This window comes from Impatiens glandulifera, chromosome 6 (assembly GCF_907164915.1).
Source record: "Impatiens glandulifera chromosome 6, dImpGla2.1, whole genome shotgun sequence".
Taxonomy (NCBI): Eukaryota; Viridiplantae; Streptophyta; class Magnoliopsida; order Ericales; family Balsaminaceae; genus Impatiens; species Impatiens glandulifera.
Window position 1 is genome coordinate 44,431,861 of NC_061867.1, and position 72,089 is coordinate 44,503,949.

General features: G+C 33.2%; 5 protein-coding genes across 7 annotated transcripts; 2 read left to right on the plus strand and 3 right to left on the minus strand.

The window, feature by feature from the left end:
• Positions 1-2,210: 2,210 nt before the first annotated feature.
• LOC124941868 (CXXC motif containing zinc binding protein) lies at positions 2,211-5,962 on the minus strand. Its single transcript, XM_047482231.1, has 4 exons — positions 5,800-5,962; positions 5,390-5,497; positions 4,634-4,801; positions 2,211-2,484 (listed from the first exon to the last, which is right to left on the minus strand). The coding sequence occupies exons 1-4, from the start codon at positions 5,899-5,901 to the stop codon at positions 2,362-2,364; spliced, it is 501 nt and encodes a 166-aa protein (XP_047338187.1). The 5' UTR covers positions 5,902-5,962; the 3' UTR covers positions 2,211-2,361.
• A 7,510-nt stretch (positions 5,963-13,472) lies between these two features.
• LOC124941607 (protein TIC 21, chloroplastic-like) lies at positions 13,473-16,611 on the plus strand. Its single transcript, XM_047481948.1, has 4 exons — positions 13,473-13,830; positions 14,097-14,354; positions 15,074-15,277; positions 16,305-16,611. Exons 1-4 carry the CDS (start codon positions 13,543-13,545, stop codon positions 16,416-16,418), a joined length of 864 nt encoding a protein of 287 aa, XP_047337904.1. The 5' UTR covers positions 13,473-13,542; the 3' UTR covers positions 16,419-16,611.
• Positions 16,612-18,462: 1,851 nt separating this feature from the next.
• On the minus strand, positions 18,463-21,629 carry LOC124942708 (pentatricopeptide repeat-containing protein At5g47360). 3 transcript variants are annotated; one of them, XR_007099731.1, is made up of 3 exons: positions 21,476-21,629; positions 18,766-20,461; positions 18,463-18,654 (listed from the first exon to the last, which is right to left on the minus strand). XR_007099731.1 is itself a non-coding variant. In XM_047483257.1 (2 exons), the coding sequence occupies exon 2, from the start codon at positions 20,357-20,359 to the stop codon at positions 18,908-18,910; it is 1,452 nt and encodes a 483-aa protein (XP_047339213.1). In that variant the 5' UTR covers positions 20,360-20,461; positions 21,476-21,629; the 3' UTR covers positions 18,678-18,907. The 3 variants fall into 3 exon arrangements, 1 of the variants encoding a protein (XP_047339213.1); XR_007099732.1 differs by having other exon boundaries at positions 18,463-18,657; XM_047483257.1 differs by lacking the exon at positions 18,463-18,654 and having other exon boundaries at positions 18,678-20,461.
• A 9,834-nt stretch (positions 21,630-31,463) lies between these two features.
• Positions 31,464-38,436, minus strand: LOC124943673 (snRNA-activating protein complex subunit). The gene is made up of 12 exons (XM_047484150.1): positions 38,311-38,436; positions 37,751-37,914; positions 37,594-37,652; positions 37,078-37,171; positions 36,956-37,001; positions 36,260-36,375; positions 35,385-35,473; positions 35,238-35,319; positions 34,332-34,427; positions 33,080-33,205; positions 32,735-32,992; positions 31,464-31,899 (listed from the first exon to the last, which is right to left on the minus strand). The coding sequence occupies exons 2-12, from the start codon at positions 37,907-37,909 to the stop codon at positions 31,618-31,620; spliced, it is 1,407 nt and encodes a 468-aa protein (XP_047340106.1). The 5' UTR covers positions 37,910-37,914; positions 38,311-38,436; the 3' UTR covers positions 31,464-31,617.
• Positions 38,437-41,577: 3,141 nt separating this feature from the next.
• On the plus strand, positions 41,578-55,109 carry LOC124942231 (DNA repair protein REV1). Its single transcript, XM_047482693.1, has 23 exons — positions 41,578-41,796; positions 41,879-42,020; positions 42,409-42,524; positions 42,599-42,675; positions 42,786-43,222; positions 43,988-44,119; positions 44,511-44,643; positions 44,733-44,821; positions 44,954-45,004; positions 45,333-45,536; positions 46,157-46,276; positions 47,424-47,516; positions 48,559-48,618; positions 48,710-48,796; positions 49,671-49,754; positions 49,872-49,944; positions 50,411-50,479; positions 50,635-50,721; positions 51,535-51,816; positions 51,905-51,978; positions 52,763-53,319; positions 53,830-53,890; positions 54,774-55,109. The coding sequence occupies exons 1-23, from the start codon at positions 41,633-41,635 to the stop codon at positions 54,813-54,815; spliced, it is 3,234 nt and encodes a 1,077-aa protein (XP_047338649.1). The 5' UTR covers positions 41,578-41,632; the 3' UTR covers positions 54,816-55,109.
• Positions 55,110-72,089: the final 16,980 nt, after the last annotated feature.

Here is a 72,089-nt window from a genome sequence, read left to right on the forward strand (position 1 = left end):
TTGAAATAATTTTATGTATGTATATATATTTTGTAAGTTACATTTTGAATAACTTTATATATTATATAAAAATTTCATACTCATATAAAAAAAAATGATTATATTTGTTATCATAATATTAAATAAAAATATTTCCATTAATAATTATATACCTATCAAGTTATATATAATAAAAATAATTAAATTTCTTATCCTAATTTTATTTATTAAGTAAAAGACACATTAAATATATATTTTTTAAAATTATTATAATTTTGTTGTCGTTAAATATATAATCTTGGTGTATGTATAAAAACGTAATAACACTAGAGTTTCTATAAGGGATCCGTTATTTAATTACGCTAAAGAAAGGAATTGTGCGTTATGTCCTCTGCGCCCATTGAAAACAATTTTATTTTTAAAAGTCTAGTACACTATCTAAATATGAAATAATAAATTAGTAACAATTTTGTCGTCGCTTTAGTCTGCAACATCGTTGTCTGAAAATAAAATATAATTAACGCATCGTCGTTTGAGAATGAAGTTAAAGAAGTTATTTCAAGACAAAGAGGAAAGTTGTCCGCAATAGAATTTTTTTTAAATTGGATATACCGCGTATAAGAGGAATATGTGTATATTTATAACACAAATTAACGGTTTGATAATATTTTAAATGGTTTTAAATATTTAAGGTATAAATTCAAAAAAAAAATATTTAATAAACAATTTTAAACAAAAATTTTTAAATATAAAAAGAAAATTTTAAAATAAAATATATATTAATAATATTTCAAACTTAATTAAATGTATAGATACTATGCTCTTTTAATTTTAACGGGTGAAGTTCAATTTTTAAAATGGTGAAATCTCCTCTATCAATACCACTATTTATACATCCATTGTAATAATACAATAAATTTTGAATTGTCTTTTTTGGCTAACAAACCTAATTTTACCTCAATTTAACATTTTAAAATTTTATTTAGTAGTAATTGACATTTTCAATTTTTTATAAATTACATCAATTTTGTTTCATACAGTTTTGTTCCGTATTTGTTTATTGAAATAAATCTGATTTATGTAAAACATATTGAGCAATAATTTTAAAAAGTGAATATTTTATATTTTAAATTTTGAAGGATATGATTTATAAGAATGAATGAGATAATTTTTAATTATGATTGGATTAAAAAAAATAACAGAAAATCTTGTATTATTAAATACATTAGCATCTTAATTAAATATGATTGTTAATTAATATATTTTTATTATTTTAGTTTTCCAAATTTCCAAATTATAATTTATTTTTTATTTCAGTTTTTTATTTAATAATATATATTTTAAAATATATATAATATATTTTAAATAATAATATTAATTATTAAAATAAAAAGATATAAATATCTATTTAAAATATGTAAAAAATCATATATCATCTATTTATTTATTTATTAATTTTACTATTAATTATTTATATATATATATATATATATATTTATATAATAAATTAATAATATATAAAAAAAAATGATAAAGGATGAAAAATTTGGAGAAAAAAATAAGAGAGAAGAAAAATACAAGGATAACAATATATATTTTTTTTCAAGTTTTTTTTTCAAATTCCCTTCCCATATTCTTTTTCAAAATATATATAATCACTAATAATATAAATTAAATATGCAGAAAAATTTGAACAAAAATAATGGTCAAGTTTTGAACGATTTAAATGAGAATTTTTATTGAAAATTTTTATATTTTCAATTCACTCAAAATATTATCTATTCATCCATCCATCTAGTAAAATTTCTTGTAAACATGTTTAGCTTAAAAAATCAAACAAATCCAACATATTTTCAATATGTAATCTTTTATTTTCAAATTAAACCTAATATTTTTTTAACTAAAATCATAGCACTCACTCACATAATCATGACCTCACTTTAGCTTGAGTGTTCTCGGTGAAAATCTAATCCACAATTTATTTTTTTCTCCTAGAAGAGAGACTTGCTACTTGAACTACCCTAAATGAATTCAAATTCAACCAAAATAGTATACTAATTTGAAATTTTAACTGTTTAAAGATTTATTTATTGTTTAACTTAAAAAGTTAACTCATAATCTTCCCTTTTCCAATTAAGTAAGTGCAAACAAAACACATACCTCTAAAGATTGAGTAACTTTTAGCTGTTTATACCCCCAACTATAAGACAGGCTTCATCACAAAGATCTAATTGATCATAAAATCTCATCCTTATCACAAAAATGCAATAATTCATTAATTTAGTATAACAGTGCAAGTGTTCAATAGTGTTATTACCAACATTGATAAACATAGCATGATATGTTAGTATTGAATGGCAAATGGAAGAAGAACCTACTCTTCTACTTCACCACAGTGAAATCTGCCTTTAGATTAGAGATCATCACTGGGCATTTGCCTTTCTCGTCGTAATCTGCAAACTCTCCCTCTGACAAGTCAATGCCTTCAAATTTTGTTCCTTCAACCTGCTCAAAATAAAAAATAAAAAAACGTTTATTGCAATTGCTCATGATGCAATGTATATTTAGAGGTATATCTATTAGCCTCTTTCGGTTTGTATTGAATCAAAAGATACTGTCATTATCCACGTTTGTTTTTAGGGGGAAAAGTTCATTTTGCAAACTTTCACAATCTCTAGAGAGATGGTTCAAGAGACAATACAAATATTCATTCATATTAGCACGCACAACTTGACACTGAGAATTTATAATCTATCTAAAAGGCCACATGTCCAATATGTCCAATACATATGATCTTTGGTACCCTAATCCTCATGTGTGTAGCTCGAGGAGTCTCCTCTTCTATGCTTCTTAAACCTCAAAGAAGTAGAAACCTATTACTAATAGCCTCAGAACAGAACTAACAAGGATAAAGCAAGCAGCTTCTTCATCTTCCCAAGTATTGTTATTGGCTGCCATATCTTCATTTAATGAGAAGTTGATGTATCTTTCCATCATTATTGGGTGATTAGAGAGAAAAGTGTGTACAAGTTCCTAGACTCGTGGTGAAGGCGTAATAGGCCCCAAAGGTCCTAGGTTAAAGAAATATGGAAGATATCGGGAATCTTTGTTTGAAGAATATATGTTGATAGCTGATAGAGGAGTGATGGAGAACACCAGAGGAGCCAATCCAAATGACACGAGTATGCTCGACTACATTCAATCCGAGCCTCTTCAAACCAATAAAGCGATTGAATTTGTGTTAGACAAGGCACTCACGGAAGACCATATTCTTGTTAAAGACTGGAGGAATCGTATGCAAAGCGAGGGAAATTGTCGCCCTCTTCCATGGAGAAATACTTATTATTTATGAGTTTTTCTAAATACTTGAAATATTTAAGGGTCTTTATCATATAGAAAATGGAATTCCCCATTGACAAAATCACTGAAATGGTTGAAAATAATCAAGCATACAAAGAATGCAGGATGATTAAAAAAGACTTCCAGAAAAGACAAATCTAAGCTTGATAAAAAAAAAATGGAAGATTCACATTCTTGTCAAGTTCAACCAGGGTAAATAACTCCATCTCCATGTTGACACTAGCTCATTTGAGAATCTCGAATTGGAGTAATGTCTCTAAAATTTATTTTGATGTTTTTCTTTTTTGTTGTTGTATTTTTTACCATTCTGATTAGCTTGTGGAAACTACTGTTCCATGACTTTTTTTTGTAATGAATCAATTTTACCCCCCACGGAAAGTGGGGCCTAATAATGAAAATATTCTCACAGTTCAAGAAATATGCATATATATATGACATGTTGCCGCCTATTTGAGGAGAAGTGTGATAATAATAAAGCACCATAGGTGGAAGTGGAACAATTTGGTCTAGTACTTCAAAAGCATAATTTCACAAATGAAAATACAATTAGGCTCACATCTTTTTCATTGTAAGACAGCTTCTGATTCGCATAAATTTGTCATAAATGCTAACATATGCCAGTTGTTTATTGTCAAACTCTATATCTATACTAACTTGTATCAAGACTCACCTATAAATGGACCTAATATTTGTTCAAGTCCTTTTCTGTTAACATAATTGTTGCAACTTAAGGACATCTTCAAGTATAAGAATGGGGTAGTGAGGAAATCATGTAAGAATGCCTGTCAGTTTTGTCAGTTCTAGGCCTATTATAGTAAACATGGCTTGAATATTCTTCCAAGTTTCAGACTTTTATTGGTCATGTCCATTGGCCTGAATAACGGTGAAAAGTTAATATTAATATAAAACTCAATTTATGATTATCAAGCAAATAGTTTATGTGTATCATCCCTTTCTTTTATGGTCTCACCCTTTCTCTCTTTTTCTATTTTTTCTCCTTCTTGTTCTATATGTTCTCTATTACCCTAGAAATCAACCTCTATCATAATCTTGTGCATGTAGTATCATTAATAGAACATCAAGCAACAGGGGAAGAAGAGAAGTATGATCTTAGTTCTCATGAATTATTTTTCTCTAAATCTAGGAAAGAGGAATTGTACCAAAAACAGGAAAAAATTATGCTTTTGAAATGGTAATGAAGATTGCATAAGAGAATGATTAACCAAGCTAACAAAGATAATGAAATATTATATGAAGAACACTACAAAAAACATGCTCGAAAGTGAAGACTTACAGATTCAACTTTCCATCCTTCTCCAAATAAAAAACCAACAGGCTCAGCTCCCCTGCAGTCAAATAACATTAAAGGAGCAGATTTCCCAGACTCGCTCAATTCTAAGGTCAGGGGGCTGCCTCGACCAGGTATCATCGTCACAGTGCCCTCCCTCGAACAAAATTTACACTTTGAGCAGTAGAAAGAGAAGAATATATGAGAAAGTAATAGTGAAATGAGATAATTATGGCTGTGTTTGGTCTGGAAAGATATGAAAACTTGTGTCACTAAATAAAATTTTGATAACAAGCTATCAACCAACAACATAAATATTTTAACATCTTCAAACCTATCACTGTAATAAAACCAGTTATTTATTTCTAGGTAGGAATAGACAACGGTATTTGGAATATTACCCAATCGTGTAAACTATAAAGTTCATTACTACTCCATCTCATTTCATGGAATACTTTAGAATTTGAACTTTGAAGTTAGTTTTTTGTTTTGTTTTTGAAAAAGTGAGAAAGTAAATTAGGGTATTTTATAAAAGTGATTGAATTGATCCAAGAGATCAAAGAATTTGAGATAATCTTTTTTAGAGTAATAAATCCCATAAAATGGAACATAGACAGTAAAACCTTCATGTGCAGGAATGAAAGTAAATCCCATAAAGGGTATGAAATGAAGCAAATGAGAATGAAAGCAAAAACACCAAATGAGGATAGCCATGCATGAGCAGAAAAAACACATTCCAACAAAAGAATTATAGAGTAAAACCTTCTGAACAAGGTGAGTGGTACTCCTACCCTGTTGCAGGGAAACTGTTTCATTCAAGCACACACAAGTCTCTTTCTGTGTAACTTCCCCACAATTTCCACATTTCAGCTGCCAAAAACAAGAAAAGTGAAAATCATGACAATCTGCAGTATGAAATTGAATCATTGGAGCTTGAGAGCAAAGACAACCCAATTAACTACGGGCCAATAGAAAAATAAAAACTCCCAAAACATGATCTTATATGAATCTAAGCAGGCAAAAAGAACCCTATTTATAAAAACACAAATGGATCCTATAATAACACAAAGAAGACAAAGAAAGCTATGATTTTTATTCAAGTGATAGGAGAGATAAGAAATTAACAAGGAGGAGATCCACGTATATATGGGCATATACATATTTTGACAGACCTTGAAGTAGTAGGAGAAGTTAGGATCGTCTTTTCCATCTTCAGGCTGAAGGTTTGTAAGATTTTCAAGCTCGGCAGTGATCATCAACAGATAGTTCACCATTTTTTCTACGACAGAAACTCCTCTCTCTCTCTCTCTCTCTCTCTCTATCTCTTTCTCTCTCTCTCCTTTGGCTAGATGATTTGAGGTTTTTCTTTGAGGGATGAAATGTCAAAATGAGAAATATAAGTATCATGAAATATTCAAAATGGTATTTGAACTTTGTTTAGTAACAATGACATACTTAAACTATTGAATTGATTGAACATAATAAATCAATTATTTGATTGTTTGATTCTTATTCTTCTTCAATAAGTTTAATGGGAATCACAATCAGACATATACTTTAGTAAAGTTATGGTCTACTTTTCAATTTTATTAATTTGATTAATATATTTAAAATAAATTTTGTTTATTTAAAAACATTGATGGGTTGGAAATTTTGAGAAAATAATTTTATTTTATTTTAGTAAAATGTATTAATATATATTAATAAAATAAATATATATATTTTTTTAAATATATGATATTTTAATATTTTCATTATTAAATTAAATAAGGTAATGGATGAAAGTGTGGGATAAAATAAAATTTAATTATAATTAGTTTTTTTTATAAATTAATTTTTTTTAAATTAATTGAGAATTACATATAAAAAAATTAATTAATAAATAATATAAAATAAAATTTATAAAATTAGTAAGATGATTAGATATTAAATTGTAATACAAATTAAAATTTTTAATAAGATATAATAATCATACAATTTGTTATAGGGATACTAAAAAATTGAGTTCATAAACGATGATGGTTGAAATAAAATAAACTGAACAAATTAATGAAATAGTATCGAAAAAATCTCTATTAAATATTTTGAGTGCCAATTGAAATTATTCTTAAACGATGATTGGTAAGCAACTCTGAAAAAGTCTTGACAAATGATAAATGATCATCTACCTATATAATCTAAATGGTAAAAAACTCATACAAAATATGAGAGAACACATGTAAGAGGGCCTCCATATTAAAAATTAAATCAAATAACTTAGTATTGAAAACATGATAAAAAAAACTCCAAATCCGATCATTTAGTCTCTTTTGTGGCTAAAGAGGGGACGGACACGGACTTCAAAAAATATCACTAACACGGTTGGAAGATAACGACTCACCAAAGATTGAAAATATAAATTGTATCACAAAAATCCAGGATAAAAAAATTCAATTAAATAAGATGTGAGATGTCACATCAAACAAAATACAACACCAATTTAAATATGAACGGTGAAAAAAAAATACACTCCGATTCTAGAAAATTTATCGGACAAATAAGGAAAGACTTTTTAACTTTTTTAAAACTTTAACTTTCGTGTGTAGAGAGGAGAAAAAATAATATATATATATATATATATATATATATATATATATATATATATATATATATATAATATAGAATTATCTCTCAAATATGGAAGTAAAGTAAATAAATCAATTAGATTAATTGATTTACTAATTGATCGAGAATGAAATGTTATCAGTAGCAAATCAATTAGACTAATTGATTTGCTATTTGATTGAAGATTTGTTGTTAAATCAATTATATGATTTTATTGTTTTAATCATTTTCTTTTTTGTAAATCTAATTTTTACTATTTAAGCATTAGACGTCTTAGGTAAGAATCACAACCAATAAACTAGCAATACAATTTCTTTCTTCTCTTTATTTATTTTTCTACATTGTATCAGAGCAGGTTTTTCCTTCTTGAAGGAACATGTTCACAATTTTCCGATGCCTCCTCCAATGGTGGAAATAACCATTGGAGGAGAACTCAAATAATTCTATAATATCATATTTCTCTAAAATTATTTATCACAAATCCCAATGCGTTTTTTTCATAGTTTAGTCGAATCTGTATCGAGCATCGTCTTCGTGTCTCGACAGATTTATTTTTTCTCCTTTTTTTGTAAACATCGTCTTCATGTCTCGACAGATTTTTTCAACATTTCATCTATCCAAAAATTGTCATTTTTCACTTCAAGAGTTGAGCAAGATCCAAGAGCCAAGTACCAAGAACCAAAAGTCACTCTTCTAACTAAGTGAATCATGAATTTGAATCAGTCAAATTGAAAGAATGTCATCAACATTTCCATCTCCTCGACAACATCCTATCCACTCTCATAGCTATTCTCTCCACTCTCATAGTTGCTCAAGGTTTTTCCTATTAGGTGGTTAACATTCTCATCAAAGTTCTTTCTAAGTCGATTTGATAAAGTATGTCACAAGTTGGGCAATCTCAGCATTTATTACCCAACTTAAGGGGAGTGTAGAATTATCTCTCAAATATGGAAATCAGTAGCAAATTAATCAATTAGATTAATTGATTTACTAATTGACCGAGAATGAAATGTTATCAGTATCAAATCAATTAGACTAATTGATTTGCTATTTGATTGAAGATTTATTGTCAAATCAATTATATGATTTTATTGTTTTAATTATTTCATTTTCTGTAAATGTAATTTTTACTATTTAAGCACTAAACGTCTTAGGTAAGAATCACAACCAATAAACTAGAAATAAATTTCTCTCTTTTCTTTAAAATAAAGTAAAGAGAAAAATTTTATTGCTAGTTTATTTGGTTGTATTCTTACATAGGAAGTTTAATGCTTAAATAGTGAAAAATACATTTACAGAAAAGGAAATGATTTAAACGATAAAATCATATAATTGATTTGATAGCAAATCTCCAATAAATTAGTCTAATTAATTGATTTACTAATGACTTTCCATTCTCGGTCAGTTAGCAAATCAATAGTCTAATTGATTGATTTTCTACCGACTTTCCATATTTGAGGATAATTTACACTCCCCTCAAGTTGGGTAATAGATGTTAAGATTGTCCAATTTTCCATATACTTCTTCAAATCGACTTGGGAAGAGCTTTGATGAGATTGTTAACCGATGAAATGTGGATGAAACTGAGTTGGCTTGAAATGCCGGAGTGTCGCTAGATGACAGTGAAAAGGCTTGAAACACCGGAGTTTCACTTGAATTTGATGACAGCGAGTTGGCTTGAAACGCTAGAGTTTTGCTGGCAGTGAAAAGGCTTGAACGCCAAAGTTTCACTGGAATTTGATGACATCGAGTTGGCTTGAAACGTCGGAGTTTCATTGGATGTTGATGACATTCTTTCAATTTGTCTGATTCTAATTCATGATTCACTTAGTTAGAGGAGTGGATCTTGACACTTGGTACTTGGCTCTTGGGTCTTGGCTCTTGGCTTAGCTTTTGAAATAAAAAGTGATAATATAAAATACAATTTTGAAATAACGTCCCACTTGTTTAACATAGTGGTTTAACATAGTGGGTAATAAAATAAAGAAAAATAAAACTTAAGAAATATAAAATAATATAATCATTTTAGTTCTCCTCCAATGGTTATTTCCACCATTGGAGGAGGCATCGGAAGTTGTGAACAGGTTCCTTCAAGATGGAAAAACTTGTTCTGATACCATGTAGAAAAATAAAAAAAAGAGAAAATTTATTTCTAGTTTATTGGTTGTGATTCTTACATAAGACGTGTAGTGCTTAAATAGTAAAAATTACATTTGCAGAAAAGGAAATGATTAAAACAATAAAATCATATAATTGATTTGACAGAAAATCTTCAATCAAATAGCAAATCAATTAGTCTAATTGATTTGCTACTGATAACATTTAATTCTCGGTCAATTAGTAAATCAATTAATCTAATCGATTAATTTGTTAATAACTTCCATATTTGAGAGATAATTCTACAATATATATATATATATATATATATATATATATTTGATACTTTTATTTGAATATTAGTATACAATTGGTCAGTTGTTTTGACTAAGAGTGTAAGCGGTTCGGTTTGGTCGGTTTATTCCCCAAAATGCACGTTCAAATCGTTGTCGTCAATTTACCAAATTTGAAACTATTGATTTAGTCGGTTTGATCGATTTAAAGAACGATTAAATTTTAACATATCCTTAATACATTTTCAATATTGGATTCTCAATAACCTACTGTTAAGAATAATTAGGGTGATTAGTATGTGTTAAGTATTTATATTAAGGCCCATATATATTAAGTCCAACATTAAGGTTTAGGGTTTCTTATATATAGTTGTCTCCAACTATTGGAGAGGCACAACTTCTGAAATCTTTTTATTCGTAACTCGGTATTAGAGTCATGAAATTAGGGTTAGGGTTTCTTTTTTGTTTTTTCCTTCATCTCTAATTGTTATTGGGATTTTTCTTGAGGTGCCTTGCATTAATTTTCCATGTTTGAATGAGGTCAACCCAGTTCCAAATATAGTGATGGTGTTACTAGTCAGGGATATCATTTAAACTCGTCCATCGTTCTTATCCCCGTGAAATTGGATGGATCGAATTATCTTGCATGATCGCAAGCTTGTTTACTTTCGATTCAAGTCAATATAATGCATAAATTCATTAATGGAGAGTCTAAGAAACCTAAGGATAATGATCTGAAATTGGATGATTGAGAATCAGACAATGCCATGGTGAAACGTGGCTCTTTAATTCTATGGAACCAAATATTCAGAAGAGCTAATTATTTATCGTCATTGCTCAAGAAATTTGGAGCTTGATAACTAAGACATACTCCAATGCTAGAAATTGTTCAAAAGTTTATGTGATTCGAAAGAGAGTTCAGGAGACAATACAGGGTAACAAGACACTATCGGAGTACTATTTTAAGTTGATAGGGTTATGGACGGAGCTAGATCATTATCGTATCTTCAGAGTAGAATGTACGAAAGATGTAGAGGCCTATCAAAGGATTGTAGAAAAAACCGTCTGATTGACTTCCTAATTGGCCTAGATATCTACTATGATCTCATTAAGACAGAATTGATCGGGAAAGTTCCACTCCATGATGTTCTAACTGCCCATGCTCATATTCAGGGGGAGGAGACTCGACGATATACTATGGTTCTTTAATTAGACATTATGATCGTTCCGCTCTTGTTGTTACCCCTATTCCTACTACCGCCCCATCAATAGTACTTTCCTTTGTTGATAAGTGTCCATATGTGCGTGATCCCTGTTAGAAGATAAGACATACTCGTGATAGGTTCTTCCTCCTACATCCTCACCTTCGTGGCCTTGGTCGGGGGTTGCGGCCATGGATGGACCTAGAAATTTAGAGGTGGGGTGGGCTTAAAAAAAATTTAAGGTGAGCTTAAATAAATAACGAGAAAATTTTGGATAAAATGAGTGAATAAAGGTAAGTTTTACAATTTTTTTAATAATTAGATAAACAAAACAGTGAATTATATTAAAAACTTTTACAAATTAGGGGTAATGGCACATTTTTACCGTAAAAAAAATTCGGGGTGGACTAACATAGATTTGTCCCTGGTCGCGGCCGAAGTCGTGATCTGGAGGACATTGTCAGCATAGTGCTCACCTATTAGTGGAGACACAGACTTCTGGTATGGACTCCTTCACTTGCAGTAGAGGCTCCTTTGACGGCTTTTGAGACGAGTGCTCTTCGTAACTTTTTAGCCAACTCTTCTACTCCTTTCACATCCTTTCATTTTGCCCATTCTGGTATAGCTTTCGCCTTAACATCCACACTGTTTTCTTTTAACGCTTGGATTATTGATTTAGGAGCCTCTGACCATATGGCAAATTCTTCTAGATTGTTTAGCTCTTATTTGTCTTAATATAATAATGTTCGGGTTGTAGACGGATCCCTTGTACCTATTCTAGGAAAATGGTATATTTAGCTTTTTCCAAATTACCTTTGAACTCTGTCTTACATTTTCCATAATTCACTTCAAATTTGTTATCTATTAAATGTATTACAGAGTCTCTCAATTGTTCAGTAACATTTTTCCATTCTCACTATATTTTTCAAGACATAGCAACCAGTTAGACGATTGGTGGGGGTAAAGTCTATAATGACTTATATGTCTTGGAGAATGTGCCTACTTCTTCACGGATGGTTCAACAAGTATCAACTAGCTCCCCGTTAGAGTCTTTGCATTCATGGCATAGACGTTGTGGTCATCCCTCATTTAGTGTATTAAAACATATTTTCTTACTTTAACTAGACAATGTAGTAGGTTTGACTTTATGTGTGAACCATGTGAACTTGCGAAAAATTCGTTCAAGTTATCCTATTAGTAATAAGAGGAGCATGACTCCATTTTTTGTTATTCATTCTAATGTTTGGGCCCATCTCGGGTTACTGGTTGTTTCGGTTATAGATGGTTTGTTACTTTTATTGATTTTCATACTCGCCTCACTTGAATTTACTTACTTCGTCACAAAAATGAAGTATTTGAATGCTTTAAATTATTTCATGCTATGATTCATATACAATTCCAAGTTGTCATACAGATCATACAAACTGACAATGGTATAGAGTATACTCAAAGAGATTTTGAGTCTTACTTATCCTCTCATGGCATTATGCATCTTACTACATGTGTCAAAACTTCTGAGAAAAATGGGACAGCAGAAAAAAGAATGGTCATCTTTTAGAGGTTGCTAGGTCTCTTATGTTTACTACGCATGTTCCTAGTTTTCTATGGGGAGATGCAGTTTTGACTGCATCATACTTAATTATCCGTCTTCCCTCTACTGTTCTCAAGTTCAAGACTCCATCATCATTTCTCCCACATACTTCAAAACATCCTCTCCCACTTCGTGTATTTGGATGTGTCTTCTTTGTTCATAACTTTGCTTCATTGCGTGGAAAGTTAGATCCTCGAGCTCTAAAATGTGTCTTTATTTGTTATTCTACAACTCATAAAGTGTACAAATGTTATCATCCTCCCACTAAACGGATCTTTGTTAGTTATGATGTCACTTTTTGAGAGTCGACTCATTACTACACCTCCAACTCATATTTATCCCTTTAAGGGGAGAGTTTAGAAAAAGAAGAAATAAACATGAAGCTTTCTTCGATTCTCATCTTTGTCAAAGAGAACATAAAGAGTCAGACCCTCTTCCTTTTTCAAGATAGGAGGAGAGGGAATCACATTCTAGTGGAGAATCAGGTTTGACACTCGGTAGACTTAATGGACCGAATTTGTTGACATACTCACAAAAACAACATGAAGATGTTATATTGCCCTCTCAATTGTCTAATCCAAAAACTAGTTCCATAGTTGCTTAGAGTTTAATGACAAATATTGACACACGTTTTAGACATAATATCGTTAGATTATATTCTCTAATAGTGTTATCACATTTTTACTCAAAGATAATATTGTGGATAATTATAGATAAATTTAATTATATATCATAGTTTGGGTCAAATTTAGCCTTAGATTAATTTAAAAGACTAAATAAAATAATTTAATTTTTTTAATAAATAATATATATAAAGATAAATAAAAATAAAATAAAATAAAAGGTGAACGAATAAATTCCTCCCCAAATAATAAATATAAAATTTAAGAATATTATACAAGTCCAAAGTTTAACTATCCATGATTGAAATTTCTAAATTTTATGTTAAACCAAATAAAAAAAAAAAAAGTGTATATTTAACTGTTTTCCCTTTTAATTTAATAGTGTCACAAATATGAAAAGGTAAATAAAAATGCTTTTATTTTGTTTTTCCTAAGAAGTAAGACATACTTGAAAAACAGAAGAAATTAACTTGAATTTTAGAAAGAAAAATCCAGATTCTTTGCTATGCAATCCTTACTGCATCCGGCAGCTCTGTCGGGCGGCGCCTTGACGGCGACGATGTCATCGGCGGCGCCGAAATTGTTCACGCCCCACCTCAAGCAGACGTCGAAGCTATCCATGCGGGTATCTGGCACCGTCAATCTCTCATCATCTCACTCCTCATTTTGTTCTCTATCGACTTTGTTATCTTGTACTCCTCTCATCAAACGAAGAACATCTCTCGCATCCACGCCGATTTGTTCTTATCAGTCTCCTATAAATGATGATCTTGAAAAGGCCAAACTTGCTCAGGTATGCATTCTGTCTTATCCAGATCTGATCAAACCATTTGAATTAAACCTAGTTGCATTTTGGATGAGGATTTCCATTGATATATGGGTTTTTTTTTGTTTGTTTAATTTTGCTCATTTGAACTGAAATTTATAAGAATGTGATGTTCTTGCAACTAGCTTTAACATGCATTTAAATGCAATATGATGAATTGTCTTGAATATAATGATGAGTACAAATTGTGGGCTTTGAACTTATTGTTTTGTTGTTCTGAATTGTAAATGCAGGTTTCAAAGAGGTTACTAGCTACTTCAGCAAACTTCAAGAGATTTGGAAGTTTAGGATTCTGGGGACAGCTTACTTGCACAATTGTGTCTGCTGTAATTCTATCATTTTCTGTTGTTGTAACAGGGCAGATCACATCACCTACTACCTTCTATCTTAATGCTGCTGGTATTGCTGCTGGATTTATTTCTATATTTTGGTCGTTCGGTTACATCCGACTATCTGAAAAGCTTCGAAAAACTGCCAACCAACCTTCCAAGGTACATCATTTATCATTAATTGTTAGATTATCTGTTCTTATTTTTTAAACATTGAGACTTTCATGAAGACTGCAGCAAATGTGAAAGTCACATCACTTTAGAAATGATACAACAGTTAGTTGAATGAAAATGAAAAACGGAGACAAAGTTAAGGAAATTAAAAACAAGGTTAGAAAGTAACACGACTTACTCCTCAAGTCAAAGTTTACAAAATTCACAAGACAAAACTCACACTCCCTTCGTCCAAGTGTGTTGTTTCTACTAACGTGAAACTGGATAAAGTTCTCCTCTGATTGAAAGAGTGGAATGATGATATCATTGCATTTACGTGCCCCCCTTTGATTTGCTGATTTCCTTTTTTCTTCGATGAGTTTTGAGACCTGTTTGTTCTTTATACTGTTTTAAATTGCTTTAATTGGATTTAGAGGTTTCTTCCTATTGGGTATTTGATAGTAGGTAAAACTTATTTTGTTGCACGACCAACCCCCCATGTAGTTCAAGTGGTAGTAGTCTTAAACTTAAGAAGTTGAGGTATCAAGTTTGATTCCTATTGAAAGTACCTTGATTGAAGTAGGTCATGACAGTGAGATCATGTCCTAACTTCCTCCTAGGAAAACAATTCTGATAATAAAAAATGGGCACGACTCAAATACGATGATCTCTATTACATTAAACTTGTTGATTTTGGTTTAATTTTGAAAATTATTGTTACCTTTCAGGCTCCTCCTCGTGCTGAGGTTGTGCAAAGTTTGAAAAATGGCATACTGTTGAACCTTCTTGGGATGGGTGCTGCTATATTAGGCATGATGGCCACAGTAGGGTCGTTGGTTGCAAAATCTCTCACTTCTTCAGCTAATCCTTTTGGCCAGGGTATCTCACCTGGATACAAACCCGTCCTTGCATTGGATGTTTTCTTGGTTCAGGTATCTATTTTCTTTAATCAGCATCATCTATTTTACCATTCACTTAATATAGGAATAGTTCAAAGTTTACCTCTTTACTAAGATTGGGTGATGAACACGTTTAGTACATTTATGAAGTTCACTATGGACCCATTATGATGTATTGGAGAAAACTGAAAATAAAATGTTGAATAATAAAAAACGAATTTTAAGTTTCAAATGAGTTAAGTATCTCTAAAATAATTTTTAGATACTTGATATGTAAGTTGAGTTAATAAAATATGGAACTAATGGCTGAAAAGTACTTAATAACTATTTTACCCTTATAATGACGTAAGTTGATTAAGTTTCAGAGTTAAAGTTGTCTTTCATATGTTTTTACTAGATTACCGAGTTAAGTCAATTCAAAGTTTATTGAATTGAGCCAGATTTAGTTAAATCTTAATAATTAAGTATTAATTATCAAATAAACATCATTTAGATTAAGTGATAAAAAATTTACCCCATCGGAATGGCTTGTTGGAAAGAGTCGATCTAAGAGACCAAAAAAGTCATGGGTTCGAATCCCACCGGAAGCTTTGAATGAAAGCAGGGTCATGGCGTTGTAGTGTCATGCTAGTTCTTCTTACAAAAAAAAATGACTTATGAAACACCGATAAGGGCTATGTTTGGTTCTGGCAATGGGACTGTGTTCCAACTCTTAATCCTTTGTTTGTTTGGTAACGTAAAATATGGAATTGAAATTATAGTTCCAATGGAATTAAATGTATGATTTCTCCAATATAATAATTGAATTCTAATTGTTCTAATTGTAGGCATCTAATTTATCTTCTTGTCTACAGATGAGATGACAAACAACCAATAAATTTCTTAGTTAACTTCTCTACATTTAATTTTCAAACATAATCCACACACATTCCTGGACCCATAATTTTTGTATTTAGGTATTTTCAAATGGGGCCATAATGTATTGTGTTTTAAGATATGCATATTCCATATAAGTCATCCAAATCATAATTGATAGCTTTGTGTGCTAACTTTTGTGCAGGCCTCTGCAAATACGATACTTTCTCATTTCCTGGGGCTGGTTTTCTCACTTGAGTTGTTACGTTCCGTAACATTATCTCCATCAGATAGTACGCCTATTCCAGGAGCTGTGTGAGAAACTGTGTCCAAATGAATTTCAATATAGTCTCTAGATTTACTTATGCTTGCTTCCCTCTTAATATAGAGGCTTCTCATTGTGGTAACTAACTAACTAGCTATGATTCTTAGCTGCACTGATTTTTGTATTGACAAAAGTTTTGGATTACAAAATCTCTAGCAATGGTTCATTATTGTTTGGATTTTTATTATTTTTTGCTGCAAACATTAGCTACATATTATTAATGATTGAAAATCTGAAGTGTGGATGGTGTGCTAGTGAGATTCAATGAAAGAGGTTCATCAAAGTGTTGGCTGTCTAGCATTCCCTCATGCTTGGTGGCGCCAAGAGGCATGAAAATAACAAAAGGAGTTGGTTTGAAGTAATTGATTTTTTACTCTTTGATCATTGAATAATCTGAAGTGGTATGATGAAGGTGGGTCAGAATCGGTCCTAAGTTAATGCAACTTATGCATTAACATAGGGTCAGGTCTCACCTCTTAAAGTTTGAACCTTTCACATTTACCACTAAACTTATATAAACTTATAAAATGGAGGCAAAGGTGGAGAAATTTGAAAACAAGGAGACGATAAGTTTGATGGATATTTGTTTGTTGTGATCGGTTTTTATTGTCTAAAATGAGAAAAATAGTAAGAGTTAAATGTTAATTTAATTTAACAATAGATTTTTTTAATAATGTTAAATTAATATAAGAAAATTATCTTAAATAATGTTTTGTCTTCGTATTGTTTGGTTAAGTTCGAATTTTGCAGTTTAATAGGTTCATTTGCACATTAAAATAAAATATATACTACAGTAGGATGATATGCTATTAAATATATTTAAAAATATAAATATTTGAAAATTTATTCATAAATATATTTATTAAATCATTAAATTTATTAGATCTAATTATGTTTAAGGTGATATGCTATTAAATACATGACAAGTATACACTACAGTACTTTTCTTTAATAGGTCAACTGGGTTATTCTTTGTTACATACGATACAAAAAAAATTGAGACTAAATTGTTTTATATCAGTTTGTGAGAATTTTGAACCGTCCTTTCAATCATAGTTACAATCCCTAATAAAATGGAATATCCTAGTTACATAAAAGGGTCTTCCCAAAAATATGGAAGTAAGTTATCTTGAAAACACAATGCAAACCATAATGTACATTTCAACATAACCATGGATTTGCAAAACACATTTAAATAGTGATCAAAAGGGCTGACCTTCGTCATCACTTTTCAGCTTTGGAAGCCGCTCTAGAGTTCGACCTGCCATTGTCAATTGGGAAATGGGTTAAGTTCGTAAAACCAAACCAATTTGCTGAGAATTCAACTTGAGACTCATAGTTAACCCTTTAGGGTAGTTCAAGTTGCAATAGTTGTCTAAGAAACCAAAATCACGGATTTGTTGCCCTTAAGTCTAACTCTATTGCCAAAATAAACATACATGACAATTTTTAAGAATCATAAAAATAAAAACAAAAACAGTTAAATAAAGACAAGAAATTGAATCTAGTGACAGCCATGATTGGGGTGGTCTTCAACCAAATGCATATTATCATGCTCTGCAGGAAAATTGTGTATTTCTTGATACAACATAGAAAGGACAGGAAATTGAACATTATCATATTAACTGGAAAAAAATGTATGAATGAAACAACCTAATTAATCATGTGAAACCAATTTATAGAATATAATGTCCTCAATGAAAATACAGTCCCAACAAAGGAGAATATTGACTATTTTCTCATGTCAACATCATATAATAAATAGAAACTCATAGGTGTAAAACCAAATTAAATTGGAGAAAGGAAGAGATAAGACTATAACATACAAGTAAATTGAAAATGACCAATATTCAATCATTATAAAGTCCCAAACGATACCAAGAGATGGGATATTTAGAGAACTGAACACAAGAACAATTCTATGTTAACTAAATATTTAGTACTTGTCCTACTACAATTGATAAATCTGAAATAACATACAAGTACTAAATAATTTGAAATAAATACTTTTTCTTTGTTGCATTAAGAAATCACAAGGGAAAATAATAAAGAATTAGAACATTCAAAAAGACAAAAAGTGTATAGACACTAAGCAAAAAAACTAACCTAAAGACGATCAGCATCAACTTGCCGTAACCAATCCACGCCTCCCAGAAATCAACAATCAGGATCAGAATCACCTAGTAAACTAATATGTCTGCTGATTCTTCTTCTCTAAGAAACAGAGGATCTGCTAGCCATTTTGATGCCCAATTAATTTGAAATACTAGATTAAACATAATCTTAAGATAATAAATTTAACAAAAATAGATATCATTTATCTTCAATGATAAAAAAAAACCTTATTAGTTCGTCTTTTAGTATTTTTGCATGACAGTCAGCTCAAAAATGAATAGTCACAGCCTTGAAGGTCTATAACCTGATAAGTACTTCCGAGTTGCAATCTGTTGCTCAATTTTGCTTGTATTTTATATGGAGAAATCCTATTGAGACTCTTCATTTAATTTTAGAAATGATTGTAGCTCTTTTGACCCATTTCTCTTCAGATTCTCCACAATATAAGGATCAAGGGGTCTCTTAAGATGAACTTTTCTATCTGCCATTGACTTTGCAAATTTTTCTACTTGTACCAAATTACTTTCTTTGATTAAACCCGCCAAAAGAAGTGAGTAAATGTCTGTGTCAATGGAAGGGAGGAAGAAACCTAACTTCTCGATTTCATTCCATAAATAAAATCCATCTAAATACCTACTCTCGAAGCAAAGATTCTTTATCATCAAACTGGCAGCCAAACCATCAGGTATCACTTTAGCAACAATCATGTTTCTAAAAACCTTCTCCGCCTCTTCAATTCTTCTCATCCTCAATAATATTATAACAAGAGAACTATAACATTCACCAAACGAAACATATCCCCCAGCAACAACTCTATCAATCATCTTAATGGCTTTCTCAAGACATCCTTCATCACATAATCCCTGAATCAGTGAAACAACTGTAACCCTATTCGGAAAACATCCCTTAGCCTCCATCCGATCCAAAATGGCCAACGCTTCTGTAGATTTACCCTTCTCACATAATCTCTGAATCACGGAAGTGTAGGTAACGACATTTGGGCTACAATCACCTCCCTCTTTCTCCATACTTTCCAACAATTTCAAGCCACTTTCCATACTCCCATTAAGACAAAATCCATCGAGAAGAGCAGAATAAACAACAGTATTAGGTTTACAACCATGTTCACTCATCGCTTCAAACAACTTACAAGCCTTCTCCAGCTCTCGAATATCGCAGAACCCTTTGATCATCGCAACATACATTGACATGTCGGGATGAAGACCCAACAACATCATTTCATTCATTAAATCAGATGCCATATCCATTCCACCTTTACTACAGTATAGTCTTATGACAACATTGTACATTGTCATGTCAGGCTGACAATTGAACTCTTCCTTCATCTGTTTCAATATCCTCAAACCGGTCTCTGCAAGATCTGCCTCTCTACATAAGTTCAGAATCACCTTGAAAATTTTGATACTTAATGTATAACCATCAAGCTTATATGCGTCTATCACATGAGTGATTAATACTGGATCTGTCTTAACATCCAACAATTTGCAGGCTTGACGGTAAACATAAGAACTGTGTTTGTAACCTGGACGATGACCAGACCAAATGAAGAACCTGAGTCCAGAAATATGTTGCTGAGCAAGAACAGATCTTCGTAGGACCTCAATGACGGTAGATGCATCAAGCTCGGTCTTAACAGAATTTAGAGATGCCTCCAAATTTGAGTCATTCTTCTGCAAGTGGGTCCAGTAGTTGTCTGCAAATGAACTGGTAGTGAATGCAAGGGAAGTTGTAATTGAAAAGTAAGGCTTTCGGCGAGAAATTGAGTCTGCGAGAAGCCTAGAGAGGGAAGAAACAGACATGCTTCGGTTTTGTGAATCTATTGCCGGATTCCTGGAAAACTCACTTTCTTCCAATAATTTCTAGACCACTACATCAAAGCTGAAAATTATTGACTGCATATACTGTTACAAAGCAAGAAAATGGTGTGAGTAAATGTTTTTATAAACTAAAGAGCTGCAGCCAGAAAAATTCAGTAAAAGTGACGATAAAAAACGATTATATAAAGAAAATGTCGTGGCCAAGAGAGTATAGAAACTGAACGAACTAAGATCAAGGTCACGGTCATGTTATTGCCATTTGTTAGCCAATGTTACTGTCAACAACAGAGGAGAAGAAGAAGAAAGAATGCTGGAAATTTCAGCAAATAAATATGAGGCAACAGAGAAGATGAATGTTGGAGGCAGCAGAAAAGATGAAGCTGGAAACTTCAGTAATTTTAAACTTATTCCTAATGAAACAAGGATTCACCATCATCCCGCACTCTCTTAGTAATTAGGATGTATCAAACATTTTCCAATCAGTCAAATGACATTTCATATGAATATCATATCATTACAGTATTCATAGCATCCAAACATCAATATGTTCAATCTAGCTTAGAATGCCGAAATGAACTGGCGATAATACATCGATCAACCATTATCCAACAATCCCATTATTCAAACAAATAGTTAACTGAACTAAAATCAAGCAAACATACGAGTATATTGTCATCAAAGTCATCAAAACATGCTCAATCATCAACTCAATGCATTTACAAGCACATTTATTAGATTTCATCAAAGTTTAGCAATAATGCATGAACAGCACGTCAAGTCAAGTATTCAAGCACATTTCATGTTCATTTGCATTTTCATCAATATCTCATGAATTCAACAAGTCTTGATGATGCAACCAAATTTCAACATTTAAATCATGCATCAATTTCAATCAATTGCATTAACCCTTTTCAACACAATCAAAAAGAAACTAAACTAAGTTTCTGAAATTTCAGTTAGTCGCTTAGATCTCTAACTTAATCTTATGGGTTTTTAACTGACCTCACTGTCTGATTCCAGTCTAAAATCCAACCTTTTAAATAATAATAAAAACTTACAGGAAGTAAAACAACGGCGATAAACAGAGGATTGCAGTACCTTTCCGAAGCAGATAGGAAGAAAAATGGCCGGTAATGATGATAAGGGATGTCTAATATGTAAATATCTTAAATTCAATGGCAGTTTTTAACATTGCCGCCATTAATACAGAGCTTCCAAGGTCTTTAGTGAGGAAGAAGAAGAGGATGTCGGAGGTCTGTGTGTGTAGGTTCAAATTTAGGGTTTTTTCTTTTATAAATTAAACATATAGATGATGTGGCACTGACATTTCAAATAACCCAATGTCAAATTTATTAAATAAGAAAAATATATCAAAGCTTTCCCGTCTTTCTAGTTTATAATAGATGAAGATTACTTAACTTTTCTAGGCTTAGCTAGGGAAATTTGAGGAAATGACCCCAAAATAGGGCCAAATAGCCGATGGTGCGGGCCCAAGATTTTTATAGCGCTGGTGACCCCCAAACATTTTTCTGCCGAAAATACCCCCGTTGCGTCACGCACCCTCCCGTTGCGTGACGCACCTGAGGGCATTGTGAAAAGTCCACAATGCCCTTACTATATAAGGAAAAAAATATCAGTTCTTTTCATTCTTTCTTTCTTCTTCTCTTTCTTCACTTCCCTTCTCCTCCTTCTCTCTAAAAAACCCAACCACCGACCGACGAAGACGACGGCTGAATCCTCTCTTCCTTCACCATGTCTCTTTCTGCTGCTACAGGTATTCTTCTCCTTCTTCATTTATCGCTTGGATTGCTTTGGTTGTTAGGCTGTAGTGATTAGGGAATGAGCAGGTGGAATGCCACCGTCGCGGCGGAAACCGGGTGCGTAACGCAGTTGCGTCACGTAGTTGCGTAACGCAGTTGCGTCACGTAGTTGCGTTACGCAGATGCGTAACGCACCCCAGACCATTTATAACTATTACTTGCATTTCATTGTTACGGTGTCTCTCGATTGATACTATAATTTTTTCAATTGCAGCTGAAGTATTTGCTGACGTATTTGTTGTGTACAATGGAGAGTGGCAAATTGCAGCCAATGGTACCAGGTCTTTCTCTGCACAATCATGCAAAACCATGGATATACCTCAATGTACTACATTTGCTCAATTAGTTGATACAATCTATGAGACGATTAACGTGCAAAAGTCTGCATATGATTTAGTGATTAAAGTCATGTATGATCCTTCTGCAAAACTTCCCCCTGTTGTTATTGAGGGAGATAAAGATGTGGGCATGTATTTATCACGGTTGATATCGGGTCGAAGTTCGTCGTCTTCGTCACCACTTTGTGTCTCATTAGTAGAGAAGTACCCAAGTCAAGATACTACACTACCAATCATTACTCAAAAAAGTATACCCGGCGTAGTTTCTCGAGTTGTTTCTCAACAGATTTTATTTGAAAGTGATAATGAAGGAGGAGGAGAAGAAGATGAACGGGCTCATCATGAACTGATTAATCATGAACGCGTTATTGACTTTAATTATGAACGGGTTAGTGATTTCCAAGCTACTACTAGTCCTGCATCAGCAGTTGCACGCACGCCGCACCGGTCAATACCTACACCAATGGGTACACCATCTAGTGCAAGAGCAATGGGTACACCATCTAGTGCAAGAGCGTCAATGGGTACACCATCTAGTGCAAGAGCGTCAATGGGTACACCATCTAGTGCAAGAGCGTCAATGGGTACACCATCTAGTGCAAGAGCGTCAATGGGTACACCATCGACAGACCCTACAGACGTATCACCGACAGACCCTTCATTTGCATTGGCGTTAACTAGTGAAACCGTATTGGAAGTCGGTACGTTATTTGATACTAAAAAAGAACTTCAACTGACGCTATATAAATATGCGATGACTTATCATTTTGAATTCAAAGTGAAAAAGTCTCGAAAACATCTTTGGTTTGTGAAATGTATGGATGAGACATGCAAGTGGAGCTTACGTGCTGTGAAAGGTAAGTTTTCCGAGATGTTTGAGATTCGGAAATTCAATCGACAACACTCATGCTCAGTTTTGTCGAGGCCGGAAAAAAAAATGCAAACACCGGCATGGGTTATTGGGCAGTGCATGAAGGGTAAGTACATGGACCATCACCATAACCACTTGCCTAAAAAAATAATTGAAGACATGCAGTCAGATTATGGGATGTTTTTGACTTATAATAAGGCTTGGAGGGCAAGGGAAACGGCTTTAACGGCGGTGCGAGGAACGGTAGAGGATTCCTATGGAAAATTGCCTTCATACCTATACATGTTGGAGAAGAATAATCCGGGTACCATAACAGATATTCAGACAGACGAGCACGGGCACTTCAAATATATGTTCATGTCTCTAGGCCTCTCAATTAGGGGTTTCAAAGCCTTCTGTCGTCCCGTATTGTGTGTTGATGCAAGTTTTCTCAAGCACAAGGTGGGAGGTCAACTATTGGTGGCTGTTGCATTGGATGTCAATGAGCAACTGTATCCTGTTGCATTTGGCGTTGTTGATTCAGAGAATAATAACTCGTGGACTTATTTCATGCAAAAACTTAGAGAAGCAATTGGATTAGTTGATGATCTCGTCTTCGTATCCGATAGACACCCAAGTATAGCCAATGCCTTGTGTGCTGTTTTTCCAGAAGCAGACCACGGTGCGTGCACATATCACATAAAGATGAATATTAATGCCAAATTCAAAACTGATAATTGTCATGTCGAGTTTGATTTGGCTTCTCGTGCGTACACTATCCCCCAATTTAATCGGTTTTTTTGACAAGATCAGGGTTAAAGATCATAGGATTGCTGCCTATTTGGAAGAGATTGGGTTTCAAAGATGGAGTAGAGCATATTTCCCCGGTAAACGATACAATCAACTCACAAGCAATTATGCAGAGAGTTTGAATAGTCAGTGCAGGGAAGCCAGAAAGTATCCAATTTCAGCAATGCTTGAGTTTTTAAGAACAACATTACAATGGTGGTTTAATGATAGAAGAGAAAAAGCGTCCAACCACCAAGAATTTTTATCTCCAACGTATGAAAAGTTATTATGTGATGGTTTTGAGAAAGCAAGATTCTATACCGTATCATCCCTTAACCGATTTGAGTTGTATGTGCATGATAATGAGGCACATTATAAAGTCAATTTGAAGGACAAGGACTGCACTTGTAGGGTATTTGAAGTCTCCGGTCTTCCTTGTACACATGCACTGGCTGCTGCCCGTCACAGGAATGTGGTTCCTTACGACTTATGCTCAAGGTATTTAATCGTTTTGAACTTATTTATTTAACCTATTTTTAATCGTTTTATTTTCCTTCTCATAGGTATTATACAACTGTATCTTGGTTGAATGCATATGCGGAGACATGTTATCCGGTTGGTGATGAAGAGAATTGGGATCTTCCCGATATTATCAAACAACGCGTGTGTCTAAAACCACCTGTGAAGGTTAAGAAAGGTCGGCCACAAACTAAACGTAGGACATCCCAATGTGAGGTCCGTAAGGTCCCGAGACGATGCAGTTCATGTGGAGGTCTAGGACATAATAGAGCAACATGCAAAACAGTGATGCCTGCACCGTCTACCGCAAGAGCAAGAGCATCATCTCAGCAGCATGAGCCCTCATCATCTCAGCAGCATGTGCCCTCATCATCTCAGCAGAATGAGCCATCATCATCTCAACTGTACGAGCCCTCATCTCAGCTCTACGAGCCATCAACTCAATCTTACGAGCCATTAGCTTAGAATGAACTTGTTAGTGTTGTGTTGTGGTGTTAATGTTGTTTTTCTAGACTTATTACCAAATGTCTTGTGTGGAGGTGTTAATGTTGTTTTTGCATCAAGGATTCAAGATTCAAGGATTCAGTAAAGTGTATTGTATTGTTAATGGTGTTAATGTTGTTTTCTGGTATTTTCTGGTGAATGTAATACAGGGACAGGGTTTTTCTACCAAGTGTTTTTCTAGACGCAGCTGCTTGACGCAGCTGCTTGACGAAACTGCTTGACGCAGCTGCTTGACGAAACTGCTTGACGCAGCTGCTTGACGAAACTGCTTGACGCAGCTGCTTGACGAAACTGCTTGACGCAGCTGCTTGACGAAACTGCTTGACGAAACATGGTTTACATTAGTGCAGAACCTATTACATTAGACATGATTTATATAACTGTGTACTTCAGGCATTTAATTAATTACAATAACATATATATCATAAACAACATTTTATATCATTAAATCAACCATATTACAAAGGTTTGAGATTAACATTAATAACCCCAAATTTGATATCAGTACAGTACAAAAGTTTCATAAATAACCTATGGATCTACAATACCATGAAATAACCTCACTGCCCACTTTTCTCTCCAAGCTTTCATCTCATTTGAGGTCACTTCTGATAGATTCAGACCTGCAGTCAAGTACTCAATATACATAAGTACAAATACACCACAATCTCCACTCTTTGTTGCTTTGGGAACTTCTGACTCTGGACGTCTTGTGTATGGCAAAACGGAATCAGGGTTGAGCATTGGAAATCGTTGTTTATCTTCAAGAGGCAATGCCTTGTCAAATATAACCGGAATCATTTGGCACATCGGTAGCACAAACTCATCAAGATTAGCATAACATCTAGGATCGCAGTCATATACGTCTACGCGCCATTGCTGTAGACGGACAACACAAAGTACCCAGTGGACGTCTTTGATGTTCAAAGGAATATATATATCATCGCATACTTTCCAACTATTCCTATACTTGCTTTCATCGCCCAAGAAGTATTCGAAAAAGTTTTCAATGTCAAACTCAATACGACTTTTGTTAAACGCAGCGTACTCAGCAGTGAACCTGGTGTGGAGCCAACAATCTCCAATAAAGAAGTTCTTCTTATATGTCTTTGGATATACCCAAGCTCTTCTTCTCAGAATGAAGCAACCTGCATCGATTTCCTACACAAGAGAAACACATTTAAAATACAATCTGCAAATCTAAAATTATTCTAACATAAATATTACTTACATCATCAGTCAGCCAGGTGAACCTTTTTAGCATTCTGCGAAATAATGCTTTATCACCTAATATAGTATGGAGCTCAATTTTGTTGTTGTCAGTGTTTGGATCTTTAAGCCATGTTTGCAATTGATGAAGAAGTTGATCGTCATATTTTAGAAGTGGATTGACGGTGATAGGATCTTTCAACTTGGGCTGTTTCAGATTGGGGTCGGTGAAATCTGGATCATTCTTCGGCCTCCTATTCCTTCGCGTGACCAATACGACTTTCTTAGGAAGAGGAGGAGGAGTATTCACTATTTCCAGTTCATCTTCGTCATTTTCGTCTTTCTTCTTCCCAACCTTCTTCTTAAAAGTCTTTTGAATCGGTTTTCTCTTCACTTCTTCTTTCTTCTCCACTTCTTCTTCAATCTCCCCTTCTTCTTTCTTCTCCCCTTCTTCTTTCTTCTCCACTTCTTCTTTCTTCTCCCCTTCTTCTTCAATCTCCCCTTCTTCTTTCTTCTCCCCTTCTTCAACAACGACCTCTTTCTCGACAACGGCCTCTTTCTCGACAACAGCCTCAACATTCTCTATCGGTTGAACAGCCTCAACATCCTCTTTCTCCCCTGGTAATTCAACATTGTCTTGCTCCAATTCAACATTATTAACCTTCTCATTCTCCTTTTTCTCCTCTTCTTCATCGAGAATGTCATTCAGACCAATGGCATTCTCATCTTCTTCGTCACGAATGTCAATCTGCTTTTCTTCCTCTTCTTCAACACGAATATGATTCTGCTTTTCTTCCTCTTCATTGTCACGATTGTCATTCAGACCGATGTCATTCTCCTTCTGCTCCTGCTACAAAAGTGAAAAGAATTTAAATTAAGGATGCGTCAAGCAGCTGCGTCAAGCAGCTGCGTCAAGCAGCTGCGTCAAGCAGCTGCGTGAAGCAGCTGCGTCAAGCAAGCAGCTGCGTCAAGCAGCCGCGTCAAATACATAAAGTAGTAAAAAACAGAAAGCTCTAACAGAATTACCTGGTTGGTGACATGGCTGGCGAACTGGCTGCTTAAACTGAGAATCATCTTTTCAAACCTCGTAAAGTAGATTTGTTGATTCAATTTGATGTCTCTTATGTCTCTCTTGATTTCTTCGACATCTTTCTTTATCTCCTCGACATCCTTCTTTATCACTTCGGCATCCTTTATCTGAACATGAGATGCCGGTGCAGGTTCACGTGGAGGTGATGATGGAGGTGTTGAAGTTGCGGATGGGGGAGTCATGTTACGCAGGCTACGACGCTTGATGGCTGCTTTGCTGGGGGGATATATCATCATATTCAACATTCCTCTTCCTCTTGGAAGGTTGGACAGTAGTAGGTTCTTCATCAACATCTTCATCATCATCATCTTCAGCAACATCTTCATCAGCCTTTCTCTTTTTTCCCCCATCAGTAACTCCCTCAAACAAATCATCGTATGAATTGTTAATGTGTTCAAAATCCTCCCCACTGTACAAACTCGTCTCCTCGGAGGACTCTTGCATCTTAGAAAACACAGCGCTGTTAAAGGCAGATTGCATCTCCTGAAATGTATTCTTCCTTTTCGATTGATACAACAGTATCCTTGGGCGAAAAGGGCCATCAACGTCTTTCCTTGTGGCGAATTTAGGGACCAAGTTTTGAATGATCTCATAGCTCCACACTTGTAGTGCTAGTACAAACCCATACACGTTATAAGCAAAGGAATTAGTAACTCCACTCCCTTTCCTGGACATATATACGGACCTGTGGTGTTTCATGTCCTAGTCAAGACCCCTCATGGTGAATCTAAAGGACACCTTCCCCCATGGAAATCGGAGGAAGTCTTCAACATCTTCAACCATATGGATGATTTTGAGATTTAAAAGCCGTTTTGGGTCATATGAGAAGAGGTACTGGTTAATCAAGCAGATCAACCCGATCTTCCATGCATCTTCCTTATCGGTGCATTTCATGAATATAGATTCCAAATCCATCATTCGAATTGACGTATTCCTTTTGAAATATTTTATCAGCAAGGGTGGACAACCTCGGCATTCATCTTTGTATTCAGGCAATCTGTCGAAGTTGAGGCCTGTAATCAATGCGTACTCTTTCAGACCAAAAGTATATTCCTCCCCATTAAAGTTGAAAATCATCCTATTCAAATTGGCCTTCACCTTCCGAACCAGCAACTGATGTAAAATGGTCCCTGAGAACAACAAGTCTGGGACTCCTCTCAATAAATACTGAAATTGAGAATTTAGAGCCCTCTCCATAAGACCCAGCGCTTCAAACCTATCAGATACTTTTTTCAAGGCTAGGACAGATTTCAATGAAATCCTACCAGGAAAATCATGAACCGTGAAGTCTGTCATCTACAAAAGGGAAAAGAAAAACAACAATGTTTGAGAAAACATTTCACAACAAATATAAACAAACGAGAAGAAAAGCAACCGACAAAATAGCTAGAAACAACTGTCAGATGCGTCAAGCAGCTGCTTGACGCAGCTGCTTGACGCAACCCAACCCATAAACCGTGCATGAACCATTTGAAATCAAGAAGCATCCTACCCTAATTCCTAACATAAAACATGCATGAACCGTTTGAAAGCAGGAAGCAACCTACCCTAAAACCCTAACATAAAACATGCATGAACTTTTTGAAAGCAAGAAGCAACCCTAAAAACATAACATAAAACATGCATGAAGCATTTGCAAGCAAGAAGCAACCAACCCTAAAACCCTAACATAAACCATGAATGAACCATTTGCAAACAAGAAGCAACCAACCCTAAAACCTAACATGAACATAAACAAACATAACTAAAACTAACCTCAAGAAGTCAATGAATGAACGAGAAGATGAAGACGAAGACGAGCAGGAAGAGACGTCGAGGCAGGTGCGTCGTCGAGGCAGGTGCGTCGTCGGGTGCGAGAGAGAGAGAGAGAGCATGAATAGTGGTCGAGGCTTATTTGGGTTTTTATATAAAATAAAAATAAATGTGACGCATCGTCTCCTACTTGACGCATCCGAGTTGACGCATCGGAGTTGACGCATCCGAGTTGACGCATCCGAGTTGACGCATCCTACTTGACGCATCCGAGTTGACGCATCCATCTTGACGCATCCGAGTTGACGCATCCATCTTGACGCATCCATCTTGACGCATCCATGTTGACGCATCCATCTTGACGCATCCATCTTGACGCATCCATCTTGACGCATCCAACGTGACGCATCCTACCAAACAAACAATCTGCATTCAACGAATCAGTAAAGGAATCAGCGAATCAATGAGGAACAAACAAACACGAAACAAACAATAACGAAATAAACACAAAATATAGTGGAATGGCCGAATGAAATGTCAATTTGTTCGAAATCCTCAGCGCTGTGCAAACTCGTCTCCATTGGATGTTCTTCGAAGCTATAGGCCGTTGAATATGGTGCCATGGTCGACGGTGCCTCTTCGATTCGTTCTTCATCGCTGAGAAAGAAGAGAAAATCTTCTCCGCCACCATTAGGGTTTCACGGCGGAGAAGACGGGAAGAAAGGGGCTGGATGAGAGAGAAACTGAAACGAAAATGAAAAAAAATTAAGCCTTTATAGGGTTCGGGGTGCGTCACGCACCTGGAGGGTGCGTGACGCATGGGTAAAATGGTCATTAAAAAATTTGGGGGTCACCAGCGCTATAAAAATCTTGGGCCCGCACCATCGGCTATTTGGCCCTATTTTGGGGTCATTTCCTCAAATTTCCCCTTAGCTATAAGAGTATAAGTATTCCGCTCAAACTTTTTTCTAAACAACTCTCTCTTCAATCTATCTCCGCTAAAACTCACTCTCATTTCCGCTCAAACTCACTCTCAAATTCGTTTAAACTCTAACCCTAAGTATCCGTTCAAACTCTAACCCTAAATATCCACTCAAACGGAATCCGCTTAAATAATGACAGAGAAGAACAATAAAACTTTAGGTAAAAAGAAAAATTCAGATAAAGATGAAAGATAAATTATCGTTGTTGCACTATTTTCATTTATTGTGTCCCTTGTTCATTATGGATCTATTGCAGCGTTAACTTTGTTGGGGTTAACGCTACAATAGATCCACAATGAACAAGTGACACAGTAAATGAAAATAGTACAACAACAATAACTTACCTTTCATTTCTATCTGAATTTTTTCTTTTACCTAAAGTTTTATTGTTCTTCTCTGTCATTGTTTGAGCGGATATTTAGAGTTAGAGTTTGAGCGGATACTTAGGGTTAGGATTTAAGCGGATTTGAGAGTGAGTTTGAGTGGAAATGAGAGTGAGTTTTAGCGGAGATAGATTGAAGAGAGTGTTGTTTAGAGGAAATAAGAGAAGTTTGAGCGGAAATAGATTGAAGAGAGAGAATTCTTGAGAGGAAATGAGAGAAGTTTGAAATGAGGGGATTATCCTACGTCGAAAAAGAAAGCAAAATTAATTATTATTTACCTACATGGCATGTCAGGTGGATTTGTTTAAGGTTTGTTCCCCCCATATTCGTTTCATGTACGAATCTAAAGAATGGAAGGAGAAGATGATAAACAACATGCCGAGGGTGAAGGAAATGGAAGAAGAACGAGGGTTTTTGTTTAATAATGAGTGAGAAATGAGATGAGGGTTTGCTAGAGAGAGAAGATGTAATTTTTATTCTCTTTCCTCTGAGGCATCCAGGTGAATTCGCTTAAAAGTTCATTCCCCCAATTCGTTCCTTATATCATTTCCCTTAATCAAATGTCATCTCACCTCTTTTAATTTTTTAAATAGCAATTAAGTCATTCACTATATATTTAATTAACTATTTTAAAACTACAATCACCTCTTTTAATTTTTTAAATAGCAATTAAGTCATTCACTATATATTTAATTAACTTTTTTAAAACTACAATTATATATTTTAAATTTTAACGGATAAATTTCTTAGGAGAACGAGGGTTAACGACTATGATCTCGCAAGGCTGAATTTAACATAAACAGTGATATAATATTAGTGTCTATAAACATAATAATGTAACCAAAAAAAAAAAACTAAACAGGGTTTTTGGATTAAGGTAATAAAAATGAATCTATATAAGGTATTTTAGATCTCATATGCTAACTATATATGAAATATGATTTAAAAAGTACATAGTGTTCTAACTAACTTAACTATAACATGGCAACATTTTCCAGTTATTCTATTCTTGATAATAATCAAAAACAGAGAATTCATCATATAGCAGGGAACCGTCAACATAATGAAGCGTGTAATAACAACTCTTGCAAAAATAGCAAGGATTCTCCGGTGCCCATTTATCGTCCACCGTAACCTTCTCTGCTCGGAAAATCCTACAGATTGAGCATTTCTGGAATCGCAATTTTGGCTTGAATGTTAGTATAGGATAATCTGTTCGGTTTTGAACATCGTCTGGGCTAATTAATCGCATATCCCGGATTACAATAATATGCTTGCAATCTCCCTGTAAACATCCATGCCAAAACTAAATGAGAACATCCATGTTTTAAATGGAACAAAACAATATTAATGGGCTATTCTGTTATACATTATTTAGATCATGGTCTAAAATATAATTTGTATACAAAATGAAACAATAAATATCACATTTTAATCTAAATACCAAACCTGAAAAACAATAAAAATCACTTTCAATTTTGACAATTTTTAAATAGGATAATGGCAGTTAATTGCTTGAGTTAGATTATTATAAATTTCCAATTTATCGGTACTAAATGAGGCTATGTTTCATGTGTTCACAATTATTTTGATATTTTACAATTTTACTAGAAATAAAGTGAATTGAAAATAAATTATGCATAATGAATTTTATAATTATATCTTATCTACATTCTTTTGGTTGAAAAACTTATAAGACATTTTTGGGCATCATTGTTTTCAATTTCCTTATTGTTGCGACATTTTTACAATAAAGCTTACACATAATAAAAACAAATGTTGTATGCAGTTTAATCAATGATTTTTAAGTAGTTATTATCCAAGTTTAGATTTTTTGAAAATTTACCCTGAAAAAGAAAAATGTTCATAGATGAATGCATATTTATGATGGGCAAAAATTGGTTGTTTGTTTGTTCATTAACCTGGCTACTATACACAATATAAAAACTTATTTCATTGGTAAAAATGCTATGAATATCATAGTACTTCATTTTAATAATAATTATTTACCTATTATTTTAGTAGAGTATCATTTTTGTTGGCTTATGACATATTTTTGTGATAAAATACGAGTTTCCAAATATAATTGAAAAGCAAGGGAACGGAACAGAGGTACATACCCGGTGACAGTAAAGATACCCGAACCCGAGTCTAAACTGCAAGTCATAAAATCGTGTAGTGTGCATGTCAGCAGCTCTGAACCGAGGTAGGTGGCGAAGTGGTTCAATACCTGAATCTTTTCTGAACTTCTCTTTCAATTGACCAGTTAATATGTAGTCCCATTTTTTTAGGGCTTCTTCTTTAGAATTCTTCAGCCAATCAAATATTGGCTTACTATAGTCAATGGAAGAAGGATTTCTATCATTACAGAAGACATCCTATAAAAGACATAACATCTAGTCATACAAATGACAAGGCAAACTCAAAAATGAGCAAACATATTACAATATCAAGTGTCTGTTTACCTCAATAAGAAAATATCCAGAAGTGTCATGGTCCCCTGATTTTTCCACAATCTCATTTGTCAAACAAGATATTTTATCCCTTAACTGATTCAAAGGTTGACTACCTAAAACCAAGAACTCTTGTTTCTGCATACAAATAAATCATCATAAATTCACTGAATGCGAGCCAATACCCAAAAGAGAAAGACACAAATCATAGAAATTATTACAGGGATGACTACAGACATTCAGAATATGGCAATGGGACTCGCTATTGGATTTGAGGAATTCCTCGGGTGCAGTTAATATTTTAGACGTTAAAAATAATATTTTATTCATATTAAAACTATTTTAACTAAAATAATTTATTATATAAATAGTCTAATACATATTGGTGGGAATGGGATTGTAAATTTAGGCCTTGTTTGATGAAGGGTTATTTGGATTTAATCCAAAGAACCCCTAATCCCAAGAACAATCATTTCATTAGTGAAATCATAAAAAAAATGAAATTAACGCTACTTTATTCTTATAATATTTTAAATATTAGATGCTAGTCATTTAATCAAAATAATTCACTTTTTCATCACACAATAATTTTAAGAAACGATTATTTCAAGAGTTCAAATGATTTTTTTTGTTGTGTAGTTTTTAATGTTCGGAGCAGGGCATATGAATACCATCCCCGCCTCTTCTAATTTGGCTTAGGTCTCATCGGTGAGGAATTAGATTGTCATCCCTAAGTGGAACATAGAACTTGAATAAATGTAATGACTGCAATAAACAAGATCCATAGCATAGGTGATTGGAATGTTCTAACTAGAACTAGATGTAGAAGATTTGTACAGTTTGCACTATAGGTAGGAGATTCAAATGTTCATCATGATCCCAGTTCTATCTGTAAATGAACATAGAACTTGAATAAATGTAATGACTGCAATAGACAAGATCCATAGCATAGGTGATTGGAATATTCTAACTAGAACTAGATGTAGAAGGTTTGTACAGTTTGCACTATAGGTAGGAGATTCAAATGTTCATCATGATCCCAGTTCTATCTGTAAATACAGCTAGAGATGCAAAATGAAAATGTGATTCAAAATAGGAAGTCCAAGTTCGATAAAAACTGGCTTAACCAAAATAGGCAATTAACACAATCAACTAATGAGCCTAAAGAGCCTAAGTATAGGATGGGTCGACACTCACGACAACTCTACTAAAACTAAATTTAACAATTCAAAAAATGAAATAAAGAACAGAACGGTCAACTTACCTCCATCCAAATTTTTTTGTAATGAAAAACCTTGACACAAAGTATAACTTCAGGGTAACTTATTGGTACATGATTGGAAGTGTTTGACAACTTACCCTGATCAAAGCCAAAAAAATAATATTCATTAGAGATAGAACGGATCGCAAAATGATCAAATAAAAATAAGATTTCAGGACACTGTCATTCGCTAGAGGTGAAGAGCAACAATATATTATGCACTAAATCTAAAAACCCATATCCTTACCTTATTTTGTAAAACTATTTTTCATCCTTCTTAATATACATATATATTGTTTTGATTGCCAAAATAATAAAGTCACACAATCAAATAAAATGGGACAAAGTAATAAAAGTAAGACTGTCAACAAAATAGGAACGAGTAAGTACAAAATAACATAATAGTTTCTTCATGAAAGAATAAACAAGCACCAATTCGAAAACCAAAATATCCAATGAAAGGCTAAAGCAAACACCATGCTTTCAAATTATTTTGTAAGAATGATAATATAATCCCTATATAAACAACATGCAGCCTCTAACTACCTAGTTATGCTTTATTAAACAAAACAGGTTACATGATAATCTATAATTAGATTCATCGCATTGAAAAAGGAGATCTGGAAGCCACTTAGGAGGATACTATGTTAATTCAAGATAAAGTAGATATTAAATTCCACAAACTTCTATTTTCTCTTCCTGCGCAATGTGCATTCTTTTCAAAGTAATCCTCAACACCCAAAACAAAGTTGGGTTTGTTCCTTGTTTTCTTTACTAGCCTCCATACTATAAAATGTAAGATGAAGCGCGAAAATAAATGCTTTTGAGTGACCCTAGAGAATACAAATACTAATATTAGTAGAAATAAGACAGACAGTGAGAACAAAGGCTGAAGGATTGAAATGTAACCTTAGATATGGTATTTACTGACTTGAGGGCTTTTTTCATATGTTCCGGAAAGATTGTTGAATCATTGATTCTGCAATTGGCACTGCAAGAAAGTTTGTTGTGTTAAAAAAGCAATTAAAAAAAGAAGAGAGGGGTATCTAAACATACTTGAAAGAGTGCAATGAAGTTGTTGCTTTGTCTTCGTCTATTTGTTGCTTAATCTTTGCAAGTTCTTCCACCTTTTCAATATAAGGTTGCTGCAAGAGACCAAAAAAACTTAGTAAAATACTAGAAAACAGTACAATGAATGCCACCCAAAATTTAGCACAATCATATTGGTTATTAATCTATGGCTAACCAATAGGCACCAAGTGCCACCCAAAATGAATTTCTTGAAGTACTCCTCCAATTCCAATCAATTGTTCTCATATCATTCCACTTATATGGGACAAGTTAACCATTTGGCAATTATTATTTTTTCACAATCTCAGTCGCAATCCCCAAACTTAAAATTGAAAGTGATTTTTTGTTTGGTATAAGATCTTTTTTTCATGATTGGATTATTTTTTTATCATGATTTATTATTTTTATTTTGCTTGAAGATTATAGTGTGCTTTTGTTGCTTCATTGGGTATACAAATCATTTACTATATCATGGTTGAAATTATAGTGTGATTTTTTTGCTTCATTTGGTATATAGATTTATTCTCAATCATTATCATAGTTTTTTTAGAACATTGTAGATTTTTATAAGCATAACAAATGTAATATTTTACAGATCATGATCAACATGGATTTTTTTTTATGCCAGAACAGCCCAATATGTATTATAACAAAATAAAATCAATAACACTTATTATAGTCAGAACCTATGTTAGATATTCACCCTAACCACTAGGTTCTACTATTGTAGATGTGGCAAATGAAATCACTAAGAACCTCAAGAAGACGTGATTTAAACTCCACCTTGAAGACAATATAAGAACCTAAATAAGTAGATACCATTACTCGCTATAGAATCAACCTCAAAACCGTTAGCATACCTTTAAACCGCGACGACTGCAACTAGCGACTCTTCTCTTTCGCTTAACTGTGATAGATTTGCTTAAGTTTGTCTCATTGACAGTTTCTGCAAAAGACCATTTAACAATCCATGAAATGAACAATTACGTCTTCCAACATTCCTTGAGTCATGTTTGCTGCCAGATCCATTACCATCACTCATTCTCCCAGACTATTATGATGAAATAACCAATAACATAAATGGGGAAACTAAAATAATGGCTAGTTCACACAGACAGATATATAGTGGTTAGAAACCTGTCCCAAGTCCAAATTAGTGCATTAAATAAGTATTTGAAGGGAAAGAAAAATTTTAGTCAAAAGAAGTGAATATAAAAAGGGAATAACTAGATATTGAAGGTCTATTTTGTAGTTGCAAAAAGGCGGCGAGGTCAACCATTTCGCTAAAACCTATTGAAATGGACATTGAAAATCTTGCAACCAAGATTTTTCTAGAGGATGTGATATACTTATAAGAGATCCACTAATAACAACCAAAAAATCCTTGGTGAATAAGGTAAAAAATTAGAACTCTGTACATAAATATTTCAATGAAAAACTAAAGCCAATTGTTGAACTACGACATCAATTCTAAAGGATCAATCAACAATAACAGTCACAAAAAGGTACAAAGAACACAAGGCTTAGCAAGTTAAGGATCAATAGTTTTAACCAACCTTTATCTAGATTTGTTTCAGAATGATTTTCAGTCTCCTTATTCTCCTGCAGTCATAACATCAAAGTCACGAAATAGACAAAAAGCGATAGCTTAAGATGAACACCGAAGAGACAAATATACCTTGAATGCTTCCTCAAAAGCCTTGTTTACCAACTCTTCTTCATTTATAATTCTAAGCTCATGGGTACTGTAAAAACCCACCAAAATAAGTAAACAAGATTAACTAACATACAATAATACAGAAAGAATCTCTTGTTGCAAAACCTGCAAATTATATTAAAGTTTGAATAAAATTATGTTAAGTGTTTACTAAATTATAATAACCTTATCATGCATAGTAATAGCTAAAACGAGGAAAATTAGATTTGAACTAGATCCATGTCAAACCATCAAAAAAAGCTAAGACCCTTATACATCATCATTCAAAACATCAACAAAAATACCATTACATTCTTTTTATGACATTTTAAAATATTAAATCTAATGAATATTTTAGTCATTTAACCCAAAAATCCATTTTTCCTACACTTTTTCAAATAATAATGTGGAGAATATTATCACACAATTGAATCCACACACACTAATGCAACCTGACTATAACAAATACAGTTTTCAATAGAGAAGCAGTAACATTACCCTATATCATCCTCCTCACCGTTATCAATTGAGTCATAAGATATCTCTTCTCTCAACTTCTGCATCAATAGAGATGAAAAACATTAGAAACTATAGTAAAACATATTAGCATTTATAGTACTTCATGTAAGCTAGCATGTTGATGGGGAAAACAAACCTGAAGCTCTTGGAGCACAATCTTCTCGAAATCAGAGACCGTAGTAAGAGGACCAACCATATCAGGAATGTATATGGGGCCGCCCATCGCAAATGAGATACAAGTAGCCTCTTCTCCATCTTGAAAGTAAGACTCCTCTGTCATCTCTTTTTCTGTCATAAGAACTGTACATAACATGTTGAATTGTTATGGAAAAAGAACTATAGAAGCATATTGAGCTTTCAAACATAAATACAATTGAAAAAAAAATACACAACATTCCAACCAAATACATTCTATTACTGTTTCTGGAAGCAACATGGACTAAACCCATCATATCTGCCTAAAATTTCTTCAAAATTAAGATTGGAAGTAATTCAAGAACATCAAGAATCATATTCACTTTATTTTGATTTTAGGTAATCAAATTTCAGTTAGTCGCTAATAAATCGAGCTATAATTTAATCTTATGGGTTTTTAACTGACCTCACTGTCTGATTCCAGTCTAAAATCCAACCTTTTAAATAATCAAAAAAATTACAGGAAGTAAAACAACGGCGATAAACAGAGGATTACAGTACCTTTCTGAAGCAGATAGGAAGAAAAATGGCCGGTAAAAGATGATAAGGGATGTTTAATATGTAAATATCTTAAATTCAATGGCTGTTTTTAACATTGCCGCCATTGATATAGAGCTTCCAAGGTATTTAGTGATGAAGAAGAAGATGAAAGGGGTTTCTGTGGGTAGGTTAAGAAGATTTAGGTTTTTTTTTATAAATTAAACATACAGATGATAAACAAAAATAATATAAAAATATAATTTTAAATAAAATAAATATATAAAAAGAATTAATCGTAAAATATATATTTGTAGTGTATAAGATTAAATATAAATTAAATTATTATAAATAATTTTTTTATTTGAATTAATATATAAAAAATGTGTTTATTAGTATTTGGGAAAATTATTGTTTTTGTTAGACACTAATGAACAAAATTAATAAATATGTATTTATATAAAATATATAATTTTGACTTTATACTTTTTAATATGGTACTATATATTTTTATTGATTCTCTTTTATTTAATTTTAGTATAAGATAATATTTTATTTTATATCAAAATTAAATACTAAAATATATTGATATAAATTAATAATTATAAAAATTAACTTTCAAATAAACACATTAAAATTTATAATATAAAAAATCAAATTACATTAATAATAATGATAATATTAATAAATATATTTATATAAAAAAATAAATATGTAACTTATTAATAATTTTTTATTTTGACTAATTATTTATTTTTTCTTATATATTTATATATATATATATATATATTAAATTAATTAATTAATTTATATATTTTTTAATTAAATAGTAATAGGAAGAGAATAAACAAAATTAATAAAAATAAAAATAAAAAATTGTTTAACACCATTTCATTAAAATAGCTAAAAGTGGGAGTGATCAATAATCAAAACTAGACAAACCCTAGTTTTGATTGTAAGATGACAAACAAAAGATCCAAAAGTTTCTGAATGGTGACAGTCAAATCAAATTACAAAACACAGATTATAATGAACAAATATTACAATCTAGCTATCACAACTTATGTTGTCTCCATATCTGCTTTTTGACCATATTGCATTTTTCCACGTCTCATTCTTCTTGCAATCTTCATGAAGGGAGATTGAATTAAAGTTGATGATGATGTTTGTTTGCTCTTATTGTTTAATCTTCCTCTATATGAACTCGTACTAACATAATAAAATGTATTCTTTTTCAGGATTTCAGGTTTTTGTCACTACTTTTTTTCAATTCCAGTTTTACGTGTTTGAGGATTAACAACATTGGTTTCCTCTGTGTTTTTCTTTTCTGTTGTATCTTTGATTTCGTCTTCTACCTCTTCATCTTCATTGTCTTTAGGTTTATCTTCTTCAGTATCCCATATTTCATCAGTTTCGTTGATTTCTTCATTATTTGATTCTACTTTGCTTTCTTCTTTTACATCATTTTTTCTTCCTTCTCTAATTCTTCCTTTATTTCTTCCTCTGTATTTTTTCCTTGCTAATTTTCTTTAACTTCCCCAATATACTCTTTGATTCTTGATTCTTCCGTTTCATTTTTCTGTTTTTCTTCTTCTTGGACTTTTAGGATTTTATGCTATTTCTCAACTGTTTTTTCACATTTAGTGCTAACATGTTGAAAAATATCACAGAAAATACACATGTCTGGTCTCCATTCATATGAGATTTCCATGATTATAGACTTTCCTTTCCTGTCAACTACTGTCATGATCTTTGGCAGCGCACTTCGAGGATGCACTCCAATGCTTATTCTATCAAAGGTAAGTTGTTATCCTCTTTTTGTAATTGGGTCCATGTATAATGGTTTTCCCAATAAACTTGCAAAGTGACTTAAAACTTTTGTATTGTACATGTGTGTTGGGATGTCCAAAGCTTAAACCATATATGGGCTGTTTTTTTTTGGTTTGCTCAGTAGGTTTAATTTTTTAGACCATCTCTCCAGTTTTATTTTGATCCAATATAAGTATGTCCATATTTCAGAATATCATCCAAGTTTGATTCTTTCTTGAACTGCAGAAAATAGAGATCATGTACATTTGCAGAAATCTTAACTAGTCACTTCTTCTCCCATTGTTTCATTAAAGCTTCCTTGGTGACTGAGAATGATACTTTATTATTCCCTATGTATTTTTCAACCACTATATTTTCTCATTTTTTAACACATTTTTCTTTCACTTCAGTTGGTAGTTTAAATTCAAAAGGAGAATTGAGTACTTCCACTTTTGTTTTAACATTGTCCAAGTAAATTTTTCCTTTAAAAGCATGATCCTCTGTTTTATTTCCTGTGTTATTTTTCCAAACCTCGTTTACTCTCTAGCTCGAATTGCTCTTGATAATATAGGTCTTAAATTTAGGGGACTTCATCAACTCCCTCGTTGTTTCAACTGATCAGTTTACTATCTTTTCATACTCTTCTTTCTGTAATAAATTTCAGTCCTTAAGATAATGTACATTCAATTGGACGGTTGTTTGCTGCATTTTTTCTTTGTTGAGCACAATCTTTCAATTTTTTGCGTGCATCAGGAGCTTTGTGATTTGATTTTTCAGTCCAAAGAGATTTACTCTTTCATTGTAACCAACCTTCCAAATTCCTTTTTCTTTCCCTAAGTTTTGCTACATTTTCTTCAGATTTTTTTATCAAAAGTAATTGGTTCTGTCCTTTGTTGCATTCCTGTTTTTTCTGAATAATTTTTTTAGGATTTCTATTAATTTCAACTGCTTCCATTAAACTTTCCATCAAAAATTCTTTCACTTCTTTATTCTTATTGTTTTTATTTCTTCTAAAATAAAACCCTAACTTTCTATCAATAAGTTAATTTTTTATTTTTTCTTCAATAAAATTTATGTATTTATGTTCGTTCCCTTTAATATATATTTTTTAAAATGATTAAAATTAATTTTTTTTAGTTTGAAACTTACTTTATATATTTTTTCATAATTTTCACTTTTTTTTATAAGATATATGATTAATTATCTTTTTAAATATTTATAGTGTAAATTTAAACAAAAATAAATATAAAATATTAATTTAAACAAAAATAAATATAAAAAAAACTATTGAAAACCAGACATTTCAAATGAGTTAAATGTATATTATTAATATTACAGTTATAATTTTTTATTTAAATTAATGGTTATTAATTATAAAAACATTAATATATATATATAAAGGATCTTAAAATCTTTCTGTAGAAGTTTCAAAACCGATTACAAAAGAGCTTTTGTAATCGTCCCTAAACCTTGGTTGTTCATATTTCCCGCGCGCCTTGGACCATTTCTCCGACCTAGCATCGATTGATCTTGCTCCATGAGAAGTCATAATTCAAATTCGATTTGTAGTAACAACAGTAGTACTAGCAATGACAAGAAGAGAAAAGCTTCTCAGAAAACACTCGGCATGGCTTGGGGCGCCAATTCCCGCTCTGCTTCTCGTTCTTCTTTTCGTTCTTCACCTTTTTCTGATGTCGGCAGGTTCTTCCTCTCTCACTCTGTGTGTGTGTGTGTGCTTTGTTTGCCTCACAGAAATTGATATAATTTTGTCTAATTTTTCCAGTTACATGGTTGCGAAGAATAGAAAATTACAAGATCAATTCAATGCTGAAGCTTCATGTTCTACAACCAGTTCAAATGGGAAAAAACCCATATTCCATGGCGTATCGATTTTTGTCGATGGATTCACTATTCCATCAAGCCAAGTATGATTTTTTTGCACTTCAGAGTTCAATCTGCTATGTGGGTTTTGAGAATTTTAAACAACTGAAGGACGTCTTTCGTAATTGATGGATGCTTCTCGTCCTTTTTGCACTTCAGAGTTCAATCTGCTATGTGGGTTTTTAGAATTTTAAACAATTGAAGGACGTCTTTCATAATAGATGGATGCTTCTCGTCCTTTTTGCACTTCAGAGTTCAATCTGCTATGTGGGTTTTTAGAATTCTAAACAATTGAAGGACGTCTTTCATAATCGATGGATGCTTCTTGTCCTTTTCCATCTGGACAATCAAAACTTATTTTTTCCTCTCATATCATTCAATCCAATCCAATATCTGGTTCTAACAATCCTTACACAATTGACTTGTCTGCAGGAGCTCCGAGCTTATATGCTAAAGAATGGAGGGCGTTTTGAGAATTACTTTTCGAGAAATAGTGTTACCCATATCATTTGTAGTAATCTTCCTAATAGTAAAATTAAGAACTTGAGGTTTGTTTAGCGAAAAATCACATTTCCAATGTAATATAATTCTGATAGAAAAATTAACATGAGTTCTCTTTCAGATCTTTTAGTGGGGGACTACCAGTAGTGAAACCTACATGGATTTCTGATTCTTTTGCTGCTAATAAGCTTCTTAGTTGTGAGTTTTATTGAGTATACATTTTGCAAATTTCATCATATTTTTTAACCATTAGATGTGTGAGTGTATTTCCTACTAATTAATTCCTTTGCATATCAATATATTTGTAGGGATCCCATATCAACTTGACCAGCTTGCAAATGAAACTCATAATCAGTCTAAACTATTATCCTTCTTTACGACCAAAAGCAGTGGTATCAACAATGATGTCCCTACTTGTATGACTGATGAAATAGAAACCAAGGATGTTAATCACCCAACATTTGAAGTTGGTGAGGGGGAGGATGATAACTTAAATGTATCAGTTAATCATGCAGTAGTTGAGGAGGTAATGGTCAATGGAAGAGTTCATAATGATGAAAATTCATATGAACCAAGAAATACATCTCTAGTAGACCAGATCAGTTCTAGAGGTGAAAGTACATCAGCCCAATCTCAGTCTTCTGCTTCAGAAAGTGTTCAGGAGTCAGCTACATCAGCAGCCGTTGGGCCTCCTAAGCAGCATACAACCCTTGCTGATCCCAGTTTTGTGGAAAATTATTTTAAGGTTGTGATCCTTACTATCCAAATCTATCTGATATCATGACAGTGAGTCTTATTATTTTAGTGATTAGACGTAAGTTATTTTTCATGAGCATTTACAGGAGAATAATTTTGTTTATTTTATTTTGACTGAATGTATTCATTTTTTGAAAGATGTCAACTTTTCATTATAACAAAAAGGTACGCAAGCAGCGTTCGAGCATTACAAAGCGGGGGTTGGGGAAAGGAGAAAAAATAAAAAAGCAATGAAAATAGTGTACAAAAAGGCTAAATGCCAATTAGATCAAAAAATTTCCATCCCGTGCAATATTTATTCTTATTTGCTCACATTTTCCTCTGCTGGAATAGATCAGGCATAAAGTTCATTTGCATTTACATGTGTATTATTCTGGTTATTTTTTATTCATTAAAGGATTTCTAATTTGTTTTTGTTGAATAAGAATCTGCAAAAACATTCAATACCTTTTTCTAAAATCAATTATTCGTCTGTCTACGTGTTGGTAGATGTTCGTTTAAGTACAACGGCTACAAGCATAAACATCGAAAGCAAACCCAAACAAACAATCCTAACAATATGATCTAGCATGACTTAAATTGCTGTATTTGGTAGCTGAGACTAGCATCCCAGATGCATTTGATTTGATATAGATCTCACATGTATCTCAACATTCATTGCCTTATATGCTTTGCTCCAGTTAGGCTCAATGTGTACATAGAAATTTATTGGTCCTTGCTGGCTAAACCCTAAACAAACTTGTGTCTTTTACAGTACTCGAGGCTTCATTTTATTGGAACTTGGAGAAGACGGTATCGTAAACGCTTTCCCAACTTGTCCAGTGGATTTCAGCAAACAAGTTCTGGTCATAATCCTGTGAAATCTTCAATTATCCATGTTGACATGGTAACCTCTATGTTCAACCTTTGAATAATTTTTGGTTATTCATGTTCTTGAGTGGTTGAGTTCAAATGACACTGTGTTTTCATTTTGTTTAAAGTGTTGTGCTTCTTTAACCTTAGATATGTCTATCTTGAAAAAGGTCAACTTTAAATTAAAAGTGAAATGCAAGATGCGTTTAGTGAGTTACAGATGGGAGGGAGAAGAGAAACAAAAACGAAAGAACAGAAGGAGAAGAATAAGACTAAATGTCTTATCTTTTGCATTCTGATTCTGCACTGATTGAGATTTCAATTAAAATCTCCATTCAAACATTTATTTTGCTGAGTGTTTGAATAGTTTATATTGTTTGGAAATTATCAATCAAAATGTTGTCATAGATTTTTCCACTACACAGGACTGCTTTTTTGTGTCAGTGGTGATCAGGAAGCACCCTGAACTAAGGAATGAACCTGTAGCTGTATGTCATTCTGATACTCCGCGAGGAACCGCTGAGATTTCATCTGCAAACTATCCTGCTCGAAATTATGGTTTGTTTGGACCAAGCACTTTATATTTTGTAGGCTGGTCCATTGGTATATGGATAATCTTTCTATTTACATATCTATTATTTCTTCAGGAATTCGAGCTGGAATGTTTGTTGGAGATGCTAAAGATCTTTGCCCCCAACTTGTTGTTCTTCCTTATGACTTTGAAGCTTATGAGGAGGTATTATGCAACAAATTTTACGAGTTAAAACTAGTATATAGTTTGCTTTGTAAGTCATTTTTCTTTAATGTTGCTCCCTGTTAGTGGTTTTATAACCAGCATCTAATAAGCTGATTTTCTCATAATATGCAGGTGGCTGATCAATTTTATAACATACTGCATAAACACTGCAACAAAGTGCAGGTATGCTTTTATAATTACTTGATAAAGATATCAACTAATCATATTTTATGAGAGTCATATTGGCCTATTTTGATATGTATATAAAGTGGTGGATCTCATTATGAATGAAAACCCATTTGGATGAATTGCTCATCCCCAATGAACCAATCACACTTTTATACCAAATAATCGTGTATATCTGATTATTGTGATCCCAACTAGCACCAAATATTTTTCTTTTGTGTTTATCAAAAATAAATTGGTGGTTTCTAATGAGACTCAGCCACAAATACAAATTTACTGAATACGTTGTTTCCCAATGGCTCATTAGCTTCTTTTTCTGGTTCAGGCTGTGAGCTGTGATGAAGCATTTCTGGATGCCACTGATTCAGTGGTTGATGATCCTCAGCTTTTAGCTTCATTAATTCGAGAGGAGATTTGGAAAACCACTGGATGTAGTGCTAGTGCTGGAATTGCTGGCAATTTGCTGATAGCCCGTCTGGCTACAAGGACTGCCAAACCAAATAATCAATGCTATATTCCTTCAGATAAGGTATTTTTCTTGAATTTGTCTAGTATCCTATTCTTATTCTGCAACTGAAATTAAATCTCTTATTCTCACTGTCATCTGGTGTGTGTAATAAATAGTATAGGAAGTGGGTGCTGATGCAATCTAATTTTTCTATAGTGGTTTCTCTCTGTTATTGATGTTGTTGTGTCTTAAAGCCTTTTCTGACCTTCATGTGGAAAACTTGATATGTTTCTTGTGTTGTACTGTCAAGAATGTTATACGGTGTTTGTTGTTAGGATATACTTTTATACTTCCTACTTCATGAAGGTTCCTCAGGGTAACTATCACAATTCTATGCACTTCGTTTATTCATTGATTTCCCTCAATTCCATTTTTGTTAGATTACTTGACATTGTGCATAATTAGTTATCTTTCTGTACATTTATGTAAGAAAATTGCTTGTCTACTTGCTTGCTTCATTATGCATCTCATAATAGCTTCAGTACATTTATGAAGGTTCTTTACTAAACATCTTTTTGGTGATTGCCCCATCCCAGCTTGCATTTTCTATTGGCATTAGAAACATCATCTATTCTGTTTGCAAGAAATTAAGCCGATGTTTCATCTGTGTCTCTCTAATAACCTCTTTTACTCATTTTCAGGTGAATGACTATTTACGAGATCTTCCAATCAAGGCACTTCCTGGGATTGGCCATGTTCTAGAGGAAAAGCTGAAAGCTCAAGAAATTAAGACTTGTGGTGAATTGTGCATGATATCCAAGGTTTGAAGAATTTCTTCTTACATCCTTATTCTCTTAATTGAGCCTTTACATCGAAACATACATTTTTGCTCTATTGGTGCCAAATGTTTAGCGAAGCTGGAATTTTATGCATGTTACACATGTGAATGCTCTCCCACAGTTTAGCGTATTGATGGTTCAAATTTGGTATCAACTTAATGAGTATGCTAATGCATCACTTTCAGATCATTGCACCATTTTCTTCTTAATGTTGGCTTCTCAACGACAATGAGCCGATTGAGCCAAATGTTTAGTATATCTGGAATATACATTTTTGCTCTATTGGTGCCAAATGTTTAGCGTATCTGGAATTTTATGCATGTTACACATGTGAATGCTCTCCCACAGTTTAGCGTATTGATGGTTCAAATTTGGTATCAACTTAATGAGTATGCTAATGCATCACTTTCAGATCATTGCACCATTTTCTTCTTAATGTTGGCTTCTCAACGACAATGAGCCGATTGAGCCAAATGTTTAGTATATCTGGAATATACATTTTTGCTCTATTGGTGCCAAATGTTTAGCGTATCTGGAATTTTATGCATGTTACACATGTGAATGCTCTCCCACAGTTTAGCGTATTGATGGTTCAAATTTGGTATCAACTTAATGAGTATGCTAATGCATCACTTTCAGATCATTGCACCATTTTCTTCTTAATGTTGGCTTCTCAACGACAATGAGCCGATTGAGCCAAATGTTTAGTATATCTGGAATTTTATGCATGTTACACATGTTAATGTCCTCCCACAGTTTAGCGTATTGATGGTCCAGATTTGGCTATCAACTTAATGAGTATGCCAATGCATCATTTTCAGATCATTGCACCATCACTTCTTAGTGTTGGCTTTTCAATAACAATGAGTTTATTGATAAGAGATGGGGTTGATTCTTGATAATGATATTGTGAAAATATCAAACTAGGCCTTATTCCAAACAACAAATTTGTCTTTCCAAGAGACATTAACTTCAAGTGGTTGGAATTGTGTCTTTAATGATATATTATGCTACTTTGAAATAGCCAATTGATCTCGTTTATGTGCCAAGCAATGCTTTTTATCATATGACATATTTTAATATTAATCTTAATGTAGAATTTCCATCCCTCATATGCTTGCCTTTTCAGGAATCTCTTCAAAGAGATTTTGGATCTAAAACGGGTGAAATGCTTTGGAATTGTAGCAGAGGGATTGATAATCGACCTGTTGGAGTCCTCCAGGTTTATGCGCTTTTCATTTTGTGAATCATTATGTTGAGATAATCAAATGAAGCATCACTAGATCAATTTCATGCTTATTATTGCAAAGGAGCTGGAATTGTTCTATTCTATTCACTGTGTATTACTTAGTATAGTAGTATAAGGACTTCTTCCCTTTGTTGCTGAAGACTTCCCTCTTTTAACTAGAACAACCTAACTCTTAGATGAAAGTGAGAGATAATTTGGTATATCCCTCATTATTGAGACTACTGATGAAAGATATAAATCTTTACAAAATAGGGTATCCTGTGTCAGTATACACAAAATATTATAATTGTATGATCATGTCTCACAAATGCTTGTTCAAGGGACTATGCAATGAAGGAATTGAGTAGGGAATAGGCTATAAATGTTTTTCACTTGATGATGTTGTGAAAACTGGTTTCATAACAAATTTTCTCTGAACAAGTATGTGCGCATCCATATTCAAGTAGCTAAGATACTATTTCTTGATCTAGTGTGTGATAAGTCTTTGGAAACCAGGCGACGTTTATTATGGATCTAAGCTTAGGTAGAAGCAACTAGAGTTAGGTGCTCCTCTTTAGTCGAAGCTATTGAATGTTGATATTTAATGTGTAGTATAACGATTTAAAAGTCATTACCAATTACTGTACATGGAACAGTTGGTCAGCTTAAGCAGGGAGCAGAAGGAACCTACATTAATTCCTAGCAGTAGATTTTTAAATCAGGGATCCATATTCATGGTAGTTTAACGCCCAATCTTCAAATTATTGTAGTTGCTCCTATGTTCTTAATGCAATGTGAAAAATTTACGATCTACAAGATTCTTGATGTCTCTTAGACTTACCCTACCCTCCCTCCCTCTCTCTTTCTATACTAAGTGTGGTTGCTTAAATATCCACACCTTCAAAAGCGTGTAGGTTATTTGACGAGAAGCTTGGTTCAAATGTAATATATATGATTACCATAATGTCCAAAGTTCTTTGAGAATCAAACCTCATTTTCTTACATAATAAATATTGACCATGTACTATTTATGCAGGAGAGCAAATCGATTGGTGCTGAAGTGAATTGGGGCGTGAGGTTAAAAAATTCCAGAGATGTCTGTATTTTAGCTTCAGCAAAAGCATATTATTATTTTTCTTTCAACTTTTTTTTCTCTTTTTGAACTATTTGAAAGTTCTATATTTCAGGCTCAGACTTTTCTCTTGAACCTTTGCAAGGAGGTCTCATTGCGTATGCACGGTTGTAGTGTGGAGGGACGCACTTTTACCCTCAAGGTACGCTGCTTCCGCTTTTATTCTCTCTTTTAAGTTAATGCTTGTATGCAATACAAGCGATGTAATGAATGAAATAGGAAACAAAAAAGAAAGAGAAGTAAAGGCTTCCAACGAATCAAACAATGATCTCAATGGGTGCCTAGAGTTCAAAAAGCTTAAAGTGGGCTGACATTCCCTTCCTTGGAGATGTGTGTGAAGGATCACCATCTTCTTTGCCTTCTCCCAAACTGTAGATTCATCCTGGATGTACCCTTGAACATTCTCTAATTTACCACACCAATTGTTCCGCATAGTATATTGACAATTAAACACCATCAGCAAGATCACCTTCTCCCAAGCATTCAAGTTGATGATGGACCCTTTCCATTTTTGACTGTCTTCCATTTGAGACAAATCTTAGTCCTGCTTAAAGAATTTAAAAGCCTCTCTAACTCTTCCCTACTGATGCTTAAACTTACTCAGCTCAAATGCCCAAATCTTCAAACAAGAACACCTTGTCATTCAAAGATTGATAAAAAACATACTTCTTCCTCAATATTCTCCACTGAAGTAATTGTCTCCACTACTGCCTACCCATTTCATGTGTATCATCATGACTCCCTATGGAACAACTCTTGGCCAAATCATTAGCATCATTCTCTTCCTATGTCTTAACCCCACATGAAGAAACTCCATCATTGTGCTTCCCCTATTGTTGCTACACATTGTTGTTTGTTAAATACTGTCTTTTTTTTTTCAAAAAAAAAACTTTGTTGTTTTAACCTTTTTGCATGTTTAGTTCATTAGTGATTAGACTTCAAAGTAAAAGATGTTACTTGCCTTCACTTCCATATTTGACAGTTGGAAATTTCTGTGAATCTCTGTTTTTGTCTAGATAAAAAAGAGGAAACGTGGTGCCAAAGAGCCAATCAAATATATGGGTCATGGAGACTGTGAGAATATCAGTCATTCCTTGACGGTATATATCATTTACTATGGACTATGGAGCACATTCTATGGTTCACTAGGAATTTTCATTTCTTTTAGTCTTCAGAAACCTTTTATAATAAGTTAAAGTTCTTGCTGAGTTTCACAGATTCCTATGGCTACTTGTGATGTAGAAGTGATTCAAAGAGTATCCTCACAACTCTATGGCTGTTTCAACATAGGTAAGTCAGCTTCCACTTCTTCCTACCACATAGGAAGGATAACATTATTCAATTATGTCACTTCTATAACAGCCATCTGCATATGATAGTTTGTTCTTCCTTACTGCGATCACTACATTTCAAACAAATAATAGTGGAGACTGGAGTTTTGTGATGACTTAGAACGTCTTAAATGGAAGTGGAAGTCATGACTGTGGGGGGTCATGCTAGCTTCCTACATTAAAAAAAAATAGTGGTTTTGTGATACCTGCGCTTTTGTTTCTGCATATTTTGAAGACTTCAATGATATATAGAGAAAGTAGTTTGTAGATGGGAGGGGTTAACTGTTTTCACTAGGATAATATTGTGCCATTTGATGGAAAATGTGGATATCCAGGTTAACAGTTTAACTTCAACTTGCCAGATGGCTAGTTCTCAGCTTCACAGTTCTTTTGAAACTCTTGCAATAACTGGTCTTCTTTACCAGCCGTGCAGGATATCCGGGGTATGGGATTGCAAGTTTCAAAACTGGAAAGTTCAGATGCTGGTACAAAAGGTTTGTTCTAATAACCCGCTAATAGTTAATACATATTTTTTCCTATACATGTACATACCTCTTGTCTAGAGGTCTTTCTAAGAAGTCATCATTGGGTTTTCATTCTTCAACAAGCCTGAAGCAAGAGTAACACTCAACAAATTTATTTCTTGTAGGACGTCAAAGAAATTCTATTCTTACCTGGTGTACATCTAAAATTGGTGGTCCAACAACCATAGGGAGTGCCAAGGAAGAAAATAAAGGTGATCTTGATTTCCATTTATTTTGACAATCACCTTGAAAAGGATGAACCTTTATTAATAAAAAAAGAAATAAATGTTGTGAACGCAAGAAATAGAAACTATTACTAGTTTCATTTTTCAAATAAAGCGAAAGAAAACACTAGAAACTAAAATTATGCAACAAAACTAGTCAAGCGACATTTTTGCAGTGTTGATTTCCATCTATTTTGATCATCACTTTGTTGTTTTGCTGTAATCCTGAGGTTATACCCATTGGTGCTGCTGCTCCCTCTCCACACATAATGCTTAGGCCTTATTTTATTATTTTGCTAATAACTTGGGCCTTATTTGATGGAGGTTAATCCAAATAACCATTTATCTCATTATCATTCAATATCCTTTATTTCTCATAATATTTTAAAATATTAAATACAAAAGTTATTTTAGTCATTTAACCCAAATGATCCACTTTCATCAAACAAGATTATTTTTTTAAATAATCCAGATTATTTCCAATAACCCTACATCAAACAACTCTTACAGTGTCAGATACTTCACTGCACTTTTTCTCCCTCTTTCTTGATTCAAAACAGGGAAATTATTAATAATATAATGTAGGTGCAACAATATAAATTCATATATTTTAGCTTTGAATTTATATTCATAGATCTATCCAAAGATATTGTAGAACACCATTTATGATTTCATAACAATATTGATTTTGTGCAATGTGCAGCAGTCTTATAGAATATTGATCTTAATTGTGTTCATTTAAAGAAGGAAAATGAACTTGATGCTCGTCTTTAACTATCTTATTTTATTCTTTTCTTATAGGTTCTGAGAGACAATCCATCAATAGAAACCCTAATGATGCAAGACCTTCCAATCAGATAAGCACAAATTACTCTGATACTGATCGTCGTGATAACAGGGGTCTAGTACTACCTCCTTTAGATGATGTTGATCTGGATGTTGTAAGAAGTCTTCCTTCAGAAGTTCTGTCAGAAATCAATGATATGTATGGCGGGAAGCTAACTGAGCTCATTACTGTAAACAAAAACAGAAATGAGCACACTAGCAATTCATTGTGTGATTCATCCCATAAAACAACACATGGTATATGTTTTGCATCCTTTGTAGCTTCTACTTAGAATTTAATGATCCTGTGTAGATGTTTAAGAAATATCCCACTTCTTAAATGTAGATGAGATATATGGAACCAAAGGACCGTTGGATTCAAGTATAGCCTTTTCTAGTGAATTTCCATCTATAAAGGAAGTAAGTTTGATATAATTCTTTTTGTGTCAATTTGTAGTTACTTCTTGTTAGATCATTGTAAATTTGAAGTTACTTCTTGGATTCAAGTGTAGTCTGTTTTAGTAAAGGAAGCAAGTTTGATTCAATTATTTTTCATATCATTTTGGACTTGCTTCTTGCTAGATCATTGTATACTTGTTTAGATATCTTGTTCCATATAAAATAGCATAGTTATTTAGGCGAGAGAGAGAGAGAGAGAGAGAGATGGAATCAGATAGACTCTATAAGTTCTTGTATGATTACATATACACTGGCTATAAATTTACACAGATGATTGTTGTAGTACATTGTACTATTATTTACATAAAGGAAATAAAATAAATCATATCCTTTATTTATGCATATAATCAATTTACCCATAATATCTTCAATCAGAAAATAAATCATGAATGATTAGAGATAGCAGGTTCATTCCCTAAATAGTTGTAGTTGATTGTCATATTTCTATACTCCCCTTCAAGTTGGGTTGTAAAAGTTTTATAAGCCCAACTTTCAATTGAGTCAAGTATATCCATGATGTCATGTCCTTCTCTGGGCTTTGATTAGCCTCGGTTCTCCTCAAGTTTATCTATTTATTACCATTGTGCTTCCTCTGTCTTAAGATGGTTGTCATTATGGGGTCTAGGTTCCATCCTAATCTAGTCCTGTCCATATTTCAAGCTTGAATCAAGAGAGGAGTTACTTTTATCCTCTCATTCAGAATTTGTTCTAACCATTTTAACTACCAACTGCTGCTTAATTACAGGAAATCCAGAGTTTTGCTGTTTCTGAGTCAGGATGTGCAAATTTGGACATTTCCACCTCTTCAACTGATATAATGGATTTAATGCCTTCATCTTTAAGTCAAGTGGATACATCTGTGTTTCAGCAATTACCAGAAACTTTGAAATTTGACATCCTCAAGCAACTTCCTGCTCATAGGAAAGTGGATAGTATTGGTGCTGAACCTCAAGAATCTTCTCATGCAAGACTGTCTGAGAATCAAAATTTATCTTTGCATACTCTTTCATCTCTCAAAGATCTTTGGACTGGAAAGCCACCACGATGGGTTCATATATTCAGAAACAATAATTGCAGGATCTTGCACTTCCTCTCCGATATGTACTACACATCTGGAACAACGGGTTCTTTATCTTCTATATTGCAACGTTCTCTTCTTGGACCTCCATCTCTTCTAGAGGCAAGTGATAGTGAGGGGACAAATGATGTTCGCTGCTTGTTTGAGCTTCTCAAACAGTATGTGGAGATTATAATGGAATCTGATATAGAGGAGATTTATGTATGTTTTCGCCTGCTTAAAAGGTAAGAATGATATTGATTGATGGTCACTTAATGTGATATTTTATTCTATACATTAGTTTAATGTTTGGCATTAAATTGATCATGGTGGTTATGTTACCTCTGATATTACAACATCCATGTGAGCCAATTTGGAATATTGAATTTTGTCACGATATGTGTCACAATTTCATTGAAAAATTGGCAACATTAATATTCAATTTTTTCCCCTTTGGTATAAGGTTTGTTTGGATCATGATTTATATTATCTTATAGATCATGATCTAAATTATAGTGTATTTTTTGTTCCTTTAGTTGATATACAAATTATTTTCTAGACCATGATCCAAACTATAATGTAATTTTTTGTTTCATTTGGTACAGTTTTTGCTATGTTCCAAGAATGTAGGATTGGGGATTTTAGATTTTTGAGGATATCCAGTATGTTAGATTTTTGAGGATATAGACAGGGAAGTTGTTTTATTAATAGGTTTCATGTTTAATAGTTTATGGGTTATGTACTTGTCATGGCAGGTTGGCTGTGAAGTCAAAAGTTCTCCAGCAAGTTTATGATGATGTGTTGCCTCATCTTCAGGTTAGTGGATTTATTTCTTTAGCTCATGTTCAAGTTTGTTAAGTGTGTTTAACTCTGGTGATTTTTAAATAAGATACCAATTGTGATAAAATACCAGTTTCCACGTAGGCTCATAGAAACGTTACAAAGTTTTCTTTTTTTATTAGATCCATATACAAAAATAGAAATAACATTTGTTCACAAATGGGTACATTAATTCTTCATCCAGAACTTTTGCTGCTTAGCTCACATGAACATTGCAAGGCATAGGTTTTCAGTCATGATATATATGCAAGTCTATGTTGATAAATTTGTGCCTATGAAGCTTCTTCAATCAAATTTCTCAGAAGCATCTCCAGCATTGTGTCTGATTTACTGTCTACTAATTGATATTTTTGTTGGGAACATTTCTCGGTGGGACGAATTTGTCAATTTAAGGTTAAGAAAGACAGTTTCTTGTGTTTTTATATATTTGAATTAATGTACATTGATAGGCATCAATATATACAAGTATTTCTTCTGCAAATAAGGTTTTAAAAACATCGGAAAGAAATTCATTTTGTTTACTAAACTTGTTGCATGCTCTAATTGCTTCCTTAACTTTTAAAAACTCAAATAACTTCTTGTTGTTATTTTTTTGGTTAACATTGTTAATATCTTGTGGAGATTTTATAAAGGAAAAAAAGGTCTATAGATGACATTAAGGAGATACAAAAATTGTGTATAGATGATTTGAGAATTTAATCGAGAAGTAATTTGAGCAATATTTAAAAGTACATTTAATGCAAGTTGGAGAGGCGAAGTGAACTTCTATCCAAAACATATCTTGTAATTGCATCAGAATGGTCAATAATGAACACTTTCTTTCCTTATAAAAGTATATAATTCTTACCTCTTTCCTCAGGCATCAGCTGGTGAAATCTATGGAGGAAGCTTGCAGTTGTGAATAGATGACTAATCATCTTATTCATAAGATTATGAATCTATGTGCTGTTTTATCCAATGGAGTTCATTGAAGAAGTTGCAATTAGAATGTTAAGGATGATGGAGCTTTATATATGGAGGATCCGATTGACCCCATGGATGATTGTTAGAATAAGTGTATAATTTATGTAAACATGGGAATATGTCCATGATGATAAAGTCTATAAACATAGAAATAAAAATGCCATGTATAGAGTAGTAATTTATCATTTACATTCATAGATGTATTAAAATAAGTTGAGATAACTTTAGTCTAAAATTAATATACAAGTATTAATAAGGGACAAATTAATATACAAGTGAGACTTAAATTCATAGATAGATAAATAGTAGGGATTATTATTTGCTTTTACTAAAGGGAGATACCCTTTAGGTGTCATCAATTTGTTGTTAATTCATTTTCCTTTAATTCTCTGTCTTAAATCTTAGATTTTTGTTTTCTTGACATGGTATAAGAGAAAAAGACAAAAACAAGGTGAAGAATTTATTAGAGACGAAGAAGTAATTCATGGGAATATTGAAATAAAATTTGAAAATTCTTATGAGAAATCGCCAATTGAAGTCAAAGAAAGGACACAAATAACTATATTAGTTGGAGTCGAAGTGTGTATCTTATTTACGACTAAGTTCAAACAAGGATTTATATACCGATTAATTCTTTACCCAAAAAATATGCCGATCAAGTTCGTTGGCTTAAAGTTCGTTTAATAAAGTCAAACGAGTCATCATCCTTCCAACTTTAGAAAAAAAAATAGTTCAATAAAGTAGGGCCATAAATTGTTGAACATAGGGCTGAAAATGAATCGAGCTATTTGTGAGTAATTCGGTCAAAATTCGGCTCGAGCTCGACTCGTAATATAATCAAGTTTGAGTAATTATATATCCGAATCGAGTACTCGTCGAGCTACTCGAGTATATAATATATATTTTATTTTTATAATATAAAAAAGTAAAAATGTAAGGCTCTGTAAGTCCTAAATTAGTTTTTCATTCTTGAGAGTTGAGTCATTCATTCCATTCAGCCGTCAATAGGGATGAGCAAACGGGTAAACCCAACCCGTATTATCCAACCCATATTCAACCCAAATTAAATTTACCCAACCCATAATTCAACCCATATTATTTACTAATATGAGTTGTGTATGGGTTGGGTAACCCAAATTATTTTATTTTTATTTTTATTTATTTATTTAACATGTATTTGACTCATTTAACACATTTTTATTCGTTTAACACGTTTTTTACGTTTTTGACATTTTTAATACGTTTTTACACGTTTAACGCGTTTTTGGCACGTTTAACACATTTTTGGCACGTTTAACACATTTTTGACACGGTGAACACGTTTTTCATGTTTTTGGCATGTTTAACACCTTTTTAACACGTTTTGACACGTTTGACATGTTTTTGACACGTTTTTTCACGTTTTTGACACGTTTTTCACGTTTTTAACACGTTTAACACATTTTGACACATTTTGGCACGTTTAACACGTTTTAACACGTTTAACACGTTTAACATATTTTTCACATTTTTAACACGTTTCATACGTTTTTTCACGTTTTTGGCATGTTTTGACACGTTTTCCACGTTTTTGACACGTTTTGACACGTTTAATACGTTTTTCACATTATTGACACGTTTCACACGTTTTTCACATTTTTAGCACGTTTAACACGTTTTGACAACGTTTAACACGTTTTCCACGTTTTTGACACGTTTTTCACGTTTTCGACACGTTTAATACGTTTATCACACATTCACACGTTTAACACATTTGACACGTTGGACACTATTTTCATGTTTTGACATGTTTAACACATTTTTAGCACGTTTGATACATTTTTCACGATTACGACACATTTTGACACATTTTTCACGTTTTTGGCACGTTTAACACGTTTTTCACGTTTTTCACATCATTAACACTTTTAACACGTTTGTAACATGTTTAACATGTTTTCACATGTTTTTCACGTTTTTGGCACGTTTAACACGTTTTGACACATATTCCACATTTTTGGCACGTTTAACATGTTTTCCTCGTTTTTGGCACATTTTGATACGTTTAACACGTTTTTGACACATTTAACACGTTTTTCACATTTTTGACACGTTTAATACGTTTTCACACGTTTAATGTCAAACGTGTGAAAAACATATTAAACGTGTCAAAATGCCAAAAACGTGTTAAACGTGAAAAAAACGTGTTAAAACTTATCAAAACGTGTTAACGTACATAAAAATATGTTAAACATGTCAAAAATATGTTAAATGCGTAAAACGTGTTAAAATGTCAAAAACGTGTTAAACGTGCCAAAAACGTGAAAAACATGTCAAAAACGTATTAAATGTACCAAAATGTGAAAAACGTGTTAATGTGTGAAAAACGTGTCAAATATGTCAAAAACGTATTTAACATGCCAAAAACGTGAAAAACATATTAAATGTGTGAAACATGTGTTAAACGTGTGAATACGTGTTAAACATATCAAAAACGTGTTAAAATGTTAAAAATGTGTTAAACGTGCCAAAAACGTGAAATCCGTGTTAAACTTATCAAAAACGTGTTTAACATGTTAGTTATATTAAAAATGTGTTAAACGTGCCAAAAACGTAAAAAAACGTGTTTCATTTGTCAAAAACGTGTTAAACGTATTAAACGTGTCAAAAACGTGTTAAACGTGACAAAAACGTGTTATTAGTATGAAAACGTGTTAAACATGTCAAAAATTTGTTAAACGTGCCAAAAACGTAAAAACATGTTAAACGTGTAAAAAACATGTTTTAAGTGAGAAAACGTGATTAAAATATTAAAAACGTGTTAAACGTGTGAAAAACGTGTTAAACATATCAAAAACGTGTTCAAATGTCAAAAACGTGTTAAATGTGCCAAAAACGTGAAAATCGTGTTAAACTTATCAAAAATGTGTTAAATATGTTTAAAACGTGTTAAACGTGCCAAAAACGTGAAAATCGTGTTAAACTTATCAAAAATGTGTTAACGTGTTAAATATGTTAAAAACGTGTTAAACGTGCCAAAAACGTAAAAAACGTGTTAAACTTGTCAAAAATACGTTAAACGTATTAAACATGTCAAAAACGTGTTCAACGTGACAAAAACGTGTCATTAGTGTGAAAATGTGTTAAACATGTCAAAAACGTGTTAAACGTGTCAAAAACGTGAAAACGTGTTAAAAATGTGAAAACGTGTGGAAAACGTGTTAAACGTATGAAAAACGTGTTAAACGTGTGGAAAACATGTTAAACGTGTGAAAAACGTGTTAAACATGTGAAAAACATGTTATAAGTGAAACGTGTTAAAAATATTAAAAACATGTTAGATGTGTGCAAAACGTGTTAAACGTATGAAAACATGTCAAAAACGTGTTCCACTTAAAGTTGGAAGATGATTAATTTATATTGGATTAATAATAGAGAATTAAACTAAATTTATATAATTTGGGTAATTTGGGTAACCCTAACCCAACCCAAATTAAACTCAACCCATATTCAACCCAACCCATATTAACCAACCCAAATTAATATTTTGGGTTTGGGTTATAAACCCATATTATGCTCACCCCTAGCCGTCAACATTCAAAATTAGGTTTTCATTCATAGTCTTTCATTCGACCGTCAACATTCTAAGTTCATCTTCAAACGTCTGAAGGCTCCGCTTGGCTCCGCTCCAAGCAGGTTCTTTCTCTCTTCTTTTTATGCAATCTCTATTCTCCTTCTTTACCTTCACTGATTTCGGCGCGGTGACGGTTGATTGTATAACATGTTTGGAGATTTCTCTCACACTTCATGTGTTCGATGAAATGTCCCAATACATATTTTTGTTAGGTTAGGGGTTGGTTGAATGCTAGTTTCTTGTTTTCTATATGCGAGGATATATAATTAGGGTTTATTCTTATAGAGTTATAACTATTTTAGTGCCAGCTCACTCGAAGCCATGATCTTAAGTACATGAGCTATCATCAGTAGCGGGATGAAATGCTATTGTTTAATTGTTAGTCTAAAGAAATGTAGATTAATGGTACATTTCAAAATTTATCCAATAAATTTGTACTATATAAGAGAAGTACAAAATTTATTAAACTTTGAATTGTGTGAAAAGAGTATAAAAGAGAACAAATTTCAACTTTGAATGGTGTGAAAATTATAAAATAGAATAAGAGTGATCAAATCTATATTATTATATTAGAATAAGACAATACCTATGAGCCTCTATCAGTGAATACATTAACTAGATTATTTGATTATCTATTTAGGATTACGAAAAATAAGTTATGCTAGTAGCAATCTTTGTATATCTTTCTAACTCATCATATATTATGTATTTTTTTTGGTGGTTTTCAGATCAATTATGTCCATACAAGATACATATATTCCATTTAACATAGTGATATAGCTGAAATTAAAAATAATGAAGTTGGTGATGAACTTTAACAAAATGAAACACGAAGAAGGGTGAAGTTAAATTCTACTAGTATTGATGAGTAAGAAGCACAATATAATAGATCAATGAAGTTGCGTTTCTTCCTCATTACTACTAGTAGAATATAACTCCACTTTTCTAAGTGTTTTATCTTGTTGAGATTCATCACCAACTTAATTGCTTTTAATTTTAGTTATACCACTATCTACATTAGGTGAAATATATGTATCTTGTATGGACATCTTTGATCTGAAAGCCACTCAAAGATACACGATATATGATGAAGCTACAATTCCCATTAATAATAAAAAAAAATCTTGATTGATCTTCATTTTTTGCAAGTTTAGTTAACACTACTTTCCATTTTCTATGATTCTTGGATTTGATCGCGCAGTTGTGCACGTTTAAAAACGCCCCATCCCAAGAAATAGATTTGAGACATATTTTAACCCCATGACAAGAGGTCTTTCAATCCTTTGAATATCGATTGAACCGAATGGAGGATTTGCAAGCGTCCTCTTCTAATGCACACAACCAAGGGTTAGAAAGGCTGAGACAGGAGATGCGACAAGACCTGAAGAAGTTCGAACCTTTCTTCAATAAAACACTTAATCTCCAGAACGAAACCAAGTCTGTCATTGAGGTTCTCACGTCACAAGTAATAGAGATGGCTAGGTCATACAATGCTGCATATGCTGAAAACTTAAAGAGAAGACGATGCAGTTGCTCGACGCCTTCAAGATGAAGAAAATGCAGTCGCTGAGGTTGTCAAACAAACTTAGGCTGATGAAGACAGAATGACCTTATCCCAAATGATGAATCAACTAGAAAACCAAAGCTCTCGATCCAAACGAAGACTTTATCGAGGTGATGGATCTACTATTGACGATGCCACTGCTCCATCAAAGGGAAGGGGTCGCGGACGTAGCACCGGGGTCCAACCTAGCAGCACTTTTATGGACAGACTAAGAGAAGACATCATCAAGAGAATTACAAGAGGGAGACCCTAAAACTCTCTCTTCATTTATGTCTTTCATTCCTATGTCTTTCAATTATAAACTCCTTAAACGCTTTTGTTGAATATTAGGTTTTTAACTAACTACATATTCTGTTTCGGTTATCAAATAGGAAGATCAATTGATGCATGTTATTATGTCTCGATCAATTGCTAGTTTTGATAGATTTTAATTTAAAACAATCAAAAAGGAAGTAATTGCTAAGAAATAAAAAACACTTTGATAATTTATTCTAAACAATCAAATAGGGATGCCAATAATGTGGAATTAGGAAAGAAGTTTTTAGGTCCAATGTTGGGTTACATGTGGGAAAGAGCCTCGACAATGTGACCCACACGCCCGTAAAAAAGGACGGTCTCTACTACAAAACTATTGTCTTTTTCAAAACATGACAATTTTACACTTTAATTGAAAGTTCAAAACCTAAAGCATGCTTCTATGTATTAAAACATAACTCCAGTATACTTCCAAGGGATCATGTCCAATTTGTTCCTAAACATGTGTCTGGGGTATACATAATAATTAAGAAGGCTATAATAAAAATGGTTCAAAACGATATATGTTATATGAGGGGGGCAGAAATTGGTAGAAACCTATAATTATTTCAAAATTCATTATTAGTGCATTTAATAGTCAAATAATACACACGGTATCCAATTCATAATCAAATATCTACCAAATCGTGATAACAAAAATTAACAAATTCCTGATTCAAGAATCTCCCTATCCTGCCTTCATATGAGTTGCATAAAGTTATAATTGAAAAAAAAAGTGCCAAAATAAAATTATAGATATATAGGTAATCTAAGTCATGTCAAAATTTTCAAATCAATTGGTGTTAAATTAAGTTTTTAGTTGGCTCCTCCAAGAAGTTCTATCAAATGAGTAGAATTATGTTTTATTATCAAAGACAGACTTTCTTGTGGCCTTTGATAGATGTCTTTAGGGTTTGGATTTTGAAAAATGTTAATTGACACAAATATTTAGATAAGAGGGTGATCTAACACATATCTAACAATCAGAACCATTGGATATATGGTTATATCTCAATCATCTGTCAAAGTTTGTCAAATTTTATGAATATTTTTTTTTAAATGATCAAAACTCATTTGATTTACATTGAAAATTCAAAGAATGACCATAGATGACTCATACAAGTGTCCAACCATTATTTTCACCATTTGAACATACCAATTGAAATCCAATTCAAGGACTATTTGAGAAATACTTAAGTTAGTTCAAAATGAAAACTGAAATTATAAATTACAGAAGGAGAGATATCAAGAATGATTCATCATGACTTTTATCATATATAAATCAAGAGGATCAATTATACTAAATAATAAGAACATTATACATAATTGAAAGATTGACCCAAATAGAGTTTCTATTTAATAGAAGTATATGTTACAAGAATTTGGGACTATAGATGACTTAAATTATTTCAATATACATCAAAGAATAGCCTAGTACTAACCTTAACATCATAGATTTCCCACAATGAAAACCCTCAAATTGAAGCTCTCCCTTGGCGCCTTTTGTTCCTTCTCCTCTATTCTCCTTTTTCTCCAAGAAAATTATTTTTTGCTCCTCTTCTTTATAGCGAGTTTGTAATTTGGATGTTTTTTTCCTTCCAATATGGAAAAATAAATAATCCACTTATTCATTCTAGAATTCTCTCATTTTTCCTATTTTTCCTTCTAGAATTCTATTTTTCCCCATTTGTTCAGCAAACCATATTCTAAATATTCTAATAACTAAAAAATTGATCCCATTTTCTTCAAAACAAAACTATAGATCATTCTTTAGTTCATCTTCTATCATTTCTTCTGCATGCACCTGATCTAGCTAATTCATAAACTACACAATAATAATTCACAAACTTATTACCAAGCCATTATTATATGAGAAATGATATAGAGCGGCACATTTGGGCGGAAATACGTAGGGAATGACATGCCAATACATACGTGTCAAATTTATTGAAATTCTGTCTTTGTTCCTCCCGTTAGTCTTTCTCTCTCCTCAATCTTCTCACACAGTCACTGCTTAAACTCACTGAAAAACCATTTTCGATTTTTTAGTTCGTTCTCGCACCTCCGTCGTTTATCCTCTCTCTGACCTCCGATTTCGATTGAACGATAATTTTCATCCACCGATCATGCTCATTCTATGTTTTCTCACCGGCCGATTAGAAAGGCAAACTTTTATTTTGTAGATCTATTATTTTTGTGTAAATTTTCTGTATAGATCTTTTGTGTTTTTCTTCATTTTATGTAAATTTGAAAAGTGTATGCCTGATTTTAGGTTGCACTTAATTTTTGACATCCTAATATTTCACATTTACTGCTCTTTGAACTTACTATGAGCTAGAGATTGTAACCTAAAATTAGCTCATAGTAAGTTCAAAGAGTAGTAAATGTGAAATATTGGGAAAAATTAAATGCAACCTAAAACTAGGCATATATTTTTCAAATCTACACAAAAGAAGAAAAAAACAAAGGATCTATAAGAAAATCCACATAAAAACAATAGATCTACAAAATATAAGTTTACCTTTCTGATCGGCTGACGAGAAGACATAGAAGCAACATGATCGATGGATGAAGATTATCGTTCGGCCAAAACGGAGAGCAGAGAGAAAGGATAAACGGCGGAGATGCGAAAACGAACGAAGAATTGAAAATGATTTTTAAGTGAGTTTGAGCAGTGACTGTGTGAGCATGAAGAAAGAGACGGGAGAAATAACTGGATTGAGGAGAGAGTAAGACTAACGAAGGAATGAAGACGGAATCTGAATAAATTTGACGCGTAAGCACTGACGTTCCTATGTATTTTCGCCAAAATTTACCGTATCATTTCCCTTATTATATATTTAATAATGGTTTGATTTATTCATTATTTTATTTAACCTATCATATTTATTTATGAATTTAATTAATCTGATGGATAGACATTTTTTCAAATTAATTATTTATTTAAAATCTCGTGCAATTAGTCTTTATATAAACTAACATGTATTCCGTACATTTGTACGAGTAATAATATAAAAAACTGTGAAAAAATATTACGGCAAAAATGTTTATGGGCGGGTCAACCCACAATCCGACCCAAATATCTATTTACTCTCACATATATCCAAATTAACCACAGCTCTCGGCCCGGTAATCTGGACACTTTAAAAATTAAACATCATTATATATATATATATATATTAGTTAGTTAAAAAGTTGAACTTATATTGTTAAAATGTCCCGCGTTAATCAAATTTTGTGTTGAATTTAAAATATAAAGTGTTATTAGCCTAGTTGGTTAAAATGTTGTACTTGTTTTATTAGGTTGCAAGTTTGAACCATACCTATAACATTTTTAATTTTATTTTTAACCGTTTTAAGTTTATGGCGAGTCAACCCACAATCCGACCCAAGTATTTATTACTCTCACATATATATCCAAATTAATCACAGCTCTCGACCCGACAATTCGAACACTTGAAAAATTAAGCATTATTATATATATAGATTAGTTAGTTAAAAAGTTGAACTTATATTGTTAAAGTTTCCCGTGTTCATCAAATTTGGTATTGATTTAAAATATGAAGTGTTATTAGTCTTGTTGATTAAAATGTTGTACTTGTTTTGTTAGGTTGCAAGTTTGAACCATACCTATAGAATTTTTAATTTTATTTTTAACTGTTTTAAGTTTATGGGCGGGTTAACCCACAATCCGACCCAAGTATTTATTACTCTCACATATATATCCAAATTAATCACAGCTCTCGACCCGACAATTCGAACACTTGAAAAATTAAGCATCATTATATATATAGATTAGTTAGTTAAAAAGTTGAACTTATATTGTTAAAATTTCCCGCGTTCATCAAATTTGGTGTTGATTTTAAAATATAAAGTGTTATTAATCTTGTTGATTAAAATGTTGTACTTGTTTTGTTAGGTTGCAAGTTTGAACCATACCTATAAAATTTTTAATTTTATTTTTAACCGTTTTAAGTTTATGGGCGGGTCAACCCACAATCCAACCCAAGTATCCATTACTCTCACATATATATCCAAATTAACCACAACTCTCGACCCGGAAAAATTAAGCATCATTATATATATATATATATATATATATATATATATATATATATTTTTGGAAAATTTTTATATTGACTCGAAATTCTTAAAAGTTATAAATTAAGGTGTAAAAACCGAGTATCTACATACCGTCATATCTTAATGTAATTGTGTAGCTACTTACTGAGTTAAATTCGCCCAATTTCAAACTTTAATCCAAAAATCTTGGATCAGTATCCTCGACTTAGGCCAGAAAAGATGCCCCGAAAATGATCATTAGGTGATTTAGGATTGATCTCTACTAATTTAATAGAACTGTAATTAACTTAAGTTGATTTTCAAAATTTTGGTTAAGAATGGTATTCTTCAAAATTTTGAAAATTAAAAAATAAAATGGATGAATTAGAGTTTAGATTTATTCATTCATGTTCTAATAACTCCAGGAGAGTACATTGTTGTCCCATAAATTATTTTCGAATCTAGAATTGTTAATTACAAGTTTCTCGGCGAAGTTCTTCGACTTCTAGTAATGTTCCAATGACCCACTACTCAATTGAATGATGATTTAAGATAAGTAGAGATTGTTTCTAAATCATCTAAGGTAGATATTGCAACAATGAGTTCACATTCTGGTCTTGTATACATGGTTTCAGCATAGTTTCTATTTTGATCTTCAATCTTGTGTGATGTTTGCTTGATTGTTGATATTATTGCATTATAATTCTCTATTAAGTGTTTGGTGATCTCTAAGCGAACAATTGAGTGCGATATTCTTGGATTAAAATCCTGGCCAAGAAAAACATAAACATAATTTCGTTAATTGTTCTTCCGACTCAAGAATAATGACCATAAGATAATACAGCTCCTATCATAATTTTTTAGAAGCATTGGCGAAGTCTAAACTATCACATCATTTAGGTTTGATTTTTTTAGAAATGTTTCCATCCAATCGATCAGATTGAACATTTAATCAAGTTAACAACCATGTGAATAATTCTCACATAACACTTAATTAACCTAAACCTAATCAAAACCGAACGAAGGCCAATAATTCTCTACAAAACCATATGATCAAATTTGTTGATTGTTTAAACGTCCGCCGAAATGTTGTGCATTGGTGTTGTTTATGGTAAAAAGTTCGTTCGATGCTCAATATACTAGTTTCCATTGAGGTAAAAAGTTAGTCTGATTGAGGATTGTATAATCGTCGGGGACAAAAAAGGAATCGAAAAGCTATTTTCTAATGAAATAAATAAATAAAAAGAAGCAAATGAAGTAGTTAGAAATGCTATTAGAAATTTGTTTCTATATGACACGGGGAAATTTGACGAAATGACCTTAAAAACGTCCTTAAATGCGAAAAGTGCCAGCGCATAAAATAAATAGCGCTAGTGACCCCTTTTATTTTTTTGGACAATTATACCTTTTCGCGAGACGCAACTCCAAGTGCGTCTCGCAACCGGAACCCTATAAAATCATATTTTTTTTTCATTTGTTGCTTCATTTTCTCTCTCATCTCGGTCTTCTCTGTTGTAAACCCTAATGGCGGAGAAAACTTTCTCTTCTTTTCATCGGCGAAGAACACATCGAAGAATACCATTCCACTATATTCAATGGCGTAGAGCGGCGAAGAACTTCCAACGGCAAACTGCGAAGCTCCAATGACGAAAGATAAAATTTCCACTATATTCGTTTATAGATCCATGTTTTATGTTTATTTTATTTATAGATGACTGTTTGTGTTTATTTCGTTTATAGAACGACATTGATTCGCCTTGATTCGTTGAATGCAGGTGTTGATGGTCTCTCATGTTGGCTGCGTCACGCAGTTGCATCACGCCGACACGTGTCACAATTTATTTCATATTTCTTGGGTTTTATTTGAAGGCTTATAAAACCCAAATAAGCCTCGACGACTCTTCCTGCTCTCTCTCGCTCGCACCTGCCTCGACGACTCTTCCTGCTCGTCTTCGTCTTCTCGTTCATTCATCGACTTCATCAGTAATCCGGTTAGTGTTTGTTTTGTTGGTTTTTGTTTTAGGGTTTAACTTTGTTACGTCTTCCGAATGGTTTAGGGTTTATGCTAGGGTTTAGGGTTGCGTCTTGCAAATGGTTTAAGTTAGGTTTTAGGGTTGCGTCTCGCGGTTGCGTCTCTCAATTGACGGTTGTTTCTAGCGATTGACGATTGCTTCTCGTTTGTTTATATTTGTTGTAAAATGTTTTCACCAACAATGTTGTTTTTGTTTTCCCTTTTGTAGATGGAAGACATCGTTCCTGACTTTCCTGGTAGTATTTTTTTGAAATCTGTCCAAGCCCTAAATAAAATATCTAATAGGTTGGAAAAGATGGATCTTATGGAGAGGGCTCTTAATTGCCAATTTCAGTATTTATTCAAAAGAGTCCCGCACTTGTTGTTCTCAGGAATAATTCTACATCAGATGCTGCTTCGGAAGGTTAAATCCAATTCGAATAGGAAGATTTTTAACTTGAATGGGGAGGAACTGACTTTTGGGATGAAAGAGTATTTTTGATTACACGCCTCAACTTCGACAGATGGACTGAATACAAAGATGAATGTCGAGGTTGTCCACCCTTGCTGATAAAATATTTCAAAAGGAATATGACAGTTCGAATGCAGGAGATGAAATTTGCTTTTATGACATGCACCGATAAGAAAGACTCATGGAAGATGGGGCTGATATGCTTGATTTGCCAGTACCTCTTTTCTTTTGACCCAAGACGGATTATAAATGTCAAAATCATCCATATGGTTGAAGATGTTGAAGAATTCCTCCGATTTCCATTGGGAAATGTGTCATTTAGAGTCACCATGAAGGGTCTTAACTAGTACATGAAACGCCACAGGTCTTTATATATGTCCAAGATTGGGACTGAAGTTACTAATACTTTTGCTTATAACGTTTATGGGTTTGCACTAGCACTACAAGTGTGGACCTATGAGGTTATCCAAAGCTTTGTCCATAGATTCTCTACAAAGGTGAATGTTGATGGCCCTTTACGCCCAAGGATACTATTGCATCAATCCAAAAGGAATAACACCATTCAAAAGCTACATTATGCCCTTCATAGCACTGTTTTGTCTACAATGGAAGAGTCCTCCACAGAGAAGAGATTGTACAGTGGGGAGGATTTTGAACAAATTGACAATTCATTCGATGATTTGTTTGAGGTACTGAAAATGGAGGCAAAGGTCGGTAAAGAAGGTAGTGAATAAAATTGAGGAAAAGAAGGTGGGGGAAGAAAATGGAGGAAAAGGAGGACAATGATCTGAAACTATGCAATACTCCTCCTAAGAAAATCGTATTTGTCTCGCGAAGGACAAGGAAGTTGAGGTATGATCCAGATATGACCAACCCTAATCTAAAATTACTCAAGTTAAAAGATCTTATGACTGTCAATTCTCTTCTAAAATATGACGATCAACTGCTGACTGAATTGCAAACATGGCTTAGAGAACCAAATATTGACAAGAAAAAAATTGAGCTCCATACTTCGGAAGGTGATAAGTACTTATTTCGCTGAATGATGAAAATGTTCAACTGGCTGCAAGATCAGGTAAGTCATCTTCAATGTTAGAATAATTTCACAATTACAGATTATATTTTGAATGTTTTTCTATCGTGCAGGAAATCGATGCATGCTGCTTCATTCTGAGAAGAAGATGTTTGTTATATCCAAATACATATAAGAATAATTTCACAATTGTAGATTGTTGACTCGGCCCAGGTTCATTGCTGATTACAAAAATTTTCTTGAAGATCCTATTGAGTTTGACATTGGAAACTTTATAGAATACTTCTAGGGCAATGAAACAAACTTTATGATCAGTTGGAACATCAAAGGCGACCACTGGATACTTTGCGTTATCCGTCTACAGTAGTGGCGCATAGACGTATATGACTACGATCCTGGATGTTATGTTAATCTTGATGAATTTATGCAACCGATGTGCGAAATGCTTCCGTGTGTATTTGATAAGGCATTGTCTGATGCTGAAAAAGTAAGATTTCCTCGGCTTTCATTAGACGTTTTTTCATACACAAGACTTTCAGAGTCAGAAGTCCCCAAAGCATCTAAGAGTGGAGATTGTGGTGTCTTTGTACTAATGTATATGGAGTACTTGACTGCAAACCTGAGTCTAGCAGAAGTGACCTCAAATGAGATGAAAGGTTGGAAAGAAAAGTGTGCGGTCAGGTTATTTCATGAACTTGTAGAACCATAGGTTATTTATCAAACTTTTGTAATGTTAATACCAAACTTTTGTAATATTGTTGATGTAATGATATCAAACTTTTGTAATATGGTTGATGTAATGATATCAAACTTTGTTGATGCATTAAATGTTATATATGTTATTGTTTCTAGGTTCTGAACTAATGTAATATGCGGTTGCGTCACGCATTTGCAGTTGCGTCATGCATTTGCAATTGTGTCACGCATTTACAGTTGCGTCACGCATTTGCAGTTGCGTCACCCATACCCTGTATTACAAAAACAACATTAACACCACTACACTTGGTAATAAGTCCACACCATTACAAGATGGTACTGCTCTAGCATACCCTGTATTACAAAAACAACATTAACACCACTAGATATCCAGAAACAACATTAAAACCACTACACTTGGTAATAAGTCTACACCATTACAAGATGGTACTGCTCTAGCATACCATGTATTATAAAAACAACATTAACACCACTACACTTGGTAAGTTCATTCTCTAACAAGTTCATTCTAAGCTAAAGGCTGATACATCTGAGATGATGGCTCGTACAGTTAAGATGATGACTCATGCTGTTGAGATGATGATGGCTCATGCTGCTGAGATAATGATGCTCTTACTCTTGTAGTGGATGATGTAGGCATCACTACTTTGCATGTTGCCCTATAATGTCCTAGACCTGCACATGAGCTACATCATCTGGGACTTTACGGACCTCACCTTGGGATGTCCTACGCTTAGTTTGTGGCCGCCCTTTATTAACCTTTACAAGTGGTTTTAGACACAACATTATTTGATAATATCGGGAACATCCCAATTCTCTTCATCACCAACAGGATAACATGTCTCCGCATATGCATTCAACCAAGATACAGTTGTTTAATACCTATGAGAAAGAAAATAAAACGATTCAAAATTTGGTTAAATAGACATTATTTTTGAGTTGAATAATACCTTGAGCATAAGTCATAAGAAACCACATTCCGGTGACGGGCAGCAGCTAGTGCATGCGTACAAGGAAGACCGAAGACTTCAAATACCCTACAAGTGCAGTCCTTGTCTTTCAAATTGACTATAAAATGAGACTCATTGTCATGCACATATAACTCGAATTGGTTAAGGGATGACACATAAAACTCTCAACATAATTGCTTGTGAGTTGATTGTATCTCTTACCGGGGAAAAATGCTCTACTCCATCTTTGAAACCCAATTTCTTCCAAATAAGAAACAATCCTATGATCTTTAACCCTGATCTTGTCAAAAAATCAATTAAAGTGGGGGATAGTGTACGCACGAGAAGCCAAATCAAACTCCACATGGCAATTATCAGTTTTGAATTTGGCCATAATATTCGTCTTTATGTGATATGTGCATGCATCGTGCTCTGTTTCTGGAAAAACAACACACAAGGCATTGCCGATGCTTGTGTGTCTATCGGATACGAAGACGAGATCATCAACTAATCCAATTCTTCTCTAAGTTTTTGCATAAAATAAGTCCAGAAGTTATTATTCTCTGAATCAACAACGCCGAATGCAACAGGATATAGTTGCTCATTCGCATCCAATGCAATAGCCACCAATAGTTGACCTCCCACCTTGTGGTTGAGAAAACTAGCATCAACGGACAATACAGGACGGAAAAAGACTTTGAAACCCCTAATTGAGAGGCCTAGAGACATGAACATATACTTGAAGTGGCCGAGCTCGTCTGTCTAGATATCTGTTATGGTACCATGATTATTCTTCTCCAACATGTATAAGTATGATGCCAATTTTCCATAGGAATCCTCTACCGTTCTTCGCACTACCATTAAAGCCCTTTCCTTTGCCATCCAAGCCTTATTATAAGTCAAAAATATCCATAAGTTGACTGCATGTCTTCAATTATTTTTTTAGGCAAGTGGTTATGGTTAGGGGTGGGTCGGTACGGTATACCTTAATGTTTTATCCATATCATATACCTTACCGAAAATTTTGGTATGCAAAAAATGCATACCTTTACCTTACCTTGATTTCGGCATACCTTGATTTCGATATACCTTAATTTCGGTATACAAAAAATTCATACATTTACTTTAACTTGATTTTGGTATACCTTAATTTCTGTACGGTATCGGAATTATACCTTTGATATCTAAATAACATATTAACTTAAAAAAATCAATCTCACTAGTAAAATAGAAATTGCATATATTGAATAATATTTCAGTATAATTATATTTTAATATTATTCAAAAATTATATTTCTATAGTTAAATTAATATCAAATATATTTAATTATTTCCTTATAAGTATTATATATATATATTATATATATTTTAACTTATAAATATTATATCGGTATTTCGGTATATCTCGATATACCAAAATTTTAAAAATCTCATACCTTTACCTTAACAATAATTTCGGTATCGGTATCATATCTTACCTTTTCTCAGTATACCTTAAAAATTGATATTTTTGATATATTGCGGTATGGTATTTTCGATATACCTTTAATATCGTTATTTTTCTCACCCTTAGTTATGGTGATGGTCCATGTACTTACTCTTCATGCACTGCCCAATAACCCATGCCGGTGTTTGCATTTTTTTCTACGGCCTCGACAAAACTGAGCATGCGTGTTGTTGGTTGAATTTCCGAATCTCAAACATCTTAGACAACTTACTTTTCACAGCACGCAATCTCCACTTGCATGTCTCATCCAAACATTTCACATACCAAAGATGTTTTCGTGACTTCATCACTTTGAATTTAAAATGATAAGTCATCGCATATTTATATAAAGTCACTTGAAGTTCTTTTTTATTATCAAACAACGCACCGACTTCCAATACAGTTTCACTAGTTAATGCCAAGGCAAATGAAGAGTCTGTCGGTGATAGGTTTGTCGGGTCTGTCGATGGTGTATCCATTGATGCTCTTGCACTAGATGGTGTACCCATTGATGCTCTTGCACTAGATAGTGTACTCATTGATGCTATTGCACTAGATGATGTACTCATTGATGCTCTAGCACTAGATGATGTAGATATTGATGATCAGTGCGGCGTGCGTGCAATTGTTGGTGCGGCACTAGTAGTAGCTTGCAAGTCACTTTCAAATACAATCTGTTGAGAAACAACTCGAGAAACAACTCCAAGTATAGTTTTTTGAGTAAGTAGTGGTAATGCACTATCTTGACTTGGGTACTTCTCTACTAATGAGACACACAGTGGTGACGAAGTGCGACCCGAAATCAACAGTGATAAATAGATGCCCACATCATTATCTTGCTCAATAACAATAGGGAGAAGTTTTGCCGAAACATCATACATTACTTCAATCACTAAATCATATGTAGACTTTTGCACGTTAATCGTCTCATAGATGATATCAACTAATTCGACAAATGTAGTATACTGGGGTATATCCATAGTTTTTGCATGATTTTGTACAGAAAGACC

What these genes read in the sequence shown, in the direction of transcription:
- LOC124942708 (XM_047483257.1), bottom strand. Translation starts at nt 20,359, where the DNA reads ATGTCTGTTTCTTCCCTCTCTAGGCTTCTCGCAGACTCAATTTCTCGC.
- LOC124943673 (XM_047484150.1), bottom strand. Translation starts at nt 37,909, where the DNA reads ATGACAGAAAAAGAGATGACAGAGGAGTCTTACTTTCAAGATGGAGAA. An exon ending in GGTGAGGAGGATGATATAGG is followed by an intron (nt 37,172 to 37,593) that starts GTAATGTTACTG and finishes TAGTTAATCTTG; the next exon opens with TTTACTTATTTTGGTGGGTT. An exon ending in GCAGTCGTCGCGGTTTAAAG is followed by an intron (nt 35,474 to 36,259) that starts GTATGCTAACGG and finishes GGTCTCTTGCAG; the next exon opens with CAACCTTATATTGAAAAGGT.
- LOC124941868 (XM_047482231.1), bottom strand. Translation starts at nt 5,901, where the DNA reads ATGGTGAACTATCTGTTGATGATCACTGCCGAGCTTGAAAATCTTACA. An exon ending in ACTTCTCCTACTACTTCAAG is followed by an intron (nt 5,498 to 5,799) that starts GTCTGTCAAAAT and finishes TGTTTTTGGCAG; the next exon opens with CTGAAATGTGGAAATTGTGG. An exon ending in CCACTCACCTTGTTCAGAAG is followed by an intron (nt 4,802 to 5,389) that starts GTTTTACTCTAT and finishes TACTGCTCAAAG; the next exon opens with TGTAAATTTTGTTCGAGGGA.
- LOC124941607 (XM_047481948.1), top strand. Translation starts at nt 13,543, where the DNA reads ATGCAATCCTTACTGCATCCGGCAGCTCTGTCGGGCGGCGCCTTGACG. An exon ending in AAAAGGCCAAACTTGCTCAG is followed by an intron (nt 13,831 to 14,096) that starts GTATGCATTCTG and finishes TTGTAAATGCAG; the next exon opens with GTTTCAAAGAGGTTACTAGC. An exon ending in CTGCCAACCAACCTTCCAAG is followed by an intron (nt 14,355 to 15,073) that starts GTACATCATTTA and finishes GTTACCTTTCAG; the next exon opens with GCTCCTCCTCGTGCTGAGGT.
- LOC124942231 (XM_047482693.1), top strand. Translation starts at nt 41,633, where the DNA reads ATGAGAAGTCATAATTCAAATTCGATTTGTAGTAACAACAGTAGTACT. An exon ending in AGTAAAATTAAGAACTTGAG is followed by an intron (nt 42,525 to 42,598) that starts GTTTGTTTAGCG and finishes GTTCTCTTTCAG; the next exon opens with ATCTTTTAGTGGGGGACTAC. An exon ending in TGTTTTCGCCTGCTTAAAAG is followed by an intron (nt 53,320 to 53,829) that starts GTAAGAATGATA and finishes TTGTCATGGCAG; the next exon opens with GTTGGCTGTGAAGTCAAAAG.